This window comes from Homalodisca vitripennis, unplaced genomic scaffold (genome assembly GCF_021130785.1).
Source record: "Homalodisca vitripennis isolate AUS2020 unplaced genomic scaffold, UT_GWSS_2.1 ScUCBcl_2844;HRSCAF=7966, whole genome shotgun sequence".
Taxonomy (NCBI): Eukaryota; Metazoa; Arthropoda; class Insecta; order Hemiptera; family Cicadellidae; genus Homalodisca; species Homalodisca vitripennis.
In genome coordinates this window covers 1-67030 of record NW_025778967.1, presented here as the reverse complement: position 1 = coordinate 67030, position 67030 = coordinate 1, and the positions used below count along the sequence as shown (strand labels likewise).

Below are 67030 nucleotides of genomic sequence, written 5' to 3'. Positions count from 1 at the left end.
AAGTTCATTTGAAAAAAGTTTATTAAGCGTTGGTGAGCATATAACGGAATCTGACCCCCATTAACATATTGATTAAATCCGTTGCTAAGTTTGTAATTTTTGTAATTAAAGAGTTTTTTTCGTTTCTATCATGTTTGTTTCTAGTAAATTTATATTTTTGTGTTCTTCATACTTGTGTAGTCGGTATAATCCCAAAAAGTACCCACCATTCTAGTTCCCGAAAACATACTTGTTAGGTACATGCCCAAACGGACATTTTGTATATAAGTAGTTATTGTTATTTTGTAATATATAAAGTGAATTTGGTTCTTTTTTGTTTTATAAACAAATATATTACAATTTAAGTAGTGTTTCTGCAACTGGAACCTTGAATTATTATTGTTTAACTCCCATTAGAAATCGAAAGAGCTTTATGAAAAAGAGTCCTGTATTCGTTATATTTTGTTTTTACAGTGATTTGTAAATATGTTATTTGTGGATCAAATGTAATAAATACTTGGACAGTGGTTGTGCTTACCCATAGGTAAGCATCACTAAAAACAAACTTAAAAATTGGGCCCTTATAGACTTTTTTTTTGATAATTGATATTCTACCTTAAACTTTGGAAAAAAAGAAAAAAACTTCATGTAAGTTTTATATACATAGATATACTAAAAAAATATATATTTTGTTAATAGCATTGGGACCTTATTTATTTTGTGTTTGGAAAAAATGTTCTAATAGTAGTGTATTTATGACAACTGTTTAAAAAAAGTTTCACAAAGATCGCTGTTCATACAATATAAGAGAGCTGTAAACGTTTTTCCTAAAACTTTCTACATTTTTTTACGACATATGCCCCCTGGCATTTCTTGCATAACCAATAGCGTGAGAGGCCTGGGCACTTTTTCCGCATGCAACATCCAAAATAAGCCCGGCACTCAAAGGGATATAAAGTGTGGTACCACCATTGAAGACAATTCAAAGGAGAACTGTACAAAATTGGTCCAGAGCATGCCAAAAGACGATTTTGAAATGTTGATAAAGACACAAGGGTATACACCAACAAAAATAATTAGTTATACAATTTTTGGTGTTGTACACAGACTATTTAAAAAACCGGATTTTAATTAAAAAATAATTTTCCCCCGAAAAACTAGTTCTCAAGGTGCTAAATAATTTGGCCACCCTCTGTAATATATATAGAATTATTATTAAATTTAATTAGATGTTTAGTTCCAATATTTAGTGTAAAACCAACACAAAAAACGTGGAAATGTATGATAGCTTTCTAAAGAAAAACTTCACAAATTTAACTCAGTTAAAAATATATTGGTTCAAAATGTTTTATTGTTTTCCTAGTAAACTTTTAATTTTCTCCTTTCATATGATATTATATTTATTATCGTGCTGGAATAACTTTTTCTAAATTCCCAATTAATTTTTAATTAGCGTTTTTTTAAGTAAACTGAATTGTTGTATATATATATATATATATATATATATACTTAATATAGTAGTACTATTATATATATATAATATAGTACTATATATAATAGTTGTATTTTAGGAAAGAAATTCACTTTCACTTTTTTTGTGATTGGGTTTTACACTAAATATTGAACTAAAACATCTAATTAATTTAATAAAATTTCTAATAGTATGTTGATTAAGAACAACAAATATTATTATATATCTGCAGATCTCAGAAACCTACTTTGATTAAAGAGCATCTTCTTCTGGTTCTTGTAATATAATTATTGTCCAAGATATTTCCAATGCGATTGTTAGGTTTACCTTGTCCCAATGATGAAAATATAAGTACTACATACGTAGGATTAAGAAGACTAAGGTCAAAAAGCATCTACTTTCGGTATATGGGTAAATCCTTACTAAGTTCATGCAACATTTAAAAATAGTAGTTTATAATAGGTTTTGCATTATATAAGTCTTGATTTCGGACAATAGCCTGGTAAAGAATAATTCATTGAGGCACATTAGTATTTATTCCTCCATTTTCCACTATAAAAAAGCCTTATTCACAATGTCAAAGAAGCCAACAGTTTCAAGTATTTTATATGCAAACATTCACAACTCTGTTCATACTTTTATAATCAGCGTTTAAATAGTATTTCCATGAATTAAGATGTTTTGAATTTGTCACCGGTGCTATCTGGAACAAAGAGTTATTTAATAACTTTGTCATTGCTACCTGCATTAACATTATTAATCAAACATTGTATAATATGTTCTCAAATTTCAATGTAAACAAATATTTAAGCTGAAAGTGTCAACAGCTGTTTTAGTGTCAGTTAAATTTGGATTATGAAATGTAAGTATTATTATTTGAGGTGCCTAGAATCAAAACCCGCCAAGTCCATCTCAACAAATTTTCGGAAAAGTGGAGAAAACTGTCACAAACAGACTAATCATAAGAACTAACCAATTTTTGGTTACCAAAAATTACATAAATTTTTACTTTAATATAGTGACAATGTATGATCAAAATCTCTACAATACTTTCATAAAAATTTAGTAAAATATATAATCAATATTTGGATCTGGTGGATTTTGATTCTAAGATTGGGACTTGGTGGGATTTGATACCAAAATAAACTAAGGCTGCAAAAGGGTTGTTAAGCTGTAAAAGGTTTACTAATGGTAAAGTTTTACTTTGTTTACACTTTATTTAGGTATAGGCTTAATAAAACAAATCTTAAGTAAAAATATTAGTTTTAATTATTACAAAAAATTGCATCTCGTTAAAAAAATGTAATGTTTTTTTTTTTCAAAAGTAAACACAGCCTTTATCGTTTTACTATAACACTATTCCTGTATCAATTTCCTCATCAACAATGATGTTTTTATTTTATTTCTTCATTGTTGTGACCTTCAGCTTTTTTGGTTTTCCAAATCGCGAGATAAAATTTTTAGAGCATCTGGTGGCTTCTCCAGTCTTCTCCAAAGTGCTTTGCCGAGCAGTCTGGGCAACATCCTTTACCTTTGCAGATTTAAGGCCAACCCCCTTATTGATGGTTTTTGGGTTTATGTGAGACATATCAAAATTTGGTTTTGTGACAGATTTTGCAGCACAACCTTCAGTTCTATAAAAGACTTCACCCTGGACCAGAATATTGTTCTGTTTTAACATGATCCTTTTTCAGGGGGTTGAACTTGAAATGCCACAAGTTCGGGTTTTTTTGCACTTTTTCAGATTCAGACTTCCAGTCTTTAACCAGGATAGTGACTCCAACATGATGAATGGTTCCATGTTTCCCCAGAACTTCTTCATACTCTTTTGGCTGAAGAATAGTGTCCTTCTTTTTCAAATCCTTCTCAATTAATCCAAACACCCTATCAGGTGGAAGAAATGAGTGTCCAACTACGGGAAATGTAATTTCAATACAAGTGACATGGATCAGGATCATCATATATCAGCCATTTTCAAAGCATAGGCAATGGGGATTGTTATTTTTTGTTTTGCCTCCCGCACCCATCTGCAAAAACACTTTACTTTTGTTTTTTCCTGGAAACCTGCATTTCATCAGATGATTGTAAAACACAAGAAGAAATAATATTGGCGTTTAATTATTTCCGTTTCCAGAAAAGTTTTTGTCAGAGGTTTTCTTCCTAGCTAGTTTACCAGGGCAGATAGCTAAGTTAGTGCCCACAGCATCCCCCATTTCGAAAGTATGAGAGCGATAATATGGTGTGATAGTTAGTATTAAATGTTCATTGAACAAGACAGAGACAGAGAATAAATCATCTCTGAAGACAAAATTAAGATTAAAAACCTTCAAAAACAGTATTGAACTTCTCAAAAAAGACAATGATAAGCTAAAACAAGGACAAGTTCCTAAGTCACTAAAAACTACTGAAACACAAACTAATGATGAAAAATTAAGCTTAGATGGCATTACCCTCTGTAATCCTATTTTGACTGAGTTGACTAAAATAAGGAGAAGGACAGGAGACACATGGATGACTCTTTGAAATGCCTACACGAACAAATTCGTAATTATATCAAACTCTGCATACAAGGACAAGCCGACAAAAGATTGTCAGTATATTCACCAGGACACCTCAGAGACAATCCAAGAAGAAATTCCCAGGAGTCAGTCAAACCAGGAGCCAAAAACAGAAAAACACAATGCAGACAACTCTAAGGACATTCAAGGCGAAGAAACTGTGCGGGAGGATCTCGGCATTGTGTGTTCGGGGACCAAGCAAAACAACCTTACAGCTCCCCCATAACTCTCCAAAGCAAATACAAAATTTTAAAGTCCATAGTAAAAATTCCCCCCGCAGCACCGACGGCAACAAGATAAGAAATTTGTTTAGCGTCTCCCTTCAGATTGCCAAAAGCAAATCAAGCTCAATTACCCATGTCTCATCCCACCAGCGAATTGCCAGAGCAGAACAAGACGCAACTAAAAATACACAAGAAATTGACCGGGAACAGTTTCCTGCAGGAAATGCCTTCAAGGTGCACAAAGGACCACCTTGCACTGCAAAAATCCTTCTGCCCGGTGAAAACTTTGAAGACTTTTTCAATAAGAATATTAATACCATTTCTTTTTTAGAGCTGGCACATCGAAAAGAAAAAAACACCATACCCAACCCCAAATAAGCAATACAATATCCATCCTTCACCAGAACACAGATAGGGTCTCCAATAAAATAGACTGTCTTAACACCCTTCTGGACAGTTTACAACCAGACCTAGTTATTCTAACAGAACATGGGACAAAGAAAGGAGACAATAAAAAATTACAAGGCTAATTGGATATGAAGTTAACAGCTGAATACTGTAGGAAACGTCCATTCTTAAGGGAGGAGTTGCAATCTTTGCAAAAAGATAATTTGAAACACAACGTTGACCATGGTCGATATGTATAGTCTGTGCGAAGAAGAACTAGTCTGTGAGATTGCAGTAATTAAAGTAAAACTTGGTAAGTCATGTATGTACCTTGTTGGAGTTTACAGAAATCAAGGAAACACTGAAATAAGCCTAGAGGATACTCTCACAGGTGTTAGAAAGTATTCCTACAGACAAAATTGTAATGATAATGGGGGATATTAATATTGACAGCTTAGTAAAGAAGAATGACTACACCCTAATGAAAGATATATTAAGTGGACATAATATTACAGAGACTAGACCTCCCACCAACACGAATAACATCAACCTCTGCGACCTCAATAAGACTGTGTTTGCACTAACATCCAGCCCAAAGACGTTAACGTAGAGGTAATAAACACAGGAATATCTGATCATATCTGGGGCAGGTCTGTACTATAAATTGTGAGAAGTAAAAGAACCCCCTTACCTATTAGTGAGGGAGCGAAGAAACATGAGTAATAATAATCTCCTTGAATTAAAGCGGTTCCTTGGCCAGCAAGATTGGGCGATAATCTATAACACAAATGATGTAGAGGAATCCTACAACAACCTAAACAGGACTATGTTCACACGCAATAAATATCACGTGTCCGCTAATTCGACAAAGAAACAAAAAGCCCAAGCACATTCTAACAGACCAGACCGCAATGCAAATAAAGAGAGAATTCCTTAACCTCTTAACTGCTGTAAACGCGTTGACGCGGATATCGGTAATCGTGCCGTCACTGCTACTCTCATCGCGTCTACGCGATTGTTATTTTTCCGACATCTGGCGCATTCTGTTGGTGCCGTGTCCGATCAGAACGTAATATTTGATGTTTGCTGCTTATCTATCGGTCACTTCTGCAACATTACGCTTCATTTGTTATGACAAACTAACATCAGATAGTGGAACTATCTTGCGGCCGCCGAATATTGAGTTACGTTTCACGTCGACACCAAAACAACGTGATTAGTTTGTCGGCAGATTGTTCCGGGCTTCGTTTATACTTATTTGTTTGTTTTTATTGACATATGTTAGTTATATTGTTATTAATTTGTTTTGTTAGTGCTTATTTACGTTATTTAGTGTTTGGTACAATGTCTAAAGACAATGATGACCAACGAATTCGTCAATTCCTAGATTTACCGAGTTCAGAAACTAGGCTATAACCTAGATTCGGAGGACGGACGATTTTGACGATCCAGATTATCTTCCAGATACTAATGATGAAAAGTAATGAACAATTTATAAATATTAGTGACTGTGAATTAGTTTTTGAAAACAGTGACATATTAGTAACTAAGACTATTGATTCAGTGGTAAATGGCAAAGACAGCATTGATGAACCAGGACCAAGTAGTAGGCCTACAACAAACCAATGTAAGCCGCCAATGCCGAAAAAGGAAAAGCTTGTTTCAGAAATCCTTCAAATGAAAAGAAACGATCAAATACTAAGTATCCACACATTTGGAAATTAATCAGGTCAGTTTGAAACCAATTGTTCATAAATTTGATAACTCTAATTCAGGAGTAAGTAATGCATTGACTAATACATGCACGGAATTGGATTGTTTCGAGCATTTATTTCCAGATGAATTAGTTGAACTAATTGTTCGTGAAACAAACAAACAATTTGACTACTTAGTATCAACTAAGACGCCTACTGACAAATCACGAATAAATCATTGGAAACCTTTGACAAAAAATGAACTCTTTGTTTTTTTGGGAACTACTATGCTAATGGTACACAATAAAAAAAGTTAATTTAGAACTGTACTGGTCCAATGACCCCCTTCACAAAAATAGTGTCTCAGATATGATTAGCCGAGATCGGTATCTGAACATTATGAGTTTGCTTCATTTCTCAGATAACAACGTTCCTGCTCAAAACGGTAAACTTTCAAAAATAAAAGAAGTTGTCGATATATTTCGTGAATCTTTCCGAAAACAAACTTTGAGCCATTTAGAAACATCTGTATTGATGAAAGTCTCCTTCTTTTCAAAGGCCAACTCGGCTTCAAACAGTTTATACCGTCAAAACGAAGTCGTTTTGGTATAAAGATGTTCCTTTTGTGTGACTGTGAGACCGGCTATGTGCTAGATTTAATTGTTTATACTGGGAAGGAGACTGAGATAAACAACACACAGGATTTAGGTATATCCGGGAGCTGTAGTAACAACATTACTAAATCAATATCTTGACAGAGGGCACTGCATATTTTTAGATAATTGGGTATACTAGCCCAGACCTGTTTGCTTTCTCCACAGTAGAAAAAACTAATGCTTAGTGGAACAGTTTAAATCTACAAGGTTAGGAATGCCAAAATTTGAGAAAAAGTTGCAAGTGGGTGAGGTAGAATGTTTTCAACGAATGGCACAATTTTAGCAACTAAGTGGACCGATAAAAGAGATGTACATATGTTATCAACTGAGCATTCACATGAAATGAAGAATACAGGAAAGAGGGATCCAAGAACAAAAGAGAACATCATAAAACCTTCTTGTGTTTTGGACTACAATGTCAACATGGGAGCTATTGACCGGTCGGACATGATGATTGTTCACTTAGAATGCGTTCGAAGAACGACTAGGTGGTACAAAAAACTTTTTTTTCCACCTCCTGGATTTGACAATTTTGAACTCCCATGCCTTGTTTTTATGTAAAACCGGTAATAATCCACCTCTTCAAAAGTTTCATTTAGCTCTAACACGTTCTATTATAGAAAAGTATATGGAGCCACGAGCTAAGAAAACAGGCGGACGGCCATCACCTGGGGAAACACCGTATGAGACTTACTCAAAGACATTTCCCGTCAGTAGTGCCACCAACTGCTAAGAGGAAGGAAAGATGCAATGAGGGGCCTGTCATGTCTGCAAGAACACGTCACGGAGAGAGCCCAAAAGGCGTGAATCTCGATATATGTGTAAGGACTGTGATGTTGCGCTTTGGCGTCGTTCCATGTTTTGCAGATTACCATGAAATAAAGCCATTTCTAATTGTTTTTATTATTCACAGGTACATTATTACATGATAATATTATGTTAGATGTAAATTTGTTCAAAAAATAAATCATTTTTACAATTTACATTATTTTTTTTTACCACCCCCCCCACCCCCAACCCCTCCCCCCTACCCCTTCTACTACCCCCCTACCCAAACCCCCACCAACTCCATACCCCGCCTCCCATACCACCATAATATTTATAAAACACTATTAAGTGCATTTCAATGATATATAATTGTAACTCAGTGCAAATTGTGTTAAAACGTTTGAATCGAAAATAACCCAGCAGTGGGCGTTACTAGGCTAGTAGACAACCTAGCAGTTTAAAGGGTTAAAGCTCAAGAGTTATATAATACTACGGGAAGTGAAAACTATAAAAGAATTGCAGCACAGCTCAAAAAAGAGTATGATCTGAGGCTGAAACAACTAAGGGCGGGCCAAGATCACATAGATGCAATATCAAAAGCTGATAACAAATCAAAAGGGCACTATGGCAGATTATAAATTCTGAAAGAAATTCAAAAGAAGAAAAAAACCCTACCCTCTTCTCTAGACATTAATGGACAAGAAATCAAAAACCCAAGACTGATTGCAGACCACCTTAACACCTTCTTTACAAATGTTGCCAATGAAACGCTTCAATTGGAGTGGACAACTTGACGAACGAAAGATATTGCCAGCTGAAAACCTGAACATTCCAACCCTAATACTACATCCCACCAATAGACAGGAAACTAGCAAAACTCATCCAATCTCTAAAGCCAAAAAGCTCCGCTGGCTACGACAATATCTCCACAAAACTTTTTGAAAACATGTAAAAAAGAACTGATTGATCCCCTAATGGATATTATCAACAAATCATTCAATTCAGGAATTTTCCCATCTGCACTAAAAATAGCCAAAGTTTATCCAAAATACAAGCAGGGAACCCACTACTCAAACAGCCAACTACCGCCCGATATCATTGATACCCATCTTCTCAAAATTAATTGAAAAACTTGTGCTGTTCCAGGACTCATACACCACCTATCAATTAACCAGCTAGTGACACCTGAACAACATGGTTTCCTGCCAGGCAAATCAACAATTAACAGCACTGATAGGTCTAGTTGGAGTTTTTTGGGCTGACCAAATTGGAAGACGGAAACACATCCACTGCCATCTTGCTTGACTATAGTAAAGCTTTCGACTGCCTTAGCCATGACCATCTCCTATCAAAATTGACTACTCTTGGGATACAAAGGACAAGCTCTTAACTGGTTCAGAAGTTTATCTCACCGGACGAAGACAGATGACTGAGGTTGAAGTACACAACCCAGGGGTTTATATAACACGCCAAACAACATCAGGGCTGCAAACCGTCACCCGAGGAGTGCCCCAGGGATCTGTGCTCGGGCCAGTCCTTTTCATTCTGTACACCAATGACTTCCCCCGATACATGGAAAACTACAGCAGCACAGTAATGTTATGCTTGATGACACTGTGCTCCTACTGAGTAAAAAAACAACAAGAAGACCTTGAAATAGCTGCTTATACTGCCGTCAACATGGCAGTACAATACTGTCATGGTAATGACCTTGTCGTGGAATGAGGAAAAAGACGAAGCAGCTAGTTCTAGGAAGGCATAAAGACACAACTGGAAGACTGCCTGAAGTGGAGTGAGAGCAGTACTTCAAAATATCTCGGGGAGAGGTGGTAATTGATGACCACACTGGCCATGGACCCAACACATAGACTTTCTTTGCAAAAAGCTCAGTGCGGGGGACTATATGTAATACGCAGGATGAAACACATCAGTGACACCGTAACAGCTAAAACTGCCTACTATGCTCTCTATGAGGACTCATCTCCGATATGGAATAGTAGGTCTGGGGAGGCACCACAAGGGGCAATATGCAGCGGGTACTTGTCCATCAAAAAAAGAGTCATCCGCATCCTTGCAAATTTACAAGCAAGAGAATCCTGCAGTGCAGGCTTTCCAGGACTTGAAGATTCTCACCATAGTTAATCTCTATATCCTGGAGACTGTCACGCAAATACACCTCAAATTCCCTGAGGTCTATTGCAACTGGAGCAGACTATCACAACTACAACACCCGCCACGCCTTGAATTATTGCCTCCCTGTACATCATCTCACATCCACAGAGAAGAAGCCGACATATGCAGGGGCAAAGCTCTGGAATGCCCTCCCAGAAGAACTGAAGAAGACAGAACGACAGCAGTTTGGACGGCAACTGAAGCACTGGCTCCGAGAGACACCCTTTACTACACCCTCAAGGAATACTTTGAAAGAACTGACGACTAACAGATTGCTTTTCTGTCTTGTTTTTGTCTTGTTTTCTTATTTATGTATTGACACATGTACTATTCTCTAAGATTAATGTAACAATAAAGAACAGTTATCAATAACAGTTATTTATTAACTATCACAAAATATTATTTAATACACTAATTATTATAAAAACAAAACTGTAATCACAAAAATCCACGTGTTTTTCACAAGAGACAGGATACTCACAATGAGAAAAATAAAAACAAGAAAAGTAAACAACTCGCAGAGGATCATGGGTAGTTGCCGGGTAGTCACATGACAAAACCAGGTGCTCCTATTGGCCGTTGTGGACTTGGTGGATATTGCAACTAAGCCTCAAACTTTGGCCTCAAAATACACTAGGATGTGGCGGGATTTGATAGAAAAATAACAGTTGAATTGAATCCAGTGAGGAAAAATCTATAAGAAACAATATCAAACTCAATTTCCGGAAAAAAAAATATGGACTTGGCGGATTTTGATTCTAGGCACCTCATTTATCAGTATTCTAAAATTATTCCTTTAACCCTAGAACTGGCAATGGTGTCAATCTGTACTGGCGGCTCTATTTTAACAGCCTCGCAGACGTTTCTTATAATGTATCACATTTCATAAACTGTTAGTCCAAATATAAACTGTTATATGTCCAATGTATTCACAACTATATGGAGAACATTATAATAACAATATCTTAATGTTTCCATGGGAAACACATTTTTGTTTTTTTTTACAAAATGTAAGAAAACATTTTTTTGGTCATTATTTTTGTAAATATATTCCGTTTGTGTAACTGCTTAGGGCAATAAGCTTTACATCAAAACTGTAAATGTATAACTTATTCAAAATTTTGTCCTGATTCCAAAAATATATAATTATTGTAAACTTTTACCTCAAAACGTATGTGTTACAGGGCTTTGTATGAAAAATCACGCGTATTTACTTATTTTCAAAAATGCGTTAGATTTCTAAATAAATATTATTTTTCGTGGGTAAACATAATCTCATGACTGCGTTTTTACTTATATAAGTATGACAGATAAAACAAAAATACAATAAAAATAATAAATTTAATCTAGACCCTATTTACATATGATACAATATATACAAAGTTTCATTTTTCACTCAGCGTCACTAGATTTATCGTGCTCTAAGTTTTCACCCATACTAAAACTATAACCAAAGAAAGCTAAAAAAACAATAATAAACAACACTAAAACACTTATAAAATACAATTTCCACAAATACTATTGGATTCGTAACCTCAAACACAAAACCCGGTACTTGTTTACAGTTTTCCACAACAATGTGGTTGACCCGTACTACGTTCACATCAGCTGTCCATAGAGAACGATGTTTTATGGTAAACAAAAGAAGACAATAATCGAACAGTAAATCAGTACTATAGTTAATGCTGTTCCAGAATATATCAAATACAAATCATTTATGACCTTAATTGCCTAACATTTCAATAACTGTACATGTCTACTTTGGCGACGAATATTCGTCGCGTTGCCAAATCGGACGGGCCTTTGGCGACAAAAATTCGTTTCATACCAGCTGGAGGGGTTAAAAACTGTTTTGATCTTTTGTCTTCATTTAACATTTAAACCTTCCATGGACTTCACATGAATATGGAAAAGAATTAGCTAAATTTGTTCCGATGTTCTCGATATTAAGCGCTTCTTAACAACACATTTAGAGCTTATTTTAATTGAATTTGAATTGAATTTATTTCATGTCTTTAGGCCTTGTGGAGCAATGGACACAGTCATCTTACAATTAATCAGTCAGCATAATATTATTATACTAGAGTAACTTATAAACTAAACACCAAACAATGTTGAGTCAACAAGAAAACAAATAATCAACAAGTCAATAACAAAAAATATAAAAAATCTATAAAATTGATAACAAGATAAAATCCTAAAATATAAAATTTAACAAGACAAAAATCAACAAGATAGAATCAAACGAGATAAAATTTTAGTAGATAAATAAAAATGTGGACTTTCTTAAGTTAAAAAACTACAATTCTACATTTTTACAAGTCAGGTACTAATTGATTGAATAGAAAGGGGTTTTTTTACAAGCCAAATGAAAATAACCTGTTTGAATTTCTTTAAGTCTACAGAATTTGCCATACGACCGAGTTTTATTAAAAAAAGGTAATGGATAATAATAACCAAAGTTCTTTTGAGTTTTGCTTAATCTACAGTAATCTTTGTCTAGTAAATGCCTATTTCTAGTATTATGAGAGTGCACATCACTCCTATGGACAAGATCATTTGAATTCTTCTTAACATAAAACAAGACAGGTGTATATATAAAGATTTATTACTGTAAGAATGGATTCTTGTATAAATAAAGGTCTACAACTAGCACTTCTGTCTGAGTTTGTTAAAATCCTAAGTTGCTTTCTTTTGTATTAGAAGAACTCTATCAATTCCAACTCCGTTTTCCCCCTCCCCAAAAAAAGTAAGCCGTAATAAGAGTATGCTGTTAAAAAAGGCAAAATAAGAGTTTTTTTAAGTATTCTTTAAGTACAAAGTGTTTTAGCTGTCTTAACAAAAATACAACTCTAGATAATCTAGAACAAACTTGGCTAATGTGATCTGACCATGTTAGTTTACTATCTAAGACAATTCCCAACAGTTTGACATTAGGTAAAAAAGTGCACTGATCGGGTTGTAGTGCAAATAATATTTGTTGTGTCTTACATTCATTCAGAGCAAGTTCATTAGCCTGAAACCATGTCTTAGCCTCGAGGCAAGCCTCGTCAATAAACTTACATAAGTTAATGGTATTTTTGTCAGAGCTAAATAGAGTAGAATCATCAGCATACAGAATGGCGTTGGCCTTAACATTACAAGGGAGATCATTAATAACAATTAAGAATAACAAGGGTCCGAGTACCGATCCCTGCGGCACGCCAAACTCGACCGAGCGATAGGCAGAAAGAACACCACCAACACAAAACTCTCTGCCCACGCTCAGCCAGGTATGATGATTTTAAAAAGCACCAATTCAGGTTGTTTTATGCCATAAAAAGATCATTTAGAGAGCAGGATTTTCTCTCGGGACACAATCAAAAGCCCTGGTAAGATCGAAAAGAGAGTCGCCAAGGTGGCAGCTTTAGATTCAAAACCATCGAAAATCGATCTCACCAAAGCTCCGACCGCATCCAAAGTACTTCTTCCTGCTCGAAAGCCGAATTGAGAGTTTTTTTGAAAAAGGTTGAAACATTCAAAGTATTTACCGAGTTGATCATTCATGATTGAATTCCAAAAATTTTTGAAAAAACGGGTACCACAGAGATCGGTCTATAGGAACCGGGTTAAATCTTTGGGACCCTTCTTATAGATAGGCACAGTTTTAGATGTTTTTAAAGATTTTGGGAAAACACCAATACACAGGCACTGATTTATACACCAGGTGAGAGGCAATATGATAGAGAAACAGATTCTCTTTAAAAGAACACTAGACAGGCCATAGATATCTTTACTATTTGAAGATTTCATATCTTTCACCACTTGCAAAACCTCATCACAAGACACTGGCTTCCATTTAAAGGTGTTAGGAGTACGTGGAGCTTGACCCAGGAGATCCTCAGCAGACACGTTACTGGGAGATATGCTTTGTCGTACCTCTTTCACTGTCTCAACGAAGAAGTCCGGAGAAAGGGAGCAGAAAGCCTCCGGCGAAATATCTGGACTGGATGGAGGGGTAGGGCTCCTTACTGCAGCAATAATGGACCATGCAGTTTTACAAGGATTAGACGCAGAGCTGATTAACCTCTCATTTGCTTTAAGCTTTGCCTTCTTCAGTTCATTTTTATACTTGTTTCTTTCACCGACGTAGGCCCTTCGTGAAGGTTCAGACTTGGTATGACAGTAAAACTGTATAAATTGCCATTAGATGTTTCTTAAGATCCCTTAAATTGGTCGGTATACCAGTTGAGTTTAACGCTTTTTCAACTTAGAGTTGCTAACGATTTTAAGATTTTTTGTTTTAAACAGGGGCAACATAGATCAAAAATAGTTAAAAATCTGTCCAAAAAAATGTCAAATAATATTGTTTTCCTTGTTATTTACTGCAAGAATGGTTGGCCAATCAATCAATGTTCAGATGAGAGATTAAGTTTTCAATATTTTCTGCTAGGAGCTAAACACATCTCACCTCGATTTGCTTCTCTCCTGACAATTCTTTCTTAGTCTGGGGTTCAGGAACGAAAGAAATTTCAATCATGTTGTGGTCGGACAGACACTCATTTAAAGACCTTAACTTGAAAGTAATTATCATCCCGATTAGTCACAATATTGTCTAGGCAAGCATTGCCTCTTGTGGGAGTATTTATAGTCAATTTACAGTCCACTGATCTTAGAATGTCTTTCAAACCACGAACATTGGAAGAGATTACATTCAAAAAATCAATATTGAAATCATCACCACAACATATAATAAAACATTTAAACTTAATCAGGTGGTCAAACAATCGTTCAAAGAGACTCATAAAAGTGTCCATATTCCCCCCAGGAGGTCTATAGAGTGCAAGTAAGATAAATTTTATACTCCGTTAACATAACTGCTGCCACTTCAATGTTCATCTCACTGCAAAAATTCATCAACATCTACAACAGTGAACTTGATTCCCTGCCTCAGAAGTACACCCGAGCCACCCCGTTGACTAATTGATCGGCAGTACATGCTAGCTGGCACAAAGTCTTGGATGTTAACCATATCAGAAGTTAGCTCCGAGCACCAGTGTTCACTGACACAGAGTCCAATAAAGCAAGATTCCGCATTGTTACTGAACATGTTGGACTGGCTGATAATGTCATTCCTGCACAAATATTTATGGTCTATTCGAGAATTAGTTCCAATTCGAAACATATTCTCTGAATACAAAGATTATTTAGTATCACTGATTTTTTTATTTTAAAAACTTTTTTAAAAAAGATGGCTCTGTCATTGCTGGAAACTTATGAATATGAAAGTCTGGAAAAAAACCTTAAGAGTCTAGAGTTTGATTAGTTTTTAATTTTGACCATTTTTAAAATCTATTAAGAAAACCATATTTTACTTACTATTTTGGGCACCACCATGGAAAGAGAATCACTTGGAGATTCACTAAATTCTTGAGTGAAGGTGTGGTTGTCATCTTGTAACCACTTTTTGGGATCAAACAATCCTTCACAACCCAAGTCAGAAGAATTCATCTGCTCAAACATTTCTTGTGGTATCATTTCACCTTGGACAACCTTATTATCACCATTAGTCTCAGACTTGCGTTTTCGTTTCTTAGCCGGGGCTCTTTGTTCTGATGAGGCATTTTCTGTTTTTTTGTTTGGATCAAATAGACCCCTGACTTGCAAAGCCTCAGCTACCTGCAATCATAACCACAAAGTAAATTGGAGAAGATATTGTTTGATAATTTAACTAATTAGAGTAATAATTACTATTACTAACATAATTTGTATTGATTACTAGTACCAATAATTAAGTTTATATTATTTGTTTGACAGAGATTAAATTCAGGCATGTCATGTGTGTAAATTCTCACAGTGCTTGTTTTATAAATATCAAAGTGAAAGAAAACAATTAATGCTGAAATCTATATATTGCATACACTGGCAAAAACTGTTTATATATATATATATTATATATATATATATATATATAAAAAAAAGTCTATGTAAAAATGTTTACAAATTGAAATATATTTGATGTTGCAAAAGATGCATTTTTCTGAGTTGTCATGTGCCTTGCCATAATTTTGTTGCAAAAAGGCCTGCTTACAATATTTTAGCTCTTTTATAATATACCATAAATGGTACATGTCATTGGTGGAATATAATATCCTTTCCACTGTCGTGAACCTTGGTTCACATCCTTGGTGGAATATAATATTGCTTTTAGCTGTTGTGAACCTCAATTCACATTATTTGTGGAATATAATATTGTTTTAGGATGTTGTGAGCCACTTGTTGTCCATATTATTGTCTCTGTGCTTCTAATTTCACTTGCCAAGTGTACAGATGAACACTCTTTATGTCTTGTTTGTTTTAATATAAGGCATTAAAGCCAAAGAAAGTCTGTTGCTAATACTATACTCTTTTGAATTTTTATAGGACAATACGTAAAGTAAAATTAGCACTATTTAGTACTTTGTACATTTTAAATCAATGACTAACATTGACAAAACAACATATATGTGTGAACTGATTTGGGGCATGAGTGGTAATCCAGGATGGAATTTCACAAAATTAGCCATGGGCCATCAGTGCAAATGTGTTATAATTAGTTTTAATCCAGACTATTTTGGCCGTTTTAAACAGTTCATCTATATAATGTTCCAGTTTATCCTTAAATAATACATTGTTTAATGATTATATATTAAAATTAAGTGTTATTTCTTAGAAGTACTTCTAATTTTCCTATAGAAGCCAAGACAATTGGCATCTATATAAGTAGCTATGTAGTATACAATATTAACCCATTACGGCTCACTGATGAGCTGGGCTCGTCATGCAACGGCCGGGCCAAACGGCACGATGACGAGCTCAGGTCGCAAAAGCGGTCTGCTTTTAAGTTTCCCTCAAAATAGTTCTATTAATGTCTGATAGATCGGGTAATCGTCTTCACTTGTCAACTAAGAATGTTTAACAACGGTCTACGTTTAGAGTTTTCAAGTTTTATAAATATCCTACAGATCGCAGTTGTATGTCGAAGTTGAAAAATCATTCATATGAGTTTACTCTCTGCTTTTTAACGCTTCTGATTGGGTGTATTCCTCAGTTGTTATTATAATACTTTTGAGGTTAGTGACACAGAACTAAACGACGTTAGATGTACATGTTGGCGGGTTTAGTCTAGACAATGGCCCGGATGTTGTAATCGCTTCGCCCGAGCCGCTTTATTTAGACTATGATTCAGACATCATCCCCGCCACACCCGGAACCTTGCTCGCGTGTTATCGTTCCTACATCACGGATACCCCAGCAGGCCCATGTTCCATCTGAACGAATACCTTCACAGCTGAATTTTCTAGTATACAATAGCGAGCGATACAATGTGGCGCACCATTGCTGTTCGCGCGGCCGCTGATCATAAATTAATTCGTGCCCACTGGTGCCCCGCGCGCCAAAACAATACGATCTGCAATGGGTTAAACCTTAAAAGTGCTAAAATAATATTTGGTTATTAAATCAAGTGTAATTTCTTGCATATGTAGATAACTTAAATGTAAAAAGGGTTAACAATGAATAAGGCAGTTGAAACATTTAAATTGTAAACATTTTCTAGATAAAGATTATTTACCCTGGAAAAGTAAATAAAAGAAATGTCAGATGACACGTAAAGCCAGAGACGAGCCATGGCAATAAACCGACTCAAAAATGAAGCAATGAATTAACTGAAAGCTAAAAGCCCCTGCAAGAGCTGAAGTAATACCGACTGGTGGTCCCGACTCTTGCAGGATGAAGATCATAGGTCAGGGGTTTTAGTGGGTGAGAGCCTCACATGCCTGGGGGAACCGTCAAGGATAGGCAGTACCCTCAAGGTACCTGGTAGAGATTTCCCCCTCCAAAGGAAGAGGTTCCTTGAAGCAAAGGAAAAAAAGCTGATCCGTATTTTATACTCCTCAATTTGAACATGTGCAGCTTGTTACAAGTGAACATTGCTAGATTCTTAGCCAAAGTCATTGGGCCATTATTATTTAAGGATAGACTGGATCATTACATGGATGAACTGTAAAACGGCCAAAATAGTCTGGATTAAGACTAAAACATTTGCACTGATGGCTCATGACTAATTTTTTGAAATCCTATCCTGGATAACCAATCATGTCACAACAAAATTCACATATGTATGTTGTTTTATCTATGTTAGTCATTGATTTAACCCATTGAGTTAGTAGTTATATGTGCCTCTGCAGGCCTGGTAGCAGCAATTAACCCTTTAAGGACCAACCGTCTCATTTATCGCCGGCGGCGTACTATGCGAAAAGGACCAGTCGTCTGATTTATCGCCGGCGGCGTACTATGTGAAAAGGACCAGCCGTCTGATTTATCGCCGGCGGACTTTTCATATTTTTTAAGAGATATTTTAATCTTCTATATGGAATAAATATACTATTTTTCTATTCCCTGTATGTTTCTTACTATGATATCAAATTTTAAACGTCTTTGGAATCATCAGCTTGGTGAAAACAAATATTTTACGGCCATGTTGCATCTTAATGTTGTCAGGGTACTTTGGGATTATACCGACCACACCCAGACATGAATCGTTATTTGACATTTTGCTTCTACTGATTACTAGATTAGCGTAGAACAATATTTCGTCAATATAAAACAGGAATTGTCTTATTGCAAACCCCTCCCCATCCTCAGACAGAGGTCAAAGTCGAGCGGTCTAGTAAATAACGTGATTGCAGAGTCTCGCCGCCCGTTCAGCTGGTGCGTCGCTTTGTTGTACTTCCGTGTTTTACCCCTACATTTCTACAAACACAAAAATTCAACAAAAACAAACATTACCAAACAAAAACTAAACTCTTTATTGAAAAAAAACACACAAAACTTGTTTTTATGTACCGTGCAAAAAACTTAAATAATCATGTGATGCCACGCGCGGGCCTGCCGTAATCGGGATTCTCGAAAAAGATAAGATAACAGCGACAACAATACCGATCACAATACCTGGAAATGCTTGTTGATTGATGGAATGTTAGTTATGATACTCAACTACGTTTTATAACGTTCATTGAAAAAAGTTTAAACGTTGGGGGCATATAACGGAATCTGACCCCATTAACAATTGATAATTGTTGTAAGTTTGTAATTTTGTAATTAAAGAGTTGTTTTTTCATTCTATCATGTTTGTTTCTATAAATGTATATTTTTGTGTTCTTCATAATGGTGTGGTCGGTATAATCCCAAAGTACCGAATAATATCCTTAGTAGCCTGTAAGGTTTTCTATGTTAGGCTAATGCTGAAAAGTGTGTTTTAACCAGTGTTACAGAAAAATTTAATTCATTTACAAACTTTTTTATTTTTTATTCCAGGGTTTTCAAATTTTGTACAGTTATAGAGAATTATATGTAGAACTAATAAATACCATTTCCCACAGATAATTTATTCTTATTTGTGGTAGTTATTGAAGATCAAACTCAATTTATTTAATTTTTTTTTTTTTTATTTGATAAACAGATAAATTAAATTGGTTTTTTGCTATATAATGACTTAAATTTATTTTTTCACAATGAACAATTTAATTATAAACATTTTAAGCCTAAAAACAAATCTGTACAGTAATTAGTTCTGAAGATATGATTTTTCTCTCAAACGCTTGAAAAATCGCACATTTTTAATATGCACAGTTCTTGGAGCATGGCCAGAAAAACAATGTAAAATTTCTTTGCACATGTAAAATTTTGATCTGGTCCTAAAAGGGTTAATTTAGGTGAAATTGTAAGTGTAGTTGTTCCGTCATAAATTTGTTTTGTTTATGATAGAGCAATGAAATTCGAAACATTGTTTGAAATAATTTTTTCTCTACATTTTATATAAAACTTAAAGAAATAAAATGCTTTATTTAAAATCCTTAGTTACATAATATATGATTTTTTGCAAAAAAGAAATCGAAATAAAAATACAACTCACTTTTTTAAAACAAAACGTTTCAAACTGTGTATTTAGCATGTTTTTTTAAATAGTCTATAATGTTTTTTTTACAGAAAAATATAATTAATCATATATCTAAAAATTCAAATTTAAAACAAACAAAATTAAATACTCACCACTGTTATTTTAATCGTTCCACACCAAAGTTAGTAGCTATGGTAACTATGTTGTGTTTATTTCTTTGTGCCATCTAAACACTTGGTAATAATCATACCAACGATATCTAGCTGAGATATGGTGAACTACATAAATAATTTAATGTCAAATGCTGACCACATGACTTGGCGTTCGGTCCCAGCCAAGTGCCACGTAACCAGCGAGTGAGTCTCTACCTTAACCCTTTGCACTCGGATGGGCCATTTAGGTGGCCGACGTCGTTTCTGTGCCAGCTCTATATTGATTCATGACCGTTCTCGTTCGTCGTCTTCTCAGGTCGGGTAGGCCACTATAGTGGCAGCCGCCATTGTTGTATTCAGATCGGAGCAGTTTGTATTGGTTTTGTCTGTGAGGTCGGATGGGCCACTCTGGTGACCACTAGTGATTTCCCTACGCGCTAAGTAGGGCCACTCTGGTGGCCATTCAACATATTTATTTATTTCTTTTTTTTTTAAACAATATCCAGTTACTATGGTAACAAAGGTATATTTTGGAACTTTTGAAGAACAGTTGGGAACACTGATTATATTTATAATTTCTTCCGTTTACGAAAAAAAACTTTTAAACACATGATGTCAACGGCCATGCCATTACTTCACTGCTTGTTGCTTACTACTTCGTTCCTGCATCTGTTATGTGTTTATTTAGCTGTTTTGAGTGATTACTGTGACTATTTGAAAAAGTGTGATTTAACCCTAGAAAGCTAAGGCGTCCGTCACTGTGACGACGCGATACAGTTTTTTCGAGTGTGCCGCGCTAAGTTACTGTTTGAACGCGCCCCCCCCCTCCACGTAAGGTCAGTCAACGCTCCGCCGGGGTCTGTGAGTAGTTTGGCAAGCCACCTCGCTCGTATATAGTTTGTGCAATATATCGAATGCGTAGTCGTGGAGACGAAACGTTAGCTTGTAACGTTGTTTTTTTACAATAGCATTGTGTCGTCTTGCCGACGATAGTTTAGTGTTTTACGTGCTCGTCATATGTACGAATGTTTAGTGTTTTCTATGTGTTTTTGTATGTGATAAAGTTGTAAATATTTATGTAATATAGTTATTGGTGAACTCTCAAAATGGATACGGATCAGGAAACAACGTATTCTACAATGTTTGAATGAAAGTTTATCTGATGACTTTATATCTGAAGAAGAAGAAACCACTGATCAACGATATTACTTCCGGTATAGACGACAGTGATGATACAGACGCTGACCCGGACTATTCACCATCAGGTACTAGTTCTGCTAGTGATAATGAAGACTTACTGGAAATACCTACAGCTAAAATTGCTACACAAGGGATAATTATGGATACTATAGATGAAACTATCAATGCTGTTATTGCAGCTTATTGCCATGGTCATCCTCCACCGACAGACATTCCTCAGGTAGGAAATGCACCTTTAGCTCGTCCGGCTTCACCACCAATGTCTAGACCTCAGGAAGCTTTAGCTCGTCCTGCTTCACCACCAGTGCCTAGACCTCGAGCAGCTGTGGCTCTTCCTGCTTCACCACTAGTGCCTGTACCTCAAGCAGCCGTAGCTCGTCCTGCTTCACCACCAACTGTAGCTCATGGACCACCACCAGTTCCTCGTGATCCACATCACTTTATATGTCCTAATCAGCGTATGCGGGGGAGGAACGGACACTTGTGGAGTAACATTCCATTCCATCACGACCAACAAATACCAGAGCATCTGCAAGAAATATAGTACATAATTCGGCCAGGTCCAACTGTTTAATGCAAGAGACAAAACAAACCCTTTGGATGTGTTTTTCATTATTTTGTACAGATAATATGAAAGACAGTATTATAAGTCACACGACTAACTCTGCAATAAGAAGAAAACAAGTAAATTACACCAACTTTACAAGTACAATTTCAGAAATTACTAGAGAGGGAGTTTGATGCATTTTTAGGTGTCCTGATTTTGACGGCAAGTCAAAAAGATAATCACATGCCCTCTAATGAACTATTCAATGTAGAATTTTGCGGTAACCGTTATCTGGCTACAATGAGTTGTGCGCGATTTGATTTTTTTAGTGGAGGCCCTTCGATTTGATGGATATGAAACAAGCGGAATGAGAGACGTAGGCAAGATCGCTTCGCTCCAATAAGGAAGTCCTGGGAGATGTTTGTGGCGTCTTGTAGAGACAATTACAAACCAGGATCATACTTAACAATTGATGAACAGCTGTTGGCATTCAGAGGTCGTTGTAAATTTCGTATGTATATCCCTAACAAACCATCAAAGTATGGAATCAAGATTGTGATGGTTTGTGATACAGGTTCTAAATACATGATAAATGCGATGCCATATTTGGGTAAAGGAACCACTCCCAGAAATATACCACAAGCCGAGTTCTTCGTAAAGGAGCTGACACAATGGCGTCTACGGTTCAAATAGGAACCTCAACCATGGACAACTGGTTCACTTCGATTCTCATTAGCAACACAACTTCTAAATCCACCAATAAACTATGACTTTAGTTGGGACTCTACGTCGGAACAAACCTGAAATACCTCCAGAGATGAAAGAAGCTGGAGATCGACCGGTTGGGTCTTCAATGTTTTGTTTTGATGGACATAAAACAATGGTGTCGTACAAAGCAAAGAGTAAGAGAGTCGTGTTGTTGCTCTCAACTACTCCATGAGCAACCATCCATCAACCCAAGGAGCAAGAAGCCAGAGATTATCGAATGTTACAATGCAACCAAGGCGCCGTTGACAGTCTTGACCAGATGTGCAATAACATGTCGTGCAGCCGAAAAACTAGAAGATGGCCATTGTGCGTTTTTTATGGCATGATTAACATAATGTTAGTCAATTGCTACACAATTTACGCACATAACATGGTTTGCTCAGGGCTCAAAGCCAGTTTCAAGACGTGATTTTGCAAAAGAATTGCACAGTGAACTCGTCAAGCTTGGCTTCAACATCGAAATCGCATCACAACTTTGCCAAAGCGTCTACGCGAATCTATCGCCAGCATCCTGGAAGTTGATATTCCTGCTGCCCAAATAGATCCTCAACTTGTCCAGGGAAGAAAGATTTGTGCATTTTGTCCTTCAAAAAAACGACGAATGACCTCCCATTTTCTGCCGGCGCTGCTCAAAGGCAATGTGTGGCGAACACCAAGGGAAGTGGTGTGTGTGGACTGCACTTGTTAAGTTTTCAATTGAAAAAAAAACTATTATATTTAATGTAAGTAAGCTTTAATATTAATTTTTTCTCATTAAAAAAACCCTTTTTATGTAAAATAAAAATGTTTTTTATTAATGGTAGTCTCCCTGACGAATTGTTTAGCTGTAACGTGTTTTTTACGAACCTTAGCTTTCTAGGGTTAAGTACCTAGTTTACCTTTAGTAATACCTTATTTTTTACAACTTATAAAGGTAGGGTAATCTAAAATTGTACTATATTACCGAAGACATTACACCACATGTATAACCTTAGTATCTTGGTTATATGGTTAGGTTTTTAGCAAATGAGGCTGTCTATGTGTTGTTATTAATATCAAAATGACTAACAAAAATGTTTATGTAGACAAATCTGACGATCTTAGAGAATTGCTTGATGAGTATATGTCTAATAGCGATTCTAATCATGAAAGCGATGTTGATTCTAACATTGGAGAACAATTTGATGAATTCAGACGAAGTGAAATAGATCAAATAAATGATACTTTGCCGGAAAGCCCAATTGATCAGGATCCAGATAATGTTTATCTAGATGGGCCCGATTATGAAATAGAACATGAAGACCCCTTTGATATCAAAAATGTAAATGAACACGGCAGTGAGAACAACAATGTAAATGGACCTGATTCTACTAACGAAGATGGAGATTTAAATGAAAACGAAGGTGAAATAGATGATGCAGGTTGGAGGGAATGGAATGACAATGATGTGGGGTTTGAAAAATTTAGATTTGTACTCAACAATGGCTTTAAACCACCTCAAGGCCAAACCCCTCAAACTGAACTTGATTTTTTAACATTATTTCTTACAGATGAACTAATTAATGAACTTGTTAATGAAAACCAACCGGTACGCCACAGAAAAAATTCAAAAAAATACCCCATTGCGGAAAAAATCAACTTGGTGGAACTGGACAGAAGTGACAAATAAAGAAATGAAGGCCTTTTTCGGGGTACTAATTAACATGGGACTAAATCCTAAGCCAGAATTGGATGACTATTTTTCTTCTAATATTGTAGATTACCAGCCTTTTTTTAAGAACACTTTTTCTAAAGAAAGGTTTAAACAGATTTTTTGGAACCTTCATGTACATCCTCCCCATAGTAGTGGTCCCATAAGAGGAACCCTAACACGCTCTGGAAAAGTGCGAAAAGTAGTGCAATATTTGGATAAAATGTATAGAAAATATTATGTTCCACAGCACAAGATCAGCGTGGATGAGAGTACCGTTGCCTTTAAAGGCAGAGTACATTTTAAAGTCTATAACAAGGATAAACCCATAAAATGGGGTATAAAGATTTTTGTTATCGCAGAAGCAAGCACCGGCTATATTTGTGGCCTAGAACCTTACTTAGGTAAGACAACTACAGAAACTCTGATTAGGCCAGATTTGCTTGTAACAAGCAGAATAGTGCTGCACTTGGTGAAGAAACTGGAAGACGATTACAGCAGTGTACAAGGCTTTCATATTTTTACAGATCGCTATTACACCAGTGTAGAACTGGCATCTGCACTTCATCAAATGAAAGTACACTTGACAGGTACAATAATGCGTAATCGCAAAGGGTTACCCACAAAAATCAGATCTTCTAAAAAAACACAGAAAAGTAAACTAAAAAAAGGAGATATGAAAGTATACAGAAAGGAAAATAAATTTTCTATTGTACACTGGAAAGACACAAATGACGTGACTGTTCTTAGCACTTTGTATGATGCCTCTGTACAAACAGTTAGACGTGTCAAGAAAGGGGGAGCCGTTGTCAGTGTAAATAAACCAAAGTCTGTTTGTAAATATAATGAATCAATGGGTGGTGTCGACCTGACAGACCATTATATTTCAAGTTACCCATTCATCCGCAAGTCACTAAAATGGTGGAGGAAGGTTTTTTTTTGGTTGTTTGAAACAGCCATTGTAAATGCTTACATTCTGTTGACAAAGAATAGACCAGAAAATGCCAAAGTCCGACAAAGAGTTTTCAGGAAAAATCTGGTAAAGCAATTAGTGGGGGACAAACAAAATAAAAACAAAAGAAGCAGGCCACCCAGCATTGAACAAGAAGAACGTTTGAATGGCAAGCTTCATGTATTGATGCCTCTTGAAGGTAAAAAATTGAAGGACTGTATTGTTTGCAGTGGACGAGGTGAAGGTTCGTCAAGGAAACGAACAAAATTAATATGTGATACTTGTGAGAGTAAACCAGGACTTTGTGTTGGACTTTGTTTTCAAAAATATCATACAGAAAAAGACTTCAAAAATTAGTTTGTGTCAACAACAACAAAAAATTATATGTATTTTGTATGTACTACATAATTTTTTGCATTTTCAGTGTTTTTTATTAATATTAATTAATACTAATATTGTATTATATTCCAAAGAAAATCAGAAAACTAAAAAATAGATACCTTAAGTTGTTAAATGAATTAAAACAATGTAATTTAAATTTATTATTGGCCTTTTAATTATTAAAAACCCAAGGTGATTCACAATTGTATTAGATAAGCAAAAATACGTTCCGACCTGGCAAAGCACAATGGGAGTTTACTAACCGAGCAGAGAGCAAAGCGGCCATTGCCACAATAGTGGCCGTGCCGACTGCACAGGACAATGAGGTTAGTTCATCAATCGAGCTGCCACGGAAACAGCTGTGGGCAGTAAAGTGGCCCATCCAACTTGAGAGGACAATCATTAAAACACCCATCCGATGGCAAAGGGTTAATGGGTAAATATGCACAAAGTACTAGTGTTATTTTACTTGAAGTATTGTCCTATAACATTCAATAGAGTATATTATTGTAAACAGATTTTCTCTGGCTTTAATGCCTTTTATTAAAACAAACAAGACATAAAGAGCGTTTACCTGTACACTTAGCAGGTGAAAATAGAAGCACAAGTTAGGCATGAAACTATAATATGGGCAACTAGTGGCTCACCACAGCAAGAAGCAATATTATATTCCACCAACAACATGGACTGAGGCTCACAACAGCTAAAAGCAATATTATATTCCACCAACAATGTGGACTGAGACTCATAACAATCAAAAGTAATAATATTATATTCCACCAATGACGTGGATCAAGGTTCACAACAGCCAGAAGCAATATTATATTCCACCAAGGATGTGGACCACTTAAGGCATATTATAAAAGACCCAAAATATTGTAAGCAGCTCTTATCACAACTAAATTATGGCAAGGCACACGACAACTCAGCAAAATGCATTCTTTTGTAACATAAAATCTATTTCAAGTTTATAAAAAATTGTATGCATTATGAGCCTCGGTCCATGTTGTTTTTTATATATATATATAAAATCATATTGTGATAATTTGGTAACATTGTATGAAACAAATATATGGGTTCGTTACATGGATGTGATCTATGAAAAAAATCATAGGCAAACTACGTACATGAAGCACCTATAAGTATGCTCAGCAGTGAATGTTTTAGATGGTATGGCCATGATGTATGAATTATCTGTTTTTTAACAGATGTAGTAAAAATTCTGTTCTATATAACAACTTTAAATAAATGATGACATTAACAGAAAATCTTTGTAATGACATTTTAGCCTTTGAAACTTACTAAAACTACTCTAATTTGCATAGCTAAAAGTATATACCTCTAATATATCTGGAAGCTGCTCATCTGATATGCTGATTTCCCCTTGGTACATAAAGTCAACAATAGTTTTCAAATGGCTGTATTTCATCTCACTGAGAATTACAATGGGGTGTTTACTTGGAGCTACTGTGAACAGAAGCTGCAACAAAAAAACACAACATAAAATGTAAACATGTATTCACAGTATACAGGGTGTGTAAAATCTTCTTTATATTGAATTTAACTTAAAGATTTATATAATAATGTTTATAAATGTAGATTTATAAATATACAAAGTGTGAAAATGTCTAGAAACACTTTACTATTTTTAAACCTTTGCAGACAAAATTTACAAACTTTGCAAAATGTTTTTTACGGCTACCTTAATTAATTTTGTATGCAACTATATTAGAGAGAAAGCCTCTGGAAAGCATCATGGAAATTTTAAATGCAACTCTAGGTCAATATGCATATAATTTGAAAGATATTTAATATTGCACCCTAATGCCGCAAATCACACTTCAAAAGCTTTAATTTATTACAAAAGGAAAATAAATACACATAACGTTGCAATGGTGGGAAGAGTTGATATAATGTGAGTGTTCGAGTTCAGCTCCATTTCATCTACGGCTTAATGCAGTGCCTGAATCTGACACTGTCACAGACTTGACTCCTGGAATCTGGACAGTCTTTGACATCAGATTCAAACACAGCACTAAGTGGAAGGTGAAATGAGTTGAACTCTATAATCACATTGAATCAATCCTTCTCATTACAGCTACGTTATATATAGAAAACTCTGTTGCTCCGCCGTAGTATCATGACTGTAACATAATAGTACACTCAATAGATTACACTTGATTTTGTAGTCTTGGTGTCTCTGATGTAGAAACAATAGTTTGTTTTGAACTTCTTCGTCGCCGAATTTTTGGGATCTCTTCAGACGAACATGGACTTCAGATTCCAGGAGTCGAGCCTGAGATAGCATTAGATTTTAAATGCTGCACTAAGCGGAACGTGAAATGGAGCTGAACTCAACATTCGGTGATGAAATAATATCAATTAAACCGTAATGACTGCCACTTTGTATAGAATGAATGTTTTAGGAATTATTCTACAACAAATAGAGCACTTTTGAGTATTTTTCTACTAGAATTATTCATAAAACAATTAAGTTGTTTAAGCAGTAAGTTGTTTCCCAAAGACTAACGGTCTTTTATTAAGCGTAGATTGTTATTTACGACTGTCTGCCATTCAGAGTTCCATGTTACTTTTAATTTTGCCATCACCTGTGGGGTTAACATCTGATGCTATCATACATCTGGTGAAGACTTAAAGTTTTAATAATTATTTAATGCCTTTATCTGCCAGTTCATTACCAAAAATGTCCAGATGACCAGGTACCCAAACAAATGTAACAACCCCTTCGCACTGCAGGAAATAAAAGGAACTCCATATGTCTCGAACACAGATGTCTTGTGAAAACATGTCACTGATAGCCTGTAAGCTCCTGAAGGAGAGAGAGAAAGAGAGGATCTTTATTTGAAATCGTCAAGATTTTAAATGGCGTTATAACAATCAATAAAATATAGTCATCGATACAAAAATTAAATTAAATTAATCATTCCAGTCTTTCCCAGCTGGGGAATTCATTGATGGCGTGGAATGGTGTCCAGGAGCCAGTTCAGCTGTGTATGTTTCAGCAAAACAACTCTTTGTGTGAGTTGGGGAACTGAAGTTCTCTGCATATCTTGTGTTGTAGATATGTTGATCACATATCGTTGAAGGTTGTTGGAGGTGGCTAAGACTGACTTTTAATACATATAAATTTATAACTGTCATTAGTCTCCATTCCTTGAAAACAACTCTGCAGCTTTCCTGCCCATTTAAGTTGACCATTATTCTTACTGCTTTCTTTTGTAGAATCAGAACTCATTCTAAATTCTTATTTTATGAGGCACTCCAAACAGTAATTCCATAGCTAATATGGCTTTCAAAAAGGGCATAATATGCTTTTCTAGTTCTTCACAGTACTGATTGCTTTTGTTCTTCTAATTGCAAACAAAGCACTGCTTAACTTGTTGTAAAGGGTATCAGTGTTACTTTCCCAAGAAAGATCTTCATCAATAACAATTCCCAGATACTTACATTCTGTCACAGACCATAGTCCAGGAATGTCAGATACATCCCCTTCTTCCTACCAAATATTATTTATTTATTTATGGATACCTGCAGCTCCATGAATTACTTAACATTTTTTTTTTTTTGTTCTCTTAGGACAAGAAGCTTATAAATTGAACTTAGTCCTGTAAGAACCTTTGCGCTGCTTCCGAAGTGATAGGATATTCAGGATGGGTAAGGTTAGGGAGTAGGGGCCGCCTCCTATCAAGATCCATTAGGAAGAATTAGTGCACTACATCTCAAAGTCATCCCGGAAGAAGGGGAGGCCAGCTCTAAACCAGCGTCTCCAGTCTAAGTAGGTAGGGGGTGGCACACCCTTGTTGAGGTTAACAAGAACCTCTGAGGTAAAGGAACAAACCCCACCAACTCCAACACTCATCTTCCACAGTAGACTAGACCTATCGAATTGCCCATGAACCCCATAATCTCAACGTTTGCGGTTAGTGATGTGCCACTACTGGACATCCGTTAGGTTACCCAGATTGAAGTGGCACATTGGTTTTTGCTGTGCCCAGTGGTGGGTTCAACTGGTAGGTATAAACCAGCCAGAAGTGATCATTACTTAACATTACTTTTATATTAAAACGATTAAGCATAAACAAAAGAGATTGCTACGAGAGATGAATAGCGTTCTGGTGAGAGACTCGCAGGCACACTCACCACTATTTCTTTAAAGGTGTTGCCTTAATGCTACACATTACTCCACCCAAACAAGCTAATAAGCATGACATTGACTGGCAAAAATGTGTTGTAATATGTAGTCTACTGATAGTGGCAGTTCATGGGGGTTAGAACAAGAGGACTTCAAGCTCCAAGCAAATGTGGTCATTGCAATTTGGCCCCATTGCATGATCCATAGAGAAGCATTAGCCGCGGGCATCTCATTAAGGAACTGTTCTATGTACTTTTAACATTTTTATCGGTGCAGTCAACTACATTAAAAGCACTCCTAAAAAGTAAGATTGTTTTGAACAAATGTAAAAGGACCTGGGATCTGACCATTCATGTTTTATTCTAAAGTTGTTCTTATTGGTTGTCTCTTGGTAACCCCCTTTGTAGGGTGTTTGAGCTGAGATATGAAATATATGCTACCAGAAGGTTAAAAACAATGTCATTGCCGATAAATTTGGTGATAAGAACTTTCTGTCCAAGATAGCTCTTCTTACTGAATTGTTTGAAAAGTGGAACATACTAAGTAAGTAATTACAAGAAAAGAACACAAATATCTTAAATCTGTCAGATAAAGTGGAAAGTTTTAAAAAGACTCGATTTGCAGAAGACTGTCATGGCTAAAAGTGAATATACTAGATTTTCCGCCTTGAAACAGATGAAATATCTTTCCAAACTGAGTGAATTTTGATGAATATCTCCCTATGAACAATGTCAACTCTATAATGTGGGTTTCAAATCCATTTAACAAAGAAATTCATCTAAATGCTGAAGAGAGTGACAACTGGTTGAATTCCAAACAGATAACTTACTTCGTTAAAGACTAGATTCAAAACAAATCCAGCTCTATTTGCTAGAGTTTTGTTATAACGTAGAAAAAAGTAAACCTGCAAGTTGCTACAGAAGTGTTGGTTGTATTGATATCCTCTGCTACTTCCTACTTTTGTAAGGCGGCCTTTTCAGCTATGGCAGTCATTAAATAAAAATACAGAACAAACTTAAAAATTGCAAAATAAGTGTGTGTTGCAGTATTGAATATGAGTACAGATTTTGATGTTTTAATTACAAGAAAAATTTCATCCTTTATATAGACTTTTAGTAAATATGTCCGATTGGCTTTTGTGAAACTGTAAACGAATATTATGAACTGGGATGAATTTGAGTAGATGTAATCTGACTAGCTAAACTGTAATTTTTATGAAGCAATAATTGAATTATTTAACAATATTTAAGGTGTTAAACTGTCTTATTTACCTCTATATATATTTACTTGTACTATTCCAAGTTCAACAGTAATATAATAATAGTGTTCTTCTAAAAAATCAGTAATAGTAAATAGTATACAGTTTTACATCATTTATTAAAAACACGGTTATTACTTGACATTAGAATGATGGCTAATTTACACCATGCATACAGGCAAATATTTTACCAATATGAATTAATTATTATGTGAATTTTCAAGTCACAATACTTTATGGTTATTCTTTATTGCCTCTATTAGATGACCTGAGGGGGTGGGGTGCCGCACAAAGTAGTACAAACCTAAAGGAAGCTTTGAATCTAAAAAGTTTGGGAAACACTGTGTTAACTCATAGCTTCATTGTGAATTTACTATATTTTAGTTTTTAAAGTACACTTGGTATTTTAATTTTAAGTTGCTTACCTTAAAGTATGGGCTGCAAGCAGAGAGAATAACTTTGTGAGCCTTAATGTGTTTTCCCTCAACAGAGAGTGTTACGTCTACTAACTCTTCAAGTTCTAGAAGACTCTTGAACACAGAGATAAAATTCGGCTGGTGATTATTCCAGCGCAAACTGTATTCTTGGTCATCCATCTAACAAAATCATAAATATAAAAATTATTATATTTTTCTTAAAACAGTAAATTTTGTTGAATATTACCCTGTTTTTAACTAAATACAAAAATTAGAACTCGAACAGTACAGGTCCAAATAATTATATTTCCAACACCATAGTTGAGTTTGCCTTGTTGCACCTATCAAGGAATTATATGTACATGCCAATCTACTTAACAAAATTATGAGTTCTTCGGAATACAAGAATAAATGAACAGTTTGACAAACGTTGCTACTATAACTTAATTTTTGAAAATTCAAATATTATGCCTTGAACAACTTTACTAACTGAGCAAAATTCATTTTTCTAAGCACTGTGGATTTTTTAACCCAGAATCTACAAGATGTCAAGAGACAACTTTTAAATGGCCATTTAAAGAGAGCCTAAATATAGAAAAAAAAATTTAAATTGTAAAATAATGAATTTAAGTCATTAGACTAGCTAAATGCATTGATGTATAATAGAACTGGATCGCTGACTGAAGGCGCGAAAACGCAACAAAAACGATCCGCCAGCCACTACCTCCTCCCGCACCCCCATGTAGGCAAGAGGTGGGTCTACCCTCTGTTTACACACACTTGCTGAACATCTGTTTTGCAGTTTACAGTTGTTTGGAAGGTACTATTTCAAAGTGCTATACTTTAAACATGTTAATTTAGTGTTTGATGCCATGTGCATTAGAAATCAGGTTGTATATGACCACAATGAGGGTAAAAAATTGTGGTTATATTACATTGGACAATAATATGCAAATAGATTCTCCTGAGACACTGGCTAGTGAGGCACTTGTGTTTCAAGATGTTACATTGACAGGTAGTTTTAAGTGTGCAGTTATTTTTATATTGATAAAATAAGCTCACACGTTCTCTCCAAACTAATAAAAACATCTATTTAAACCTGTATGATGTAGGTATTTGAGTAGAAAATGTAACATTTGATGGTACATGTACGAACATATCTGCTGTAGAAAAGCTTAGTTGTAAATTACCAGAAAAACCATTTCTCATTTTTAAAACTGACAGCACAGGAACGTATATGTACTACCTTAGACACATGCCATATGTTAAAATTAGCAAGAAAAACACTAGCAGAAAAGGGCAAAATACAATATGTAGGTGGCGACGTTCATTTTAAGTTTATTCACATACTTAGTACCTTACAAATAAAACAATTTTAAAACACCCGAGAAAGATGTTTGCTCTTGGATTCCACACAAACATACTACTAAACATTTAACAACATTAGCCTGTAGAACGCTAACTGAAAATGTATTTAAAAGCCATTCTAGTTGCTATGATTATAGTGAAGATAGTCATGATATGATGCTAGTAAAACTAATTGCCCATTTATTTTTCAAAATAGTGTATTTCCATTTACAGGGTTGCTACAGGAGTCCAATAATGAAATTCCCTAACTTTTCCCTGATTTCCAGACCAAATTTTTCATTTTTCCCTGACTTTTTTTCGACGCAATCCCCAGGGTTTTTGGCAATTAATGGGTGTAAAAAGCGGTCTTGAGGCTAACAGGGTGGCAAATATAAAAAAGCAAAACCTGCTTCATGCGCCGCGTCGTCTGCAGGCTTGGACTCGGCACGGCAGCAGTAAGTTTATTTGTGTAAAGGGATTTTATATTTTTCCCTGACCAACGTCGAAATTCCCTGACTTTTCCCTGACTTGAGACCGGATTCCCTGACTTTTCCCTGATTTCCAGTCCTGTTTTTTTTCCCTGACTTCCCTGACCTGTAGCATCCCTGATTTAGCTAAAGAAAAAATATTAGAAGCTGTATTCACCAGTCTTGGCATTCGCAAAAACTAAACAAATTAGTTTTGTTTAGAAATGTATAAATAATTAACATTTACGTTTGTAATATTACTTGCTATTGAATAATTTTTGAAATCACTGTTACTATATTTTACCTTACATCTTACGTTCCTAATAAGATAGATAACCGCGATGTTACAGTTCCCGTTTAATAGTATTAAAATTACCCTGTGATCCAATTAGGTCAGAACTGTTCTATTAATCCATGCAAAAACTGTAATTTTGGCTTATATTACAGATAAAACAAAATAATAAACTTGGTTTTTGTACTAAAGCTTCTCAAATATAAAAAGGTTGACAAGCATGAAAAACCTATAGATGCCATAAGACGCTATGCCTACACCGGGCTCTGTTGCCTACAGGTGGTAGAGGGAGCGGCGGAGCAGTTGGACTGTTTTACAGTAAACGCAGTGCCTTATCCAGTTCTATTATACATCAATGTCTAAATGACAAATTGTCACACTATGTAATTTGTTAAATTTTACTTTTAATTGTAACCCAACAGAATTAACTTTTGCCTCTAGCCAGTTATTAAACCACCAATCAGCTGTTAATAGTTATTTTTTATGCAAAGTATCTCCACTGTTGATCATAGTTTTCGTCCATTAGCAGTAGAAGATATTATTAGCAGATATATATTATTATTAGATATATTAGCAGTAGGCTTCTTGAGTGATGAGCCTACAGAAGATTTGATTCTTTGAGGTAAGTTTTTAATTTAAATCCAAAGTATAAAGTATCAATTGGTCACAGCCAGAACCAAAAAGATTTAAAAGCTTGTAATTTATAGAACACAATAGTAGTTTTTTGAGAAAGACTATTTCCGGCTATTTTATTTTATGTCTATCTTGAAACGTTAAATAAATGTACATAACGTGATATTTATCAGTTCCGGATGTGACCTTCCATTGTGTTTTGGGTGTGACCAGAACTCCAAAACACTAAATTTCTAAAGAAAGTATTATTTATTTATGTTAGGTATATTTTTTTCTACATTGTACACATAACATCTAACTAAACTTACATTATTTCCATTAATACATGACATGTTTTAAAACAAATTTGAATATTCTAACTGTGCTATAAAGCATGTAATAATTATTATAGACTTTTCTCTACTCTAGACTATTAAGAGATTGGAAATATTAAGGAAAACAATGAAGAAAAGTGGAAGCTCACCTTCATAGAAATATCGAGACAGAAAAGAAGACGGAAGCTTAAGGAAACATTTAGTAAAGATCATGTATTGATGGAAGAAGTAAGGGAGATGACTAGGTTAAGAAAAAAGAAAAGCAGAAAAAATGAAAAACTTTCAGGTACATTGTTACCATCTAACATCTTCCCTTGGCTCTTACCAGCGACCTTAGTCATTGGGTAGAGCAGTAAATCGAGTCAAACATTTTTTTGCTTTCAAGCTCAAGTAAAAAGAAGGCAGTGGTTAAAAGACTTATTGATGAAACGTTTGGGTCAAGTGTAAAAAAAACTAGATTTGCCCTTGTCAAAATCACATTATAAAATTCCAGAAGAACTTGAAAATCTAATAATAAAGTTCTACAACAAAGACAGTATCAGTCGACACGACCCAGGTAAAAGAGATAGTAAATCTATGACGAATCCTAAAACTAATATTAAAGAAAAGAGACAAGTTTGTCACGTAATGTTGACAATTAATAAAACTTATCAGCAATTTAAACAAAAATATCGTGATGCAAAGATTGGGAAAACAAAATTTTATGAACTAAGGCAAGAAAACATTCTTTATGTCTCATGTGTACCTCATAACATCTGTGTATGCAGATATCATCTGAATTTTACTGTAGGTGCTATCAAAAACTTTATCTGATGTTCCTACTAATCAAAATGTTCTTTTTGAAAGATTAGTTTGTGATCATACAAAAGAACTATGTATGTTACATTTTTGTCCAGAGTGTAAGGACAAAAATGTAAGTAACTTGTTTGTGGATGAATTTAACCCAAATCAGCCTATAGCTTACAGTAAATGGGAAACCACTGGAGAGATGGATACCTTGGAAAATTCTAACTGTCATCACACTTGATGAAGCCCTAGATTCGATTAGCAGTTACCTGCTTTAAAAACCAATGTAAAGAAAGTATAAGCTGACCATTTTGATTATGCGAAAAAAATCTAGATTACCTGGTCAAGCTGTGATCCAAGTTGATTATGCTGAAAACTATACATTGTTGGAGCAAGACGAAATACAGTCTGCACATTATACTCATTATTGTGTAACCATCTTCACGTGCTGTGTGTGAATCAAAGGTTCCACCTATTCATATTGTGTAATCAGTGATCACCACACACAAAGCAAGTTCTCAACTTGGGCATTTTTGAAAGCCATAATTGATGATATAAAGATCACCTATCCAGACCTCTCCCACATAAGTTTCTTTTCAGACAACTGTGCTGAACCTATTCTCTGATTTATTGCTCAGGATTACCAAATAACTAGTGCCCATTTGGAACTTCTTTGCTGCATCTCATGGAAAAGGAGCCATTGATGGTGCTGGTGGTACTATCAAAAGAACAGTTTGTGACGCAGTTCGCTCAAGAAGGTTTCAAGTAAATTCTGCAGAATCTTTCTACACTTGTGCTGTGTCACAATGTAAGGGCATAAAGTGTGTCTATGTTATTAAGACTGACACCTTATCCAATGGAGAAATGCTAAACAGGTGATGGCTAACCTTGAATCGCATTAACACGTACACTATGGGTGAGGTCTCGGGACCTCAAGCGGAGGGTCCGGCACATGCGCCTGAGGTTTCGGGACATCATGTGCACATCACTTCTATCTTTCATTAGTGTGTCTTTGGCACTCGCGCGGGACGGTTGAGGTTATGTTTGTTTTTTTGTATGAGCTCAGCTGAATTCTCGGCATGTGTAGTTTATACTTCCTGTGCTTGGCAAGTCTGTGGCGTTTTATTTCTGTGACATGGAGTTTTTTTACTTTTGTATCGTCTTTAGTGTTACTTTTAGTTTGCATGTAATTAGAGTTGTGCATTACATGTGATTTAGTTTTATTTATCATTTGAGTACTGAATGTGAAGTTTTATTTCTCTTGAGGTGTGGCATGTGTATTGTCTCAGCAGGATTACTCCTACATCACTTAAGTTTCACAATGGATCCACAACCAGAAACAAGTGCTGAAGTTGAAATTGATTTTTTGAAAGATGAACACAGTGGCAATGAAAAAGATGACCAGGAGTTTGAAAAAAATGACAACGACTTAGACCCTGATTATGACGCTCATCCTCCCTTGTAGTCTGATAATACAAGTGGATTGAAGCAGAGTCCGTTTACAAAATGGGAGGGACTTCTGGTACCAAATCCTGGAAATAGGCCTATTGATTTTTTTCCTACTAGTTAACATTATCTTCTTTGAAAATATTGTCAGAAAAACGAATAAATACGCACTAGTTATTTTGTGGCCCAAATACGACTCCAAAATCCAGAATCCACAGATGCATAGACCTGACTGTTGAAGAGTTCAAAGTCTTCCTGGGGTTGCTTATCGACACAGGATTAAACCCAAAACCTAGACTTCAGGATTATTGGAGGGATACAAAGTCTATGGGAAATTTTAGAGTCGAGATAGGATTTTATTAATATCGATATGTTTGAATTTTGATATGCACAATGCAACTGACAGTCTTACAAAAATAAGGTACTGTGTGGTTTATTTTAACAATAAAATGATGGAGGTTTTTTATCCTCAGAAAAATTTATCATTGGATGAAGGAATGGTATTGTGGAGAGGCAGACTCTATTTTCGTCAGTATATTAAATTAACGTCACAAGTATGGAATCAAGTTGAATGATAGTACATTAATTTTAATGTAAACAATAAACAACAAGAAGTGACTAATATTTTGAGACTTTGAAAATGGTGATAAATGAGGAGACAATGTAAGATATTTCCCACAAGTGACAAGATCTGATTAAGTAGCATCAACATGTGGGTTTGGCTCCTGATAACCCATGGGGAGAATTCTTTCCTCCATTTCACAAAAGCTGTTACTTATTAAGGGTAGGGTACGATAAGTGGACCCGGTTTTTTATATTGAAGAATGCAAATCAGCGATACCTAATATTCGCATTTCAAATCCTTGACTATCAATCAATATAAAGTATCTATAGTCCTCAATAACAATCATATGTTTTAAATTAAAATATGAATTTAATATTTACAGTGATCAAACAAATTATTATAACCAAAATTAGGAAAACTGAAGACGACCATATTTGCTCCTCACACAGTTACAGTTGTTTCTTTCCCACAAAATTTCACATAATAGGTTTTTCGGTACGAGTCCAACATGTTCAAGTCACGAAAAACATGTCTTATCATCTTTCAAAGCAATGTTGTGTAGTTTTCTAAAATTTACTACCATTTTTAATAATCAAATGTTACCTATACAAAACTGAAATATTACATAACAAGTATTATTTGAAAGTATTTACAGCTGTTGATATAGATTATTTAGGTTAATTGTCCAAATAATTAATCAGTATCGATTGATTATATCGATGCTTATGATTAACCCTGGAACTGGCAAACGCCCGATATCGGGCGTTTAAGTCGCGTCCTAGATGGCAGCGCCCGATATCGGGCATTTTAATATGTCTTTTATTTCTCAATATTACGTACTTAAAACACGATCAAAGTGTATCGGTATTGATACCAATCGAAAGAGGAAGGTTCAATTTATGTAAATAACACACTAATAAATAATTTTATCGTTTCGTTACACGTCCATACGTTTTATAATCTCTGAACTGTTTGCTTACATTCTCCCACGTACCGCGCTAGTTGCACGTGCAGCGATGAGTCAACTGGTTCATTCGGCTATTGTTATTTCATCAGCTGCATGGTGTTCTGTCTGGTTTATTGTTTTTTGAGTTCGTTGTAATGATGGTTGTGTATATGACACAATAATAGTAAGTTTTTTGTGCGTGTTTACGTAATGGATCGTAATTTCCACGATCATTCAAGTAACATTCGAGAACTAGTTGTACATGAAATAAGCAATGATGAGGATTCCGATTTAGACATTCAATCAGAACATAATTAAAAATATATATAATAAAAAATAGAAAATTAATATGAACTAATAGTTACAAGATTGTACAAATCCAAGTAAGCTTTTAAATTCTTACTTTTGTTGGTAAGTAGCACTTTTGAATGCCAGTGTATGATTTTTGTGTAGTTTACCACATGTAAAAATAAATACCTTATAAACTACATGTTGTTTTATTTTTACTCAGAATTAAATGCTCTTTCTTTTTTATATTTTGGATTTTGCATATCACTAACAACAACGTTACAAATCAAAAACTTTGAACTAACTTTTCTTTTTTCTAAAAAAAATGTTTTTCATGAAGAGGTAGAGTAAGGATATTTTTTTTGTTTTAATTATATTATGTAAAATATGTTCCTTGAACAATGCTGAATAAAAAAATATACAATATGACACAGGTACTTTATAGTAAACATGTAATAATAAAATAAATATAAGGCAATGTATGAAGTACTAAAAACACTCCGCCACTGAGAGAAATATGACCACCATTTCCAGGGTTAAGTAATATCACTTGCCAATTTTGATATAAAAAACCGGGTCCGCTTATCGTACCCTACCCCTTATTGATATCAAGCTGAACAAGTTATAAATATTGTAAGGCTTCTTTAATATCCAAGTCTAGGCCATAGTTGGTTATTGTTGTTTTGTAATGTTATTGTAAAATTTATTTACTTAAAATTGTAATGTACGAGATTCTTCTTGTTATGGTAATTTATTTTAACTCTTATTGTCTACGATTTTTACATACTCTACATCAAATTTGGATAATATATCGAATTGTTCGATAATAGAAATTGAATAACGAGTGTAGGTCGCTTATTAAAGTATCCTCTGAATCAGTATTGGTTGAATATATTCAGGGATGTAAATAAGCAATATAGTTTGTTAATACCAATAAAAAAAATCAGATCGGCTAATCATTTGCTACCCATTAATTAATTACATTACAGAGGCACCGATTTTAAAAGTTTGCTTCTTTAATACATTTACAACAGTAGGTTCATAACTGTCTTGTTCTGCTCTCTTGCTCTAGGTGGTCAGAACCATCACCACTCAAACAGTATCCACAATGGATGTGTTAAATATACCAAATTTAATCATAGGCTACACAATGTTTAGGTAGGAATAGTAGAACTAGCTGTAATGCTGTTCCTTAAACTTAAAAGGTTGTATATAATTAGTATATAAGTGTTATTTATTATTCAATTTTTTAATCCAGACTAGCTTTAAATAAACGGTATGATTAAATCAAGACTAAAAGTAATACCACTTACTAGACCTACTAGCTGTATTTAACTTGCTAGGCTATATTTGACGCTTAGAACCGATATAAATTCTAAAAACTTAGTTTTAAAACATGTACATCTGGATTTTTATATATTCATAACAGATAATTTGCTTCATGTACCTGGCTTCTTCAATTACAAATGACTAAAATTTAATTAGGTGTTGCGAAAGAAAAAGTATACCAGACAATAATAAACAAATCAAAAACAATGCACAACAGTCAAACTAAGCAGGCTAGCAAGCATAGGTGCAAAACGGCTTAACTGTTTTTCACAATCGTTGTGGAGACTAAACTGTTGTGTTGTGATACTCAACGGTTTTTTTTTTCTTTTTGCCTGTTGGCTGGCCTTTACTCAACGGTTGTTTAAAAGATGTTTTGTTTTTTTTTTAACAACACTTTATTTACAATCTATTATATCTAAGAACAATGAGTTGTATATTATTATATACAGAATAAAACATTATAATGAAAATTGAGTTAGATATTAACCATTTTAACTCTGCAATTATTAATTAAAGAACCTAAAAGGTAGTTCCAGGATAGCAGATGGTGGAGTCTGTACAAATTTTTAGAATTATCGAGTAGTTTACCGCAAGGTGGTTTGGATAATCTTCTAATCTTGAAAGATTTGGGACTGAATTTTATAATTTCTTCTTAAAATATAAATAATTAATTTTACAGGTTTAATATTGAATTTTAGTATTTAAAAAATAGAGTGAGGAAAAACGTCTTAATTTTGTAAAATAGACCAGTATGCCACACCTTATCAAATGATTTACTGACATCTAAAAAGGTAGCCGAACAATAACTTTTATTTTCTAAGCACTCCCGGATCATTTCAACTACTTTATATTATGAACTTGTTCTATTGTGCCATGTTTTCGCCTAAAACCAAACTGATAAGGAGGTACTACAGAATCTTCATCGATTAATGATTGTTATAGTCTTCCCAGAAGAAGCTTTTTAAACAGTTTTGAAATAATAGGTAAGAGGCTTTTTTGGTCTGTAAGAGGTCAGCTAGGTGAGGGGCTTCCCTGGTTTTGGTATGTCAATTAGCTGGGCTCTTTTAAATTGAACGGGTATGTGTTCTAGTCTCAGTATGGCGTTAAATAAGAATGTCGAGAATATCATTGCTCTTTTTGGAAGTTCTTTAAGTATTTTTCCAGTACTAGAGTCATAGCCAGGAGACTTATGAGGATTGAGATTGTGAGTTATAACTGAGCAAACTTCTTTAAGTTGAAATGTTCTTGTTTTTCCTCTTCGTTGTTTACAAAGGCATCAGTTGATTAGAAAACATTGGTGAAATATTCTGCAAATGACTCAGGTTATTCAATGTTACTTTTCGCTTAGTTTTCGTATTTAAAATAGGGGAAATGGATACTTACGCTGTGTAATTGTTTTAGTTACTTTCCATAATGGTTTTATGTATAGACTTTATCTATAGATTCGGTTGCTGAGAGAGACTAGGATACTCTTCAAAAATTAAACAATAATCTTTTCAAATGTTGAGCTGCCCTGTTGAAGTTTGCCTCATCATTTGCATTTCAACTGTTTACCATATTTTGTTTAATCTTCTTTTCTAAGGGTGCGTTCTCAAAGAAAGCTGGTTACAAGCGCATGTTGGCAAGCGCTTGCAAGCTCAAACCGGCGTGAGAAAAGTCTACATTATATCAAGCGTGTGCCTTCAAAGACAAGGCCTGTCTCGACTAGCAAGCGCTTGCTACAAGTTCTGACTAGCATGCAAGAACGTTTTGTACTTGTTTTCCGGCTCTTGTTGACCAAACCAGTCAGAGACAAACAACTTTGCAGTATGCATGTCGATGAACTGATAACTCAAGTCTTTAGAAGAGAGGCTATATGGGACAAACGTCTCAAACTACATGGTAATAGAGTTCAAAAGAGTAAAGAGCAAAAACAAGTAAACTACACACTGTGGAGAGAGTCAAACGAGTGAGACGTGATGACTCTCGTGAAGACGTGAAGCCGTATGGCTTCAATATTGTGTGTTTCAAAACTCCCTTCGACTATTTTTAAGGTATTGTCCCTGGGAACTTTATTATTGCTCAAAAATATCTTTTTCAATCCTAGAGCTACCATTTTGTTTGATTTTTTTAATCCAAATACCACTTCTTTTATGAACTTGAGATGTTGCAAAAATATGGATTTAGTTAGTCCTAGAGACAATACCTTAAACACTCTACAGGTAATTTGAAACACTCTGTATACTATTAGATGTGTTATATTGTATAACTACTTGTAAGATATATTCTAAAAATAAATGTTATGATAAGTATTTATTACAAAAATCAAAGACACTATAAACTCACCTCAAACAAATAACTAGTCGTACTTCGGCATGGATAGTTGCCTATGTCAATTTCCCCAAAACTTGACTAAAACGCTTTCAATTTTCTTGAGGATGTAACTAAACGTGGTTAACACCATTCTCATATAAGAATAAACCTCACTTTGTCAAATTTCAATTGAGGAATTAGATGGTGGTATTCCACAAACCTACCTCTTCCGCGCTTAATTGCATGAACATTGACTTTCCATCTACGAATTTTTAATTCTACATTTTCAAGTAAAAATAACTCTTCATCACTTGATGAAGACATTGTCTCAACGACCGCTGAGAAAACACTAAGTTTGAAATGCAAGCGTTTGTTGTGTACACACAACAAAATTCTCAAGCGCTTGGAGCAAGCGCTGAAAATAAGTACTTGTAACCAGCTTTCTTTGTGAACGCACCCTAATCCACGTTTTCTTAAAGTATTTAGGGTAATATAACCCTATCTTGTTAACTTTTGAAGAACGAACGGTCTAAGGATGTAGCCTCTTTGGCAGAACATTACAAAGAATCAATAAAGTAGTCTGTTGCATTTTCTAAATCCTCAACACTTTTCAACGACATTTTCACATTTACATTTTTATTTAATGAATCAAGAAATGGAACCCAGTTAGGAAATTTGTTATGTAACATTTGACTTGACTTTTTGTAATACTTTTGTGCTTAAATTAAGTATAATTGGTGAATGATCTGAAGACAGATCAAGGCAGGATTTAATATCTGTGTAGTTTTCATTTATACCTTTTTTAACAAAAAGGCGAACAAATCTGGAATTTTTCGCATATCACTTGGCCCGTATGTAGGTTCACCCGTAGAAATATGATTGTGATGATTATCATTTAGAACCTTTAATTGTTTTCGTCCTCTAGGAGTGGCCAATCGAATACTATTCTTGGTGTTTCGCGTTGTAATCACCTCCTGCTTTAAGTTTATTTCCCAATGTAGTGAAAAACTGTTCAAATTGTTGTTTGTTTATAACATGTCTGAGGGGACAATAAATTGCTAAAAATGTAATAGGGCCTGGCCAATCTTCAAGAACAATGCTGGAAGCTTGAAGGCGGTTCTCTCTAAAGCTGGGTAGTTCATAATGTTTAATTGTGTCCCAAAATACTGTTCATGAAACTCAAATCTTAGAGTGATAACTAACCTGTTCACGGCATGAAGTCAGACTAGAGAGAATGAACTCAATAGTTTGGGTTTATGGATGAGAACACGTTTTGGTTTTTAAGTTTTTATGTATTATTATAATTTTAACGCTGTACTTGTATACAATATTCTACTAACATATTCTATACTTGTAACATATAATTATGGCACATATCAGACCAATAATGGAGTATTCAGTTGTTGTATGGTCTCCTCATCAGATTGGACACTGTTCATCCTTGGATGCTGTGCAGAGACGATTTATTAGGACGATTGGAGTCAAGTTCGGATACAAATACATAGAGATTGACATTCAAGCAATGGAGTGTTGTCTAAATTTACCAACTCTTTCATCAAGAAGAACGCTCATTGACTTGACGTTCCTTTACAAAATTCTTAATAACACCATTAATTGTTCCGAGATACTTCAAATGATTGATTTCCACGTTCCTCGGTCGGCGAGACATTTCCAGATGTTTATCATCCATCATCTCTCGACAAACTACCTTTACCACAGCGCTATTCCAAGATTGATGATGATTGTAAATGCAGTCTCTGCAGATCTGGATTTTTTTGGGATGCCCTTGTCATCATTTAAGAGGAGGGCAGCCACTATACTGCACGAGCTTGATTAGTTTATTGTTATATAGCCAGATGTCACTGTTATAATAAAATTATTTTTGTTACTTCTATTATTGTTACATTTATACATAGTCTACTTACGTTTTCCCTTAAGAATATTATATATTTAATTGATCATTGTTGCTCTTGTTGTTTACTGTTAATTTGTTATTGTTTTAGCTGTTTTGTTGATCTGATTAGTTTATAGTTATGGTGTGGATGTAATTTTGTTGAATTTATTGATGTAAAGAGCAAATGGTAGTCATCAAGAAACCAAATATTGTAAAAAGGTGTATTGCCGTTCATTGTAATAAATAAATAAATAAATCCTGTTATCCTTTTAAATTATCCATCATCAATGACAACAACGAGAAGGATACATGTTAAATTTTCTTTTAGTGATAGATTATTGTCATTAAGTCATTGTGATAATCACAAATATAAAGACAAATAGATATAAGATAAATATAAGACAAATTTCAGTTTCATCATCATCACACGTGTCAGTAGCTCAAGAGGACTGTCAAAGTAATGATGAAATGGAGACCAGCTTCTCCTTTATATATATAAAAATTCACTTTTCTATTTCCATAGTGCGTAATTTATTTTTTGTTGTATCCACCTTGTGCTTATAGATTTTGGCCCTCTATGTCTAACGATTGTCATTTTAGTATGAAGAGAGTTCTTGTGTTTCACTGGTTTGTTGTTTTTCTTTCACATACGAAAGACACGACTCCACACGACGCGTTGGTGTTGGTTTTGCCATTTAGAAATCAGTTAATGACTTGTTAAATATTTTTGTGTTCATATTTATTTTTCAAAAGTTAAATATGTCTTTTAACAGCTATTGTGACAAGTAGATTTGTTTTAAAGTGTTTTCAACCAAGCCTGAAGCTCTGTAAGATTGTTGGGATATGCTATTGGACCGTCTAAAAGCAGAAGCAGTACTAAATTAGACAAATCTTTTGATTTAATTTTTCCTTTCCGGTTCTGCATAAGAGGCAAGTGACATATCTTTCATATTTGTCTTAAATCTTTGTTAATTTACTATATATAACTTGGTAGGTAAGAATAGTTAAAAATGTCTCTATAAATTTCCATTGGGTACTTAACTATATCATGAGACTGATCTCATGACATGATGATAGAAGAGATGTAAGGGTAGGTAGGAATATTTATTGTTGAGTTTACACATTTTGGTTAAAAGGCAATGGAATCTTTCTTCACAAAGTTGTTTTATATCTGGAGAATACATATGTATCCTATGTAACTAGGGCGGGGTTGAAGAAGTTAGTATGCTTATGCCTAGACTTGGTAGGCTAGTTATAGGTCAATCTTTCAAATGTGAACAATTTAGCTAATAAATTACCTATGAGTATAGTAGCCTAAAGTAGGAATGGACTTGGTTTACTACTAATGTAAAATTCTTGGAGGGTTCATTATGTGGGAATGTTTTCAAATATTGGTAATACCTAGCCTTATTTGTAGTTTTCTGGGAAGCTACCAAGTTAGATATGACATTGATGTAGCCTAGATAATGTTTATTTAGTAATTGTATATAAGGTAGTACTGCAGATTTTATGCTGGATGATTTTAGACACAATTTCAGTAACATTTTATCATTTTTCCTGTTAACTTAGTCACCAGGTTTAGTGCTCGAGTAGTTATAGCTTATACAGGTAGCCTATGATATATGAGTCTGGTTTAGCTGCATTTCAATAAGAGGTCGGCAACCTCGTATTGGTTGCTGCTGACATCAGCCGTTATGCCATCTTTGGATACCTTAAATAATAATGCTGCAATCAGGGGAATTTGACCCAAATAAAAGATTTTTGGGTAGGGTATGATAAGCGGACCCGGTTATTTATATAGAAGAATGTCATCATCGATACCTAATATTCGCATCTCAAATCCTAGACTATCAATCGATATAGAAGTATCTGTAGTCCGCAACAACAAGCATTTTATGTTTTAAATTAAAATGTTAATTTAATATTAACAGTGATCAAACAAATTATTATAACCAAAATTAAGAAAACTGAAGACGACCATATTTGCTCCTCTCACAGTTTCATTTGTTTCTTTCCCACAAATTTCACATAATGGGTTTTTCGGTACGAGTCCTACCTGTTGAAGCCACGAAAAACATGTCTTATCATCTTTCAAAGCAATGTTGTGTAGTTTTCTAAAATTGACTGCCATTTTTAATAATCACATGTTACTTATGTAACATTGAAATATTACCTTACGTGTATTATTTGAAAGTGATTACAACTGTTGATATAGATCATTTAAGTGAATTGTTAAAAATAATTAATTAGTATCGATTGATTATATCGATGGTTATGATTGAGTAATATCGTTTGCCAATTTCGATATAAAAAACCGGGTCCGCTTATCGTACCCTACCCGGTTTTTTGTTAATTTAGACTTTCTAAGCATATAAGTTCATATCAGCCTGACACAAAGGGCCTTCACTGCTGCCATAGCCTGCACTGATGGCGGCATATGAAAAAAAATCCCTTGAAGTAGTGCTTATTGGTAAAAAATCAAATTTTAAATGGTCTAATCAAGAATACCTCTCGCCATTACTGCTTTATAGGAATCTCAACTTGAAAAAACAAACAAATAAAATGTAATTAACTTTTACCTTGGTATTAGTTGTGATGAAAAAGTTTTAATGCTGGTTGAACATTAGCGAAGCTTATCATTCAAGTGGCCAAATATTGTAAATTGGCCTAACCATAACTTTCTACTATCTTTAGGAAAAGTAGTTCCACTTTCAATGTTCTAAAATTCATTATTTGTCATTTTCATACCGGGGTCATTCCACATCAATTCAACCAGAAAAAAAATAATTTTTTCACCAAACACCTCAGATTTTTATGAAACTTGGTACATTTGTTCTATATATAGAGATTAATAACACCACCAAATTTTAAATTTTTATCTCACATACTTTTTTAGTTATGGCACTTTAAAGTTTGGTCGTTTCTCAGTTTCCGAGCATTGGATAGTGCCCAGTAAAACGTGTATTAGGATAGAAAAAAAAATTCTCATTCACTTATTTGGCACCCAATCTTGGTGAAATTTTCAAGGTAGGTTTATATAAGTATAAGGAAGTTAAAAAAAATATATAACATAACCCTAAGCTAAGCATAAAATAATATAAAAAAAATATTTTTTGAACTTTTTACAATTTAAAAAAAACGGGAACATGGCTCAGCGTAAAATTAAATATCTCAAAAAGGGAATGAGATAATCAAGAATTTTTTCCCCCCTAAATTATCTATATGAAGTGGGCTTTTAATTTAATAAAATAAAAGTTTTTGTGTATTTTCTTCCTTCTATTAACTAAGGCCATTGCAAGTTACAATATATTAATTACAATCAAAGCGAGGTTGTACCAGTCTCAATGGCTACAGATTGTTAATGAAAATTAAATAAAATTTTTAATAATTTTTAATTTAACATTTTAATAATTATAATGTTCTATATAAACATTATAATTATTATAATATTTATATAGAAGCTTAGTTTAACACAGTACTGTACCTAAGTTCAATGTCAACATTCGTGTTTAAATAGATTAGACTACAAGAAATAAACAGGACAGATTTTCTACCTCCTAATTCTGGGCAAGTTGCAACACGAGGTTTTCATGTCATGACAGGCTGCTTTTCTAGGCAGTGTATCTGACAGTTATGAGCCAGTCTGTTACTAGTGTCCCAAGAGGTAACAGTGTTATAAGCTGTGGTGGTTATAAAGTGGTGTTTACCTTTCTTTGGATTTATGATATTGTGTTAGTGTGTGTGTCTGAGTGTTGAATTGAGTTTTAACTAAGGTGCCAATCTTTAAAAAACCTAATATTAATACAAAGATTAATGATATTCCATATACTTGTATAGATCAAATTTTTGAACTTAATTTCTGAAATTTTCGTTGTTTTATGATGCATTTGTAAAGAAGAGAAATTTAACCTGCTTTTAAATCAATTAGAAATGGACAATAAATGTAGTATAGGGATATTAAAACTGACAGAATGCCACAAATTAACTTATGTTACAAAAAAAAGGGCTAGAAAATGTTAGTGATTTGTCTGAAGAAAATCTCAACTTGATTAAAATAAGAAGTGAATTAGATGATAAGGAAATAATTAACATTTTGTTTGCATCATAAGAGTTTATTTTTGACCAAGTACGAATTCCTCCAAAAAGTCTGTTGTGATCCTTTTAAAAAAACATAAGAAACCCATTAAAAATGGCTTAAGAGTTGTAAGTATTCAGCAAAGTCAGGCCTGTATCACAAAAGGTTTAAAGGTAAAACCAGGGGAAAAGTTGTGCACCAATTGCTCTAAAAATATATTCTCTACTCCAAATGACTGTGAAGAAGAATCACATGATGATGATCTTTTTACACTGCCGACTGAAACTGAAACTCAGTTACAAAAAGAAGAGGCTATTGATTCTCTAAATTCCTCTTTAACGGATATTGGTTGTTCACCTCTTAAATTACATGCGTTGAATGAAAACTCCAAAATTGGTTATGCACAAAATAAATTAGAAAAACTGCATCAAAATGTAAAAAAGAAAATTGAAACAGTTTTAGATGTTCAGTTGCCACCAAAAATACCTAAATTAGCAAAAAACAGCTGAACAAAAAGCAGATGAAATGGACCTGCTTGTTGAGAATATAAAAAGTGAAGTAAATAAACTTTCATCAAAAAAAGAAAATACAACACTATTAACGATTCCAGCATCACTGAATTGGTCGAGAACAAAAATCAAAGATGCCTTTGAAGTGTCTGATTATTCTGCTAGACAGCACAAAAAATTGTACAAAGAAAAAGGACTTTTTGGCTGAACCTGAACCAAGAAGAGGAAAGAAACTCAGTCCTGAAGTTTGTGGAGTTGGTCCACAAAATTTTTATCAAAGCGACGAGCAATCAAGAGTTTTGCCAGGTATGAAAGATGTAGTAAGCCTGGGAAAGAAAAAATATGAGAAGAAAAGATTAATTTTAAGTAACCTCAATGAAATATTTGCAAACTTCAAAAAGGGAACATCCTGACATAAAAATAGGGTTCTCCAAGTTTTGTACTCTTCGTCCCAAATGGTGTGTTCTGGCTGGTGCTAGTGGAACACACTCTGTTTGTGTGTGTACTATTCATCAAAATGTGTTTGCTCTTAATACATGCAGCACAACTGGAAGAGAGTCACAAAAGATCTACAAAATCTTCTTTTATGTGAAAATCCAACTCAAAACTGCATGTTAAGGCGATGTGAAACATGTCCCTCAAAAGACAATCTGACAACATTCTTACAAAGCAAAGTTTGAAAACTATGAAGAAGATGATAGAATAGAATTCAAACAGTGGGTAGCTACAGACAGGACACAGATGATAACACAAACTTCAACTATTGATGAATTTGTTGACGAGTTGGCAACAAAAATAGAAAAACTGATCCCTCATTCTTAAATTGCAAAAAGCCAGTCCAGCTATTTTAAAAGCTTAAAGGATAACTGTGCGCCAAACGAAGCCATTATATCAATGGACTTTAGTGAGAATTTCTCATTTGTGATTCAAGATGAGGTGCAGTGGTTATCATTGGACCTCAGACTCCTGTACTGTTCATCCAGTAATTATTAACATGTGTGTTGACGAGGAAAAAATAGTCTCATCACATTGTGTAATCTCCGATGACTTAAATCATGATGTTGTATGGTTTATAAAATACAAGAAACCCTGTTAGAGTATGTCAAGGAAAATTATCCCCAATGTCACGGATGTTCACTATTACAGTGACGGTTGCGCCGGACAGTACAAGAACAAATACAACTTCATGAACCTTTCACTTCATGAAAAAGACTTCAAAATTAAAGGCCAATGGTCTTTCTTTGCTACAAAGCCCACGGCAAAACTGAATGTGACGGTATTGGGGGTAACTGTTAAAAGGTTGGCGAGAAAAGCAAGTCCTTCAAAGGCCTCTTCAAGATCAAATACTAACAGCAGCTACCTTTTACGAGTTTTGTAAATCAAACATATCCAAAATAAATTTCCATTTCATTTCAAAAGAATCAGCAGATGTTCGCCGACAGCTTGAAACACGTTTTGAAAACCTTAATACTCTTCCAGGTACCAGAAGTTTTTCACAACTATAGACCCTTGGACTCTTCAGGAACATTAGAAGCAAGGCGAATTAGTACTGATGAACATCCTAGCCTATTCTTTGTTTGAAGGTTATTTTTGACGATGGAAGGATTGTGAAGGAAACAGGATTTTTCCGGACATTTGCCATCGTTAAGTGAAACAAGAAAACAGTAACACTACGTTTCGAGATCTGCAATCTGATCTCTTCTTCAGGTAAAGAACTAACCTAATACATAATTACAAACTAGGTTAAAATAAACAAATCTTACTAAAGCGTTGTGGCACGCCTGAGTCAGGAATCACAACCTACATGTTGTATGTCAACTTCACTAACACTAAAGACATGCACTTAATAAAAAAACTATACAAAACACCAATCATTAAACTAAAACTACGGAATACAGGTCACAATATGTCTTCACTCGTCTACTAACCATTTACGACTGACCAGAGGGGGGTAGCCAATGGTAATCGTGACGGCCGGCTAAAACAAGATGGCGGAAATACAAGGGAAGGGGAACAGGAATGGGCCCTTTCGTTATTATTGGTTCATGCGAGATGAACTTCTTAAAACCATATTGTGACTCCGCATTGGTTTATTGCAAATATCCGATCCGTTTGATACTTTTGGTATTCTCTTTAGTTTCATTTTTTTAGAATTGGCAACCAAAGCGGCCTAATCTCGACTGATGGTTGACTGATTGGTTGGTCTGCCAATTTAATGTATGTTGCCTCAATTAATTTCCTTTTGAAGAAATGTGGTTCCCGATGTATTATGTGGGCTTCATCCCAATTCATATGATGGTCTTCGGACCAACAATGGTGTGCAATTTTTGACTTTTCTGTGAAACCCTTTCTCGTGTTTTCTTTGTGTTCTTTTATCCTTATGTTTAGTGGTCTTTTTGTCTCGCCTATGTATTCCCTATTGGCAGCTACATTTTATACTGTAAACACAGTTTTTTTGGAATCCTGTGTGCCATTTTTTGGTTTTGTTTTTTACGAGAGTTTTTGGCAGATCTCGAAACGTATGTTTACTGTTTTCTTGTTTCACTTAACGATGGCAAATGTCCGGAAAAATCCTAGCCTAACGTACAATTTAAGGAGAGGGTTGGCCTTAAATGTAAGAGAAGAAGATTTTGTACCCCTCACGCTACATTGCTTGTAAATACGACAATCTTTGGTTCTTTGGGATAATAACAAATGTTGCCAAGGAAGATGGAGACGCTACAGTAAAATTTTCTTCATCCAGCAGGACCATCCCCCTCATTTTACTGGCCAAAACGAGATGATATATGTGATGTGCCGATTCCACACATCCTTGCAGTGGTTGAGCCTCCACACACCTCGACTGGAAGAACATATCAATTCTCACCAGAGTGCATAAAATTAATTGAAAAGCTAATGGTTCATTAACTTTCAAAGCCTTAAAATAAGTACAGTGAAAGGGTGAATTATGATTTCCAAACATAAAAATGTAATTTATCCTTGTTTAACAAGCTATAACCCATTTATTGAAACCAGGGGCGAACTTCACATTGCTCGTAATTAATATAATGTCACTTTCAATGGTATCAATAAATAGAAGGAAGAAAATACACAAAACTTTTATTTTAATTAAATTAAAGCCCATTTCATATAGATAATTTAGGGGGAAAAAATTCTTGATTATCTCATTCCCTTTTTTGAGATATTTAATTTTACGCTGAGCCATGTTCCCCCGTTTTTTAAATGTAAAAAGTTCAAAAAATATTTTTTTATAATATTTTAATGCTTAGCTTAGGGTTATGTTTATATATTTTTTTAACTTCCTTATACTTATATAAACCTACCTTAAAAATTTTCACCAAGATTGGGTGCCAAATAAGTGAATGAGAATTTTTTTTTTCTATCCTAATACACGTTTTAACTGGGCACTATCCAATGCTCGGAAACTGAGAAACGACCAAACTTTAAAGTGCCATAACTAAAAAAGTATGTGAGATAAAAAATTTAAAATTTGGTGGTGTTATTAATCTCTATATATAGAACAAATGTACCAAGTTTCATAAAAATCTGAGGTGTTTGGTGAAATGACCTGGTTGAATTGACATGGAATGACCCCCTAAAAACCATATATTCTTTTGTTCAGAAGGACGATAGCGATAGATTAATAACGCAAATCTCGTTTGCAGTGTGGATAAAACTAAATTTAAAACAATAAATAGTTTAAAAACCAAACATAAGTTTAATAAATAAGCAAATTGCCGTAAACATCACTTCATAGGTATCTACTATGTAGTTACATACCACATGGTAATTTCTTAACTCATAAAAATAGCTTTCTTGATTTAAAAATAACACACGATACCATGACGAACTTATACTCTCACTCCGAAAAAACACCATGACCAATTAAATAGGATTAAATTAATTTCCTAATAGTAGCTGCCTAGAGGCTACAGAGTCTTCAAAGCTTGTATAAGCATCACAGGAGCGATGAGCTCCTGCCCAACCCTGACAATTGAAGCGGTCCTGGGATACACTCCTCTGGGGCAGGAGGTGACAAAGATAGCTGCTCTAAACGCAATGAAGCTTTTAGGAACAAAGGTAATAAATACTTACTACCTTCTCAGAAGGACACATGAAAATAACGCAGGAATGTCCTGAGGCTGAAATGCTAACCGATGTGTCAGAAGCAATGGTTAAAAAATACTTCTTTGAAAAACCATATACTGTCCCTATTGAAGAAAGGGAGCAATGAATTAAAAAGGAGGCCTACCCTACAAAAGGAGTCCTGAAGTTTTACACAGATGGTTCACGCCTTGACTCTAGGACGGGATTTGGAATATACGGACCAGGAGTTAACCTAGCAGTGCCCCTAAGAAAAATATAAGTTAGGGAGGCACAAAGGTCCTTTTAGGACTAAGTACGGAGACAATTCGTCTCCCTCAGGATAAAAAAATTCCTAATATTTTAATTGCTCACGTAATTCACAATCAAACACGTAAACGTCTGTTCGAAACTAATTAACTGTATTCGGGTTTATGCGCCATGATTGAGTAATAAATTATGCCATTGTTGAAGAGGCTGCTCAGGACGGTAGTTGGTAATTAACTAAAGTGTTCTGACCACAGAATACTCAGATAAGCTGTCTGGTGTGGATAACACTGAAAATCATAGATAACAAGAAGCACTGTTCACAAATTTACATTTACATTTGAATTATTAAAAAAGTATGGTTATTTGAGATTCCCATCCCATATATATTTTATTCAAGAGGATGAGCAGAATACTTTAATAAAGTTAAAATTTTGATTGGCTACTCTGGCTGTTAACCCCACTGATACCAAATAAAACAAGAAATATACAAATACAACAAGTTAGAAGTAGCCTAAGCTAGACCACATGTCATGTAATAGGCTTCACTGAAGCTGCATGCAAAATTATAGCTTATTTCATTCTCAAAATGTTCTGTGAATACTCTGTAGATAGACAATGATTTAGACGAAATTTTACATCCACTTTGTAGAAAAAAGAGAAATTGTGTCAGCCTACTCAGTGACAAGCTTTATTACTTCTTTTTATCCTATGAATTTAAACATCACATGTTAGAATATAATTATTGTACATATTTCTTTCCAAATCTGTTTGTTCTGTGATTTTCCCGTTGCCATCATTGTTATAAGACCTATGTAAAAATATTCACTAATGCTCAGCCCAATCCCATGAGAGATATGCACCATCATCGGCCTCATGTTACAAAATGTAAAAATGAACTCTGTCCCAATGTTCAATTTTTTGTTAGTCTATATAAATAGGTAAATACATATGTACATATTATAACAGAAAAAGTTAAAGTTATCATTTACGAGCACTCACATGATCTGAGCTTAAATTTAGGTATTATCTGAGGGATGTTTTTCTTTTCTTGAAGTATGGGGTGGCACCACTGGTAGCTAGTAGTATTTCCAATTGGTACTTTCATTAACTCAGATCATGCCTCAGATCGTCCAACTGATCCGACATCAGATTACGTTATACAATTTGGCACGTGATCTGAGGTCGGGAAAGTACCAATCGGAAATGCCCCTGACCAATCAATGTAAGCTTCGGTGGTGCATTCTCGCTCTACAGGAGAAAAAAGAAGAAACATCTTTTAGTATCTAAATGAAGATCAGATAATGTGAGCACTCGTAAAGAGTAATTTTAATATTGGTACTGTATGTTACATATTTATAATGTCATCTCACTCTTTATCACGTAATAACAAGTAGTAGATAGGGACAGAGTGGCCTCCGGATAATACCGGTGTACCAAAATTTCAAGTCAGTTTGAGTTCCAGATATTGTGAGGACAGACAGACAGACAGAAGTTTAAATAAATTTTTGTAACCACTCGAATGATAGGCTTCGCTAACGTTCAGCCAGCAATAAAACTTTTTCATCACAACTAATAACAAGGTAAAAGTTAATTACATTTTTCCCCTTTAAAAGAAGTTTTAATTCAAAATAATTATTTACACATCTTTTCTTTTCATATCATCATTAGACACTGTGCATATTTTGCTGATTTAGCTAATAAATCAGTACCTGTTAAAATTCATTATAATATCCATTTTCAAAAATGAAACGGTACCTATAATTATGTATACATTTGATTTTTACACTTTTGCTTCTTATGTAAACTATCAAATATGAACATAATTTTAATATGCTAATAACAACAGTAGATTCTAACATTTACTAAAAATAAAATTGTATCAGTATTTATAATTGAATTATTTTGTGATATAGATATTATTTATTTATTGTTTTGGTGGCCTCTTATGGAAGTGCACCCTCTGTTTGTTATATTGCCTTGTGTAATCATTGATATTAACAGGACCAGTTATATTATTTAACCTGTCATTCAATAATAGTTTATATTCATTTAATTCTTTCGCTGTTAAAGTCTGATTTTAGCAATCTATGCATAAATTGCCAGTGTTCGGTTTTCTGATCGTCGGGTACTACTTATATACTGAGCGCATCCAGTTTTCCGGTTGTTTACAAAAATAATTATAAAACATATTAAAAGTCACATTAGAAGTGAGCGTTGTGTTAAGAAGGGATTTGGGGTCCCCTTCACTGGTCTCTAAAGTTGTATAGATTTTCATAAGAAATGTATTGTTGGGAAAATATGTTATTAATTTATAGGTTTTAGTGAATATAATCTTAGGTGTTCGATGTAAACCAATTCAAAAGAGAATCAATAGTATTAAGCACTTGTACTGATTACATCTGAGACCCGAGTATTTTGTAAACATGATCAATGCGTTTAAGGGTTGGTCTTGAATCCTAAAATATTTTCTTTAAATTAATGTGTGATTTGAGAATAACTTGTACAAAATATCTTAAAAGAGCCAGAACATTTTAAAGAAAATACTCTTATGATACTATTATTTTTTGATGTCTTACTTAAAGGCAATTTTGCCTGGGATAAAAATCCATTTCATGGTTTTTTAAATTATATATTTTACTAATTGTTAATAGGAAGTAAAAAAGTAAATAGTACTACTGCACTAAACTGTAGAAATGTTTGGATTTTTAAAGGTACAGTTTAAGTAAGTGAAATTATTTTTTTAAGTTAAGGAATGTAATTGTTGTTATGTAAAGAATTAAAAAAATAACTTATAAATGTTGACTTTAAATTATTTAAGTCCTAGTAATTGGGATAACGGCACACACTAATTCAAATCACTCACTTCAAAGCGTATTTTCAAATATTTTCTATCTACAAAAGGCCAACAAACAGTGGACTTTTTTTAAACCTTTCAAAGAGCATTCAATTTTTGTACTTCTTTGATACCTCTGGTAAACATTGGCATATCTAGGGGGACCTAAAGGGGAGGGGGTTACAACTACTGGAAAATCTGAGAATTTTTTATACCTCCCAGTCAAGCTTCGGCCAAGAGCACTCCTCCAGAATAAGTTTAATTGTTATAATTCAAAAAAATTGCAAGTTTGACAGCATTCTGAGAGCATATTGTAATCTCTCCATAATTTTCATTGTTTCTTTATTTCTTCGATAAACTGTGGCTTCTGCTAAGTCAAATGAGCACAATTTGACAATTTTTGAGGTAAATAAGACTTTTGACGTTGTTGACCATGGAATGTTAGGGTTTCTTAAGATGGTGTATTTGAGTCAAGGCTGAGATATAAAATAGTTGCATGCGAATTTATTTATTTCTAATTTGGAAAGAATATTAGAAATAGCACAAGATTGTCATGATAGTCTGGGATCTCGGACCACGAGAGAGTTGCAGAGGATAGTTTCCTGGCAGATAATGTCTTAACAATCCCCTCTTTATTAATTGCATTAGTTTTGTTTTAATAACAACAATGTATTCAAAATTCCAGCTCATAGAGTAATAGAAACTAAAATCTGAGCATTTACAAAACTTTAATTCTCTATTTTTATTTTAAATAATTTTACTTTAGTCTTTTGAAATTAAAACCAAAAAAATTGGGCCTTATTTGTAGGTCAGATACATGTATTTACAATTTGCATGTGGTTTATGAGATTATTTGAATATGAGCTTAACATTTACTTGCTAATAAAGTGTTTTTGATTATTATTATTTATTTATATAATGGATATACACAAAAACATAATGTTCTCAACTTGTAAAAAATAAAAAAAGTTAAATAGGGACCTCGAGCCAAATATTATTAAGGTGACCATGATATTTCCTTACTTTGGTTGTGTACATACAGTTTTAAACTCAAATAAAAGCATCATTGCATAACTTCCTATTATGAGCAGTTATTGTATTTCTATGGTTAGGTCAACTATAAAATATGTATATAGTAATAGTTTTAAATATCTATTGACAAAATTCATAAAATATCTTACTTATTTTATTGTAACATTTGATAGGTCAAAATCTTACTTTTTTAAATTTTGACAAATTAATACTCAAGTATTGGATAATCTGAGTATTTGTTGGATTTCTATATTTAATTCAATATGTTAGGGATTTCGTTTCAAATTGGGTTTATTTCTTTCACCTTTTTTTAGGTTTTAGCTTTATATGTCTTTGTACAGCACAAAATCTGTTGTGAAAGTGTAACCAAATATATCAAAATACTGTACAGTTGTTAGTGATACGTTCACACGAGTTCAGTTCTGTTGTTTTTGACCACAGTGTGTTTAATAAAGCAAAAAATCTTTATTCATGAATAAAGTTATGTGGTAAAAGTTGTGGTTTAGTGATAGTTTTCTTCATTGTGTTACTTTTTGTACTGATACAGGTTTTTATTTCATAGGTATTTTTTAGTTTACTGTATAAATATAATATACTTGAATATATGTCTTATACAGCAAACATTTTCAACCATTTGTATGTTTTTACATGTGTTCTTTTATTTTATGAACATGTATTAAAAAGAATTGATAGCATTAGGTAATGAAAAAATAAGTTTTTTACAATATTTGTATTTAATTTTGGAAGTTTCATGTTTTTATATGAAAAATAGTACTTAATTAAAATATATGTCATCCACTAAGTTATGATTCTTATGTCTTGAAAAAAATTGTATCTTTCTTGTATTTTTCTCGAACCTAGTTAAAAAATTGACTGAAATACTCATACTAGCCATACTTCCTTGTGGAGTGGTTAAAACAATTTATAAGAGATCAGTGATATTGTATTGTTCTTTAGGAATCTATATTTGTTTATTCAGCTACATAATATTTTAACCTATATTTTTTTAATGAATCTATAATAATTCCATAAACAATAGTTGGTAATTGTTTGTGTTAATGTTTCAGGTGCAAAAATGATAGAGCTGACAGTAAAAACACTTGATTCTCGGAATCATGCTTTCTCGGTCCCTGACAATGTAAGTACATAGTTTTGTTCAGAGGAAAGTTTTTATTATTAGTCAAACTGGCATATTTGATTACTTCCTCTCAAAATTACTTACAAATCGTATTAATTAACCCTTTGAGTGCCAACGTTCTATTTTATCGGACGTCAAAAATTATCTGAAAAGTGCCAATGTCCGATTCTATCGGACGTCAAAAGTTGGCTGAAAAGTACCAACATCTGATTTTACCGGATGTTCAGGAAAACACTCACTAAAAATCGAAAACTTTATAGGTATTTTTAAACTAATATCATATTAAATTGTTCATGAAGAACTGTTCTTTTAAAAATAAATTATTATAGTACACTTCCGATCAATTGACTTTAACGAAAATCAATCTAGAAGGCACTGACATCACTGTCAATAGATTGTGACGCATATTTCTCAGTGCGTTGTTTATCTCGTACTGTGTTGTTGTTTGATGTTACGTTCTGAAGTGAAGTTGTTCTTATTTTGTTGGTAAATGTTATATTATTTTAGTCTTGAGACTAGTTGTCATCCTGTTTGTACAATTATGGATCACTCAAGGTCCCCTTTAAGTGAGAATATAATAAGGAGAGTTGTTGAAGAAGAATACCTTGACAAAAGTTTTGTGAGGGATGTAATTGTTTCTGAAGATGATAGTAGTGACAGTAGTTTATTTGGGGATGATACTGACCATGATCCAGATTATGACCCTACTGTTGACTTAGACCAAGCTGGGCCTAGTAATCAATTACCTATTAGGCCTAGGCAACAACCAGTTTTTGTACATTCTGACTCGTCAGATGAGGAGACTAGCCCTAGCTTTCAGCTGAGGCCAATGCCTATAGAGCTAGGTCTAGAAATGTCATCCCTTCATAGTTCAGATGAAGATTCGAAGATGGAACTGGATGGGCTGCCGTTGATGAGAAAAATGATCCAGGTTACAATGACAGTTTTTATTTTAATCGTAGCTCTTCAATAAAAGATTGTCCAAATAGAAACTCAGCTCCAGTTAGCTATTTCAACTTATTCTTTACACCAATTCTGTTGGATATGTTTCTAAGATATACAATCATTTATGCTGATCAGTTTTTAATTGGTAATAGGAATAATCTGCCACGAAATAGCTGGTCTAAGAAATGGAAGCCTCTAACATGAATGGAGATACAGTAATTGTCTTTCTGTTTGTAATAATAAATATGGGACTAAACCCTAAGGCAACAATATACTCTTTTTTGTCCACAACATCCAGCCAGTATATACACCTTGGTTTAGTAGAATGTTTAATAGGTTTCAGGCAATTCTGATATTTTTTCATTTGGTAGATACCTCAAACCTGCCCCGCTCAGGACAGCCAGGCTACGACTCATGTTCTAGGTTTCAACCATTAGTGGACCAAGCTAACAGGATCTCTAAATTACATTTTATACCAAGGAAAAACCTTTCAATTGATGAAAGTATGATTAGCACAAAACAACCATCACAACTTTTGCAATATTTGCAAGAGCATCGTTTTGGTGTCAAATTATGGTCAATATGCGACTCTGTGTCACATTATTGTCTGTCATTCTTTATTTATAAAGGAGCTACCAACAATGATGATGTAAATGAAATAAAAAAGGCAGGATTGGGATACTATGTTGTTGTTAAGCTTCTGAAAATGACAAATCTGTTTCACAAAGGCCACCATATTTTTGTCAACAACTTTTTCACATCACTTACATTGGCCAAATACCTCTATTCTAAATTAACATTTTTGACTGGAACGCTAAGACATAATAGAGAGGGGATTCCAAATTCAATGACCACTAAATTTAAAGTTGGATATATAAAATATTGAGAAAAGACTACGTTGATGCTAGGTTTTAGGGAAAAACAAAGTCAAAGAAAACAAGTTCTACTGTTATCCACCAAAGCCAAAGCGGGAAATGAAAGCAAGAGCATAAAACAAGGAAATTCTATACACATAACTAAAAAAACCTAAAATGGTGAGATTATATTGATTTTATGGAAGGCATAGATGGGAATGACCAATACTTTCCCAGTGGATTGATCCATTTGGATGATCGCAGAACCGTAAAAGTTTGGAAGAAAGTAACGCTTTGCCTGTATGGTTCTAAATTCTTATATTCTCTATCAGAATAATACAGACAAGCCTTTAAACAGATTACATTATACCATATCAGTTGTAGAGGACTTGGCAAAGGATTAGCTTACATTGCAAGAAAACCGGCCGAATGTTTGAGATTTTACGAACATTACTCCAATGCGCATTAGCAGGGTTGGTGCTGGTGGAGCTACAGGTATTATTTATGGTCTCATTTTACAAATTCCTGATAACAGAGAAAACAAATTCCTGATAACAGAGAAAAAATTGCTGCATCTGTAGCAGAGAGAGCACACAGGCTGGTGGCAGGCAAAAAAAATCATCATCTATGTGTGTAAAGTGTAAGAAAACATTGGTTAGGCCGAGTTGTAAATATTTCATTTGGATTTTTGTGTGTATATATGTACTTTCAAAAGAGTTTTCATCAAGCTTAAGTGTGCTTGTATAGTTTATTTTACAAACTTTAACCCTTTGAACGCCGATATAAATTTAGTATTTTTTAGATTACGCTCATTTAAGGTGAAAAAATGAAATGAAAATTCCTTAAAGCTATTTTTTTTATTCATTCGTAATGACTAATAACACACACACAAAAATAAATTTTACGATAATGTAATACTTGCATTAAAATAATCACATTTTTTCATAATAATGGAATATTTCAATAAAAATCAAATTCAGGTTACAAATACATGTGATAAAAAATATGAAAACTATGTACTCGTCTCTCTCAGTATAATTGTTTAAAAGAGTATCACTAATATCATCTTCATGCACATCATTATAAGCACTAGAAAACGTACCATTCAAAACTTTAGCAACAAAATCGTCATAATCAGAATTGTCTGGGTGATGAGCCATAATTAAGAGTTCATATTAAGAGTACATTAATTTTAGTTAGGATGGCTGTTTTGGGAATAATTGAAGGTTTTGTACTTTGTTTGTGCTATATCATGTCCTGTAGCTGTCATGTAAAATTGAAAAATAAATAAATAATTACACAACAGAAAAGAAACAATAAAAACTTGATTATAACACCTAAAACATGGTAACAATAACTTTTTATAACTGTTTGTATAAGGAATGACATCGCAAGAACACTTCCCAAAGGCACAATGCATGCTCCAGTTACAGTTGGTAATGGTGGATAGTATTGTCATCGGCGTACAGACGGGAGTGGGAGAACAGCTGCCAGCAACAAAACAATTTATTATTTACCTACTGCGGCCAGCTGACAGCTGCAACTGGATTATTTGGTCAACCCAGTACATTACTTAGTATTGTGGCTTATATATTGAGCTTATAAACTTCAAATCAGTAATAAAATATATTTTTATCGATCAGCGGATTATTTCGTCTTTGGCGTTATAAGACCTAACAACATCGTGGATTATTCCGTCTACGCCGTTCTAAGGGTTAAATCATGAAACTCACATATAAACATTTTTGGTTGACATGGCTACCGGAAACAATGTGACGTTAGTTACTTAAAATTTTTATAACTCACTCATTATCGAAGATAATGATATGGATTTTTCAAGATTTATAGACAATTGAATACTCTTTCCAGTGATATGGACAAATAAAAGGATATGAATTTCTTTTGGTAGTGATAATTTGGTTGAAAAATGAAATTTATAAATAAATTCTGGAATTTTTTAGGTAAGTCCATTTTTGGTATTGCAAAATTTAATTTTATAGTAACTTTGTTATTTTATGATAATTAGACAGAGTTTCCAGAAAAAAAAACAAAAAAATATGTTGATAGCTTATTAAATAATCAAATTGTGAATTTTTTACTGAAACCTTGCAAAATGCCGTCAAAAAGGCTGGCATTTTTACACCCACTAGAAACATATCTGGCACTTTTCAGTACACCCACTCAATGAATACTTGGCACTCAAAGCCTAAGCTCAAAGCTCAGAGATATTGAGCTTCAAACATTTGAAAATTTGAAAACTTATTTAAAACCCTATGCAAGTCCACAGCTTGAAACTTTCAGAATTTGGCGTACTCACCTATATCTATCAGATAAAAAATAACAAACATATAGTCATTTTCCTTCTTCTATAAAAATATGTTTGAAAATCCATTTTTGTAATCTTGTTGCGTTATACTTTGTACAGGTATTTAAATTTATATATTTAGTTTTAGGTGTATACTTAGGTCCTTATTAATTTTCAGATCTTTCTGAAGAGATTGGTGTTTACTTTAATGTTCTAGGATGAATAGAAGCTGAGATATTTAGTTTAGCAGAGATCTCTGTAATCCTTGTAAATAAGCATTCAAACAATGGAAAATGGCCGCCATCGGCTGAAAAAATTTTCAAAATTAAAATAATTGTATTTTCATACCTCCAATGAATTGTACTTTCAAGAATACAAATATTAAAAAGAAAAAATCTTGAAGCAACCAAATAATTTATTTCTGGACAACTTGTTATGGATTGACCCAAAATAAGAATAGACCTATGTTCATCCTAGGGATCCTAGGAATAAATGTCCATGTAAAATTTCAGTACAATCCGTTGGATAATTTATACGTGAAAGCAAAACAAACAAACAAACAAACACAGGCATTTTCACATTCATGATATTGTTAGAATCTGCAAAAATGTTTATATAAAAAAAAAATAAAATAAAAAAAATTGTAACACACTGCAACTAAATTATTAAAAAGACTTCACAAAGTTGCAAACTTGGTTCAAGTAGAGTGCCTACAGTGCATTTTTCATACTCCAATCATTGTTAATGAACTAATTCTTTATTTTTCTTTCATGTCGCTCATAAAGTTCTCACCATTAAGTGGAAACACTTGGCAGTGAATTTCTCCTGTATTAACTAGTGTTTTTGTTCACTGAATACACAAAATGTATTCTTTAAATTCTTTTGTCCAAATGGTATAGGCAGTTGTAGTAAATAGTACTGTCCCAATTTGTTTTATACTCAATAAAAGTGACACAACTCGAAATGGTTTGCCTTTATTGTCATTTAAGAAAGAAATACACTCTTCATTCCTTTAAGGAATATTTTCATATAAAGAAGCATAAAGTAAGAATTACTAGTGATAACACATTTTGTGCAAAGATGAGATGTTCTATGAGACTAAGCATAGATAGCATCAGATTCTCCAGCTTCTTTAAGTAGTAGACACAATCTAAGATTATTAGAGCCCCCATAATTTTACATTAATATTTAGTCTGTTATTTTGAAAAGAAATTGTGATTGACATCTTGTGTTGGTATTCAAATGTGTTGTAGTACACTGTGAGGCAGTTTAAAGAACACATAGCGGATTCAGTTAGTATATCTGCTGACTCACAGCGCCTTATCTACTGTGGCAGAGTTCTTCAAGATGACAAGAGTTTAACTGAATATGGTAAGATTGATCATAAATCTATATTGCTTATTCACTGTTATATTATGATTACAATTTTCAAAATTCATTAATGAAATTATGATTTAAAATTATTGACTGAGCATTAGCGAAGCCTATCACTGAGGGGCTAGAAAAATTTCATTTCTGTCTGTCTGTCTACACGATATTTCAAAAACGATTTGACCTGTAGACGTGGAATTGTTCATGAAACTCCATTTATGTATGAAAAACACTGAGCTCAATGATGGTATGTTACTCCATCGTACTTGGCTGAACATGAGTTAATACTTTTACATTAGACTTAATATGAGTAACCGTCATAGCAACGAGAAAATAGTAGAATACATTTTAAACAAACTCAGTACACTAATAAGAGATTTTAACATGTGACATATTAATATGTAGTCTAACTATCCTAACACATACAACATAATTTTAGAGTGATTTAGTGTGTGGTATGTTAAAAATGTGAATGTATCATGTGGTAAGATATTTCGAGAGAGGACAAGAATGAACAACCTGGTATATGGTTGAGCGTCGTTGAATTCAATTACTAAACTCTTACCACATAGGCTCAGGCAACCATCTGATAATGTTGTGAACTAAGAATATAGGTACTAAAAGTTAGAATCTCACGAAAAATGTTTTTTTAATTTTTTGCTCCAGATGTGAATGGAAAGGTGATTCACTTGGTACAGCGAGCTCCGCCAGTCAATAATGGCAGTGGGCCGGACCGTGGGTCCACCAGTGCACGGACTAATTCAAGCCCACCTGGAGCAAGACGTGGCACCTCACTTCTTCATCGTGGTACCTTTATTGGATCCACAGGCAACACTGGCAATGCCATGTACCTGGGAGCGATGGCCTTCCCTGCCGAGATCATGGAAGCGCATGGTAAACTCAATGTTTAATAAAAACTGATTTAACCATGAGCATTGCTAGCATTACACCACCAAACACATTAAATTATATTTATATCACACTGTTTTTCAGATTGCCTTAACCCTTTCCATCCCAGACACTTTTTTTTAATTTGTTCCAAAAATCTTAAGTATTTTTACTAATGACATACCCAAAAATCCCAGGCTCTTTTAGTTCATTTTGTCGTATTTTACTAGAAAACCCATAAAAAATTTATTTATGAAGCAATTTTAGTAGTTTAAGTGTTATTAGCTTCCTAAATATATTATATATACTATAAAATAAAATATAAAACGACATGCAAATATTTACAATAACCTTTTTTTAATAATATGTACTTACTAAAAAATATTTTGAGGATTTTTTTACTTTGTTGCGTTGTGGATGGGCATAAAAAATTATTTAACCAAGATTGATAACACTTTACAAAACCACATTTAACAGTCTTCAAAAAAATCCATACTTCACACTGATATGTTGAGAAATAAAAAAGTTCTGGATTTTTTTAAAATCACTGTAGTTCGGAGTTTTCCCCAGTTATAACAACAATATGGCATATCATGTTCCACTTCTACATAACATATAGTTCTAACCAAATATATTGAATGTCAATAGGCAAACAATGAATTATTTCATATTTTTAACTAAAAAAAAAACTCCTAATCCTAACAAAATAAAAACTAAAAATTACCATCCGAGTCAATAAAATTTTGTTTTTGTTTACAAACATCTATGGAAAGGATAACATTTAGTGTGCAGGCCCTTTTTGCAGTTAACACAAATAAAAGTAAACTTGTTTCTTTTCCTTCCAGTTCTTGTACTTTTTGCACTGCACACACAGCAGTTTTTTTTCTTTATTTTCTGGTTTTTTTCTTTTTTTTTTTAAAAAATTTTTTAATTTTTTTTTTATTTTTTTTTTTTTATTTAATTTATTTTTCATTAAACCAATTTTTTTTTTAAATTTTTGTTATTTTTTTTTTTTTTTTTAAAAAATTTTTTTTCTTAAAATTTTAAATGTGTTTTTTTTAAAATTTTTTTTTTTTTTTTTTTTTTTTTTTATTTTTTTTTTTTTTTTTTTTTTTTTCCCCCCCATAAAAAAAAATATTTTCCCCTTTTTTTTTTTTTTTTTAATATTATTTATTTAACCCCCTTTTCAACCAATGGAATGAAAAACCCCCCAAATCAGCTGATAAAAAATTTCCCGTGTGCCCCCAAAAAGGAGAAAGAAGTTAATTGTAATAATAAAAATTATAGGGAAAAAAATCGTGTTTTTTAAGGGGGGGGGGGGGGGGGGGGGGGGGGGCAAATTTATATAAAATTTAAAAAAATTCCGAGTTAATAAAAAAAATTTTCTTCTCCCAAAAATTTTTTATGTTTTTCCTCCGGGGAAAAAGGGGGGGGAAAATTTTTGCAGTTTTTCAAACCCCCCGGCCAAAAAAGGGTTAAAGTAAACAACTTTTTACTAAATAACTTTTAAAATTTAAAATACGAAACTTGGAATAAACCAATAAAACAAAATGAATTTCATTAAGAATTTTGGGGTGTTAAGGAGAAAAGAAATAAAATTGGGGCAAAATTTTAAAACAAACCTTTCTAAAATAAATCAAGAATAACTAATGAGGCTTTTTTACTTTTTAATTTTGATAAAAAATTTTATTTTCTCTTTTAAATTGTTTTTTTTGTTTTTTTAACGGGCCCCAATACGGCGGGCAAAAAACAAACCATGTTAGGGGGGGTTTTTTATTTGGGCTTTTTTTTTGTTTTTTATTTTATTGACATTTTTTTAAAATTGTTTAAAATTGATCCCGGTTTTTTTTTTTTGCTTTCCTTTTTTTTCTTTTTTTTTCTTAATTTTTTAAATTTTGAATTTTTTTTTCTGATGAATTTTTTTTTTTCAATTTTTAAAACTTTTTTAAACCCTTATATTTTTAAATTTTTTTGGTCTATTTTTAAAATTTTTGATTTTTAAAAATTTTATATTAAAATTTTTTTACTTTTATTGCAGGGAACCATGAAAACCCCGCCACTTTTGTCCCGAGTACTGGGGTGGTCGGATGTTTGGTGGGCCAACCTCATAAATCTTGAAACCCCCCCCAAAACCGGACCTTCCCCCAAGAAGGGTGAGTGTTCATTAATCATATATAAATTTTTTTAGAGGATGTTAAGACCAAAAAGCAAGATAAAAATGGTTTTAAATTTGACAAATTAGAAATTAAAGTTTAAAATTGAATTAAAAAATTTAAATTAAAATGGAAGGAAGAGGAAAAAATAGTTTGCTGACACCCTTTTAACCTCAAGCTTCCTTTAAAATTTGGGCGTTGAGTAATTAAAAAAATCCCTACCAACCCAAAATGAATAAATTTTCAACTAAAAGATGGGGAAAAAATTAAAAAATAAAATCACGTTGTTTTTAAAACCACTTATTTTGTTGTACTTTGGGGATTACTGCACAAAGACTAATTTTTAACAAAAAAAAAAGGGGGTCCCGGGAACACTTACTTGGGTTTGTAGACCCCTTTTGAAATTTTTATTTTAAAGAATATCCATAAAATTTGTTAAATTCCACAAATAAAAAATTCCCCCTGAGTTTTAAAACAATATCAAAATTATTTATTTATATTTATAAAAAGTTTATAAACCGATTGAGGGGAAAGTATGAGATTAAAATTTTTCTCTCTTATTCCCCAATATTAACTTCTTACAATTTTTAATTTTTAAAAGATAAAAAAAATTTTTAAAATTTAAAAAAAACTAATATTTTAGGGGCTTGG

At 33.8% G+C, this 67030-nt stretch overlaps 2 protein-coding genes across 2 annotated transcripts; one reads left to right on the top strand and one right to left on the bottom strand.

Moving 5' to 3' along the window:
• Positions 1-12446: 12446 nt before the first annotated feature.
• LOC124372296 (protein tramtrack, beta isoform-like) lies at positions 12447-39860 on the bottom strand. The gene is made up of 6 exons (XM_046830678.1): positions 39722-39860; positions 31334-31504; positions 26837-26977; positions 15264-15567; positions 13723-13919; positions 12447-12452 (listed from the first exon to the last, which is right to left on the bottom strand). The coding sequence occupies exons 2-6, from the start codon at positions 31502-31504 to the stop codon at positions 12447-12449; spliced, it is 819 nt and encodes a 272-aa protein (XP_046686634.1). The 5' UTR covers positions 39722-39860.
• A 4678-nt stretch (positions 39861-44538) lies between these two features.
• Positions 44539-64483, top strand: LOC124372297 (large proline-rich protein BAG6-like). The gene is made up of 4 exons (XM_046830679.1): positions 44539-44853; positions 57793-57863; positions 63221-63338; positions 64005-64483. Exons 2-4 carry the CDS (start codon positions 57801-57803, stop codon positions 64247-64249), a joined length of 426 nt encoding a protein of 141 aa, XP_046686635.1. The 5' UTR covers positions 44539-44853; positions 57793-57800; the 3' UTR covers positions 64250-64483.
• Positions 64484-67030: the final 2547 nt, after the last annotated feature.

Excerpts from the sequence above, each read along its gene's own strand:
- LOC124372296 (XM_046830678.1), bottom strand. The coding sequence starts at position 31,504 with ATGGATGACCAAGAATACAGTTTGCGCTGGAATAATCACCAGCCGAAT. Across the intron at positions 15,568-26,836 it reads AGCTTCCAGATATATTAGAG|GTAGCTGAGGCTTTGCAAGT; the intron begins GTATATACTTTT and ends TTATGATTGCAG. Across the intron at positions 13,920-15,263 it reads GGTGGTGCCCAAAATAGTAA|TAAGGAGCCCTACCCCTCCA; the intron begins GTAAAATATGGT and ends TTATTGCTGCAG.
- LOC124372297 (XM_046830679.1), top strand. The coding sequence starts at position 57,801 with ATGATAGAGCTGACAGTAAAAACACTTGATTCTCGGAATCATGCTTTC. Across the intron at positions 57,864-63,220 it reads CTTTCTCGGTCCCTGACAAT|TACACTGTGAGGCAGTTTAA; the intron begins GTAAGTACATAG and ends AATGTGTTGTAG. Across the intron at positions 63,339-64,004 it reads CAAGAGTTTAACTGAATATG|ATGTGAATGGAAAGGTGATT; the intron begins GTAAGATTGATC and ends TTTTTGCTCCAG.